Source organism: Sceloporus occidentalis, unplaced genomic scaffold (genome assembly GCF_023333645.1).
Source record: "Sceloporus occidentalis isolate IW3139 unplaced genomic scaffold, rSceOcc1.0.p SCAF_29, whole genome shotgun sequence".
Classification (NCBI taxonomy): Eukaryota; Metazoa; Chordata; class Lepidosauria; order Squamata; family Phrynosomatidae; genus Sceloporus; species Sceloporus occidentalis.
The window spans coordinates 8,497,240-8,569,328 of record NW_028317009.1 but is presented as its reverse complement, the minus strand read 5'-3'; the positions used below and the strand labels follow the sequence as shown (position 1 = coordinate 8,569,328).

The following is a 72,089-nucleotide window of genomic DNA, read 5'->3' as shown; positions in this document are numbered from 1 at the left end:
TGGCGGTATACGTGGTCGGTGCCCGAGAAACCTTAGATTACACATCACGCATGTTCTAGCTTGTTGGACGTCATTTGACCCTTTTCTTTGCAGACCCCGTGTTAAGAGCAGCTTGCAGTTTCTGGCCATGGAGGACTCAAGGACTCTGGTCACCGGTGTCAATGTGACCTTGGTACATCTGTCCCTCAACGTCAACAATGCCACCATGTAACAGGCCCTCAATCAATAAAAAGTGCAGCTGCAGAATGGGGCAGACCAAGACAGTTCTGGGTTACCCTCGCTGCCTCTTGTAGAACATAAAACATGGTGGAAAAAGGTCTTTTGGTTGGTAAGTCCTGTCTGTGACATCATCATGTGGCACTATATTCAAATTACCTTCTCATGCAGAGAATGGTTTCCATATCATGTCATAGAGGAAGTTAAGGTGACTCTTGCTACTGCCGAAACCTGGCATAAATAAATATTTATTATAGCACGTTGTGCCCGCTGCCTCTCCCACCCTTGGGTGCACTAACAGGGAGCAGAGATAGGCACTTGGTCTCTCCCCAATCACCTTGAGCTTCACTCCGTGTGGTTATGCTACTGCTTTGTAAATACAATAGAACTTTGTAATAGCTTACAGGGAACAATCTCTGGTCGATAAAATGTAATTAGCCCTTTATTAAGCTGCATCCCCGATACTCAAAAGTGAAAATTGCTCAGGGGCCACCAAGAGGATGCAGCTAGCCGGCTGTGTCAGAATTAATGTGATTGAGAAGCATTGCAGTATGCGAATATGACAACATGGCAGCTAAGTGCACGGCTCGACTGATACATTCTTTCTGATCGCAACGTGGCTGTGTCATCCTAAGGATAAAATCATCCCTTTGTTAGGAAGGCAGACCTGATTAAGCCAAGCCTGACCGGGGATTTCTCTGCCAGCCTCGACCGCAAATATGTGTTACAGTGTATTGTAATCTGTTGATTAACCTCCGCGTTGCTTTGGAATACTCCAGCAGGCTGGATTCCTTTTCATTTTAGTAAGAATTTTGTTCATCTATTGATATTTTTTTTTTTCTTTCTGTGTCTTCCTGCTAAGCAAACAGTCTTTTACCACCTCTGTGTTATATTTCCAGTAATTCCAAGAGGTTTGGAAAGCGAGCATTAGCCAGAAGAGCATTTCCACTGTTTGCTAAACATTTAGAAAGATCTGTACTTTAAAAAACAAAATCCTAATGCAAACACAAGTTGTCTGCGGTAATGTTTTAAACAATGTACTTATTCAGAGAATCCTACAAAAATGTGCATTACTGTACTTCAAGGTTTGAGAATTGGTCACGTAGATGATACTTATAAGACCGGTGGCGGACAGATACAAGTTGTTAAAAATGGTCAACGACCTTGTCGAGGACACCAAATGGCAGCCAGTCCTGTATCCATGCCTGAAACATTACAATGAAAAGTGATTTGTTCACTGAATAGAGACTGTCCCTGCTTGAAAGGTAAGAGGTCATCCCTTGGTACACCCAGCCACAGGCCCATGAGAGGGAGGTCTGAGATATCATTTTCTCCCACTAGATCACCAGGACTTGTGGTAAGGTGGACCATGCATGGGTCGACCAAGTTGACTGCTTGCTTGTGGTCAGTCAAGCAATAGAGGAACCACACAATGGACAGCCCCATGCAAGTGGCACCCAAGCACGTGTTTACCTTACCACAAATCCTGGTGATCTATTGGGAGACGGTAGTTTCACGGACCTCCCTGTCATGGCCCTATGGCTGACGGCACAAGGATATGACCTCCTAACGGGGGGACAGTCAATATAAGGGCCTGTATCCGTCTTCCTTGTGATGTTTCAGGCATGGATACATCACAGGTCACCACAGCAATCACTATTTCAAATACATTTGCAGAAATAGAGGGGTCCTTTGACAAATGGACACAAACCATGTGCGAAATGACTTGTTGACAGCTGTTGATAGCGTGTTAAGCTTCCTTGAGCTTGTTAGTGGTCTTCCTACTTGTTATGAAGTGCAAGACTGAGGTTAGTAACTTGCACTGATGCGCATTTATTTAAAATAAATGAAAGTCCCCTGCCATCTTTTTCAAGTTTGCAGATTGCGCCATTTCTGCCGTCTTAATGCTTTGTTGTCCAGAAACATGTTTTTTTGCTAGAAACCGACCTAAAAGTAAGTAACATCCTTGAACTGCCGGAGGCGAGTCAAAGGGTTGAATCCTTGAGTCTGTTAAAAGATCTTTAAAAATTACAGGCTGCCGTAAAGATGACATGTTTAATGAGTTCAGGGGTTAAGTGCTTGCAGGAACAGACCGTGTATAATATTCTCTGCTAATGTATCCAGTTACTGCACCTAGCACAGAGATGAAAGGTGATTCCTGTGGAATCTTCTGTGTCCCGTACTACTGGTGCTGGGGTCTGTATATCACAGGAAAAAAGGCAACCTTCGTATAAAGGGGCTGAGTTCTTTGAAATAACATCAAACATGGACATGGATCCTGCTGAAGTCTAAAACCCTAAAGGGCAAGTCCTTCACCTGGAAGTTTATCTCCCTGACTCCCAACTATTCCTAAAGAAATATATTGGAATTGTATACTATTTTTTCTGCAAAGCAAAAAAGTAATAACGTACCTGCCCCAAGGGCCTACTTAAACAGCCACCTAACTTACCTACTCACTTTTGTCCTCACTGCCCCAAATTTATCTGCTGTGGCATCTGGCCCAGCCTGCCACCCTTTGTTATCTGTAGAGAATATGGGACATTGGGCATGTCTGGGTGCCATTTTAGGAGTACCAGGGGCAAAGCACTTCCTCGTTCCTAGGCAGCGCCTCGCTAGTTTCTGAAATATCGGCTCCTCAAGTTCTGTTTGACTACTACTTGGGATTTTGTACCTTGCTGACCTGATCTGCGTTGCATGCCTGGCTACCCCTTACTACCTGCTCTGTGCACTGACCTTAGCTTGGTGTGACTACCCATTTAGTGTACTGAACCCGGTATTGGCAAAATACCTGTTCTGCAATCCTATCTGGCATCCTGTGGCACCTGTCCTGGCATCTACCTGCAGCATTACCTATACAGGTATCTGGCAACTCCGCAGGGCTTTACTGCCCATACTTATGTCTGCCTGTACCTAAGCCTCCTCACTGTTGGGATCATCAAAATCCCTGACTGCCTATTTTGGGGCTTAACCTTTGGCATACGTTACATGAGAGAGACAGAATCCTCCTTCCTGGGTAGTCAGGACTCTAAAAGAAGGAGTAAACATAGCTCTCTCCTTCAAGGGCTCGTCAGTGTTTCCCTGGACCGTGGTCTCAGTATTCGGAAGGGGTATAGCAGGGCAGATTGCCAGCTCAATGAATTGGGCTTTGAGGGCAGCGAGATGCCGGCTAGACAGAGCTTTCGCATCACTCCGGGTTGACCTCATAGAGTGCTAAGGACGCTTTATCACCAACGAATTTTATAAAGAAATAAAGGAAGCAGCTCTAACGCCATTATGGCGTTTCCGGGCTATTCAACTGGGAAATTACAGGTTGATATGCCCAGCTTGTGAACACTCAAGATAAGGTATGTAAAGCCCCTTGGCTGATTCAGTTAGTGTATGTGTGTACAGTCCAGAGAGTTATCAGTGTTCCTATTTGTTTTCTTTGGAATAAATTGTCCTGAAAGCCTCTGGGCGGCAGCAGGAGCACCAGGGAGGGGATGCAGGCAGTATCGCTCCCCAGCGGCTGAGTGAGTGCCCAGGAGATGTTGCAGCTAGCCCATCTTCCCAGTGGCAGCGTGAGTACCAGGGTAGGAATGCAGGCAGCATCAGTTCCTGGTGGCAGTGGCAAACTACAAAGATGGAGGAGAGTTTTGGAGTCTGCCTTCCTACTAACTCAAGGCTAGACTGACTGTAGGTCTGGTACCTGGTTAATCTACCTTTGGGGGTGGAGAAATGTCACGGAAGCCTCCGAGCACTGGGCTCCTAAGGGCCAGCCTCCTCCCTACATACTATGGGCCTTGGAAAGGGTTCTGTTTTTGGGAAAGTGGGTACAGGGGGTCCATTTGGACTTATTTTCCCCCTGGTACATAGTGCCACGTTTCCCCATTTACCAGAGACTTTAAAGACTGTGGAGCTCGGACACAGATTTGGACTACCTCCATTTGGGAGGGCATTTATGTGTGGTGTTACTCTCCATCGGGTCAGGACTTACAGGACAGACACCTCTATGGCTAGTATTTGCACCAAGATCTTTCCACCCCATTTCAGCCAGAAGTCAGGGAACCGGCTGTGTTTACCATCTTCCCTACAGACTACAATAGTGACCACCTACTGGGCTTAGGTGGCCAGAGTGCAAATACCGAGCAGTGTGCAAAAGAGGGCCTGATTGATAACTATGTGTGTTTGGCTGCTACTATTGTATGCAAATTATCCCTTGTACTGTTTTAAATACCCATGTATTTCCTATTAAGCTCAGTTCATGATTTTACCCTCAAGCATCTAGTCTTGGCTGATGTTTCTTGAGGGGGAGAAGGTAGCATGGCAGATAAGCGTGAGGTTCTGCGGACGGAGTAGTGGAGGAAGCCGACTTTTAGCGGATATACCCATTCAGGGTACCGAGATCAGTTACAACTCGTACAGGCATATGCTCAGCTTCCCAGATTCACTGCGGTCCCTGTCTCTACCCCATCGTGCTGCAAAGCTAACCTTAGAAGATAAGGCCAATGCTTCAAACTTAATAAAATACTACGTGGTCGCCAATTATTTACCCTTTAGGTCACGTATCATTATTTAGTCTCACAGATCCATAGCCAATGACCTAATCTGATCATCATACCTATCACTAACACTATACTGTAACTATAACCGAACCCAAACATCTAACCGTACTTAATACTTACACAAACCACTAACAGGGCTTGGCGTTGCCCCTTACACTATCTTCTAACTTAAGATAACCCTTAAGTATATTCACTAAGCTGTTAGGACAGTGTATGGGGTTACATTGATGTGATGGGGTACTTTTACCCCGAAAGCATGATGTGTAAAGTGTGTAGAATGTTGGCACTATATAAATGAAAAATATTAATATATGTCTTCATGGTTTATCTGTTAAAAACATTAAAACGTCTTTGCACTCATGATTTTGGAAGTGGTGGAGATTATGTTTTTGTAACCCAGCGTGGAGCATCCAACGCAAACTGTGCCTGACATGTCAAAAGGTAGAGTAAAAGCCCAAATTCTGATTCCCATTAGATATGTGTCTGCAGTGGGTGACCTAGAAGGGGTACCTTTGAGATCCCCAGGTTATGTGCTTTCAGATAAGATATAGTTTGTGGGGGTTATTTTGGTGTTTTGGGTTATTTTTATCCCTGAAAGCATGAAGTGCACCTTCCTGGTTCAACTGACATCATGCACTCATGATTTGGGGATCATTGGGGCTGTGTAACGCGGACATACCACACATATGTGGTGTCTACATGCTCAGAAGAAGTGGGAAATTACTTTGTGTTTTCTTTCATGTTCCAGGTGGCTCAGCTTGCATCACCCATCCAAAACTTGACTGACACGTGAAAAGATAGAATCAAGAACCTTAAACTCCTGTGTTCCCGTTAGATTTGTGGTTGTTATGGGCCGCCTAAAGTGGTAAGTGTGGTGTGCTGTTACATAGTATATAGTTTTATGAGGTTAAATAAAAATATAGAGCCTCTGCTGTGTCTCAAATAATTCATGGGCCCTGTCACGGAACTAGGGCTGCAGAGGACTGTCTGTCTTGTTTAGAGTTGTTTTTCCCCTGTTTCCCCATTCCTACAGGAGTATAATCACTTATGTTAAAGATTACCATTTCCATTGCCCAAATCAATGGAACTGTACAGCGGCTAGGAACCGCGGCGATGCCCGTCGACAATTGGAACTGTGTCGCTACGGACATCCATTGTCCTGCCACAAGCTAATTTGGGTACCTTGGTCTTATTACCCAGCCGCGGCTATGGTACTCTGTAGACCATTCCTGGGGACATTTCTGATGCTGTCGCTCAGGGTCCCGACGACAGATCAAGTTGCTTTTTGAAACATAACATCCGTAGACCCCGAGCTCTTCCCTCGGCATCACCTCGAAATAGTGACCCTTTGTCCGGTGGGCGTTGCTGGTCATAGAACTGTATGGAGGCGCTGGGCTGTCTGGTAGTTGATGGGATTGTACTCCTGATATAATTATGTTGTCTTTATAAATATCTGTGCTACTTTCAATAAACTCAGCTCCTGTTTTCACCTCAACATTAGTCTGATGCTTTGGGTGGGCTGCTATGATAACTTATTGTTCTTTTTAGGACGATATTAGCACTGTGTATTTAAGATCCGGCTAACCGCAGTGCCAGCACAGCTCCATTGAATTGTAGTCCCACTTCGTCTCGCCAGCTATAGTCTCTCCTCCAGCGTTGAAGGGGTTAACCGCGAAGTCTCAGATCTCAGGAAGCACGATTTGGCAGATGTACCCAGTGGGGGTACAGGTCGTCCCATCACAGGCCCAGTAAGGTAATCTTTCCAAATTCCAAGTTTGATGACTGAAATGTGCAGGACAAATACACGTGGAATTTTTATAGGCAAAACCGTGAAAAATTGGCTTCGGTTTCCTAATTTTTTGAGATTTTATTTTAATCCTAAATGATGGTTTATGCATATAATTATTATTTCAAAAGAAAGAAATATACCTTTAGTTTGATGTTGTATCTAATTGATGTGTTTGTTCAATTGTTTTTGTAGAGGTATCAAAGATTTTATAGAAATTGATGAAAAAAAGATTTTCCATGTTCCAGCGTAATATGATCTTTAAGGTAAGATTTAAGTTTAAGGTAATTAAATATTTCCCTGGATAAATTCATTTTGAAATTGTGTATTTAAAAAAAAAAAAATGTGTCCAGCAAAAAGGTCTCTTATTAATTATTATCTTCATTTCCCCCATTCTTTTAGATTTATATCGTCAATGACACACTTTGTCGATGGGTCAAGACTTTGTACCCCCAGCAAACATCCTGACAGTGAATCGGCAGGTATGTCCATTTTGGAACTTTCCAGGTTTTTCCATTCTATTAATAACTTTTTAGTTTCTTTACTTAGTAATTGGTAATCACGTTTTAAAGTATCTATAATAAGAGCACATACCTTCCAGCCTAAATAGGGAATCTCTTTTACCCGGTCAAAAGAAATATGTAATTTTAAGTTATTTTCCTCTTGTGCATTGCCATAATTTGAGATTTTATCATATTTAATTTATAGTCAGAAATGCAACAGACCAACATTTTCAGTTTCTTTTAAAAGGTTTTAAAGATCTTTATGGACTTCTTAAAGCCAAGCATGGTCTGCATACAAACTAAGTTTTAAAGAGAAATTATTTAGTTGTATCTCTTTGATCTTAATATAATTTCTAAATAAGGATGTATAGCATAGGGGCTAATGGGCATCCCTGCCTTGTGCCATTCTTGATTTTAAACCAGTTTGCTAATATATTTGTTTTATCTTCTGGTTTTGTATGTAGTGAAATTATGGATGATTTTAAGGTCAAATTTACCATATGGTAGGCCTTCTCAGCATCTAAGGAGAGAGTTATGAGTTGCAATACCTTTAGTCCGGGAATATTCTAAAGCGTCTAACAATCCAACTTGGTCCTGGTGTACTAGTATTATTTGGTATTTGTGTTAAAGGATATGTGGCATAATTTCCCAGGTTATCCGTTTTTTCTGGTTTTAATATAGACGAGATGGAAGCTCTGATCGTTTCTAGGGGAATCTTGGCATTACATCTTATATCGGGCGTCCAACCTGCGGCCCTCCAGTTGCTGCAGGACTACATCTCCCATCCTCCTCAGCCAGCCCCTCAGCTGAAAGAGCGTTATGGGAGATGTAGTCCTGCAGCAGCTGGAGGGCCGCAGGTTGGACGCCCCTGTCTTATATCGTTAAATATGTTTGTGAGATAAAGGACTAGAGATACTTTCATTGGTTTATAAAATAATTTTGTAAACTCATCAGGGCCAGAGGCTTTATTATCTTTTAGGTTATCAGTAACCTGAAGTACATCCAATTCAGCAATGTGATTATTTTGTTTTTCTAGTTGTTTCATTATAATTGAGCATAGAATTTGTTACAAGCATATCTTGTTTTCTGTGGACCTCGATAAATGTGTCCATTAATAAGTAATTTTTTAATTCTTGCTTTCGCTCTCCTGTTACGGAATTTATTTGTTAATCATTTATTACCTCTGTAGTACCAAATTGGCGTAAATTCCTGGAGATTTCCATGTGGAGGTCATTTAGTTGCTTTGTTGTATTTATTGACGGGTAGGTTTTATTATCTCTAGTTAAGTTATTTAAATCTGTTTGAAGTTGATTTATATTTGTACCATTTTTTACACTTCTGTGCCCATTTTTATTAAGTGTCCCGTAATGACACTTTCATAGGCACACCATACCGTTGGGCCTGATACTTGTTTATTAAATTTTTTGTAACTTCTAGTAGAATGGTTTTATTATAACGAGAAGATAACCATCCTTCATTTCGCCTCTGTGTTCATCTAGCTTTAAATACATTATTAAGGTGAATGATTTGTCTATGAAACTTCCTTTTTACATAATGGGGTATCTTTCTATTTCATAAAGAAATATTGTAATCTAGAATACGACATGTGAAGTTTAGAAAAAAAAATATGGGGGACAAAGAGTCCTCTGGATATATTACTGGGTACACGTCAGAAACATGTGCCTATCGCCCTTCGGCGTTTGTCAGAACCGCCTGTATGCCAAGCTGGAGAAGTGCCAGTTCGAAGATCCTCATATTTGCTTTCTAGGATACATCATTTCTGCATCTGGCTTTGAAATGGTCCCCTCAGCCTTTTGTAAGTGGCCTTGCTCTAAAGTCACTCCAACAGTTCTTGGGTTTTGAAATTACTACAGAAGGTTCATGAAGAACTTTTCCAGGGTTGTGGTCCCCCCTCACTGCCATGACTAGAAAGGGTGCGCTGGTCTGAAGAAGCATCTTAAGCCTTCGTAAAAGCTCGGGTGGTCCTTTGCCTCTCCAAACCCTTTGCGGTTGCGGTTGATGCCTTTAAAATTGGCATGGGGCAGTCCTGTCACAGCAGAATGAATTCCAGGGCAGACTCCTCCTGAGACTAATTACGATGTTGGCAATCATAAACTCATAAAATCATTTTGGCTCATCAGGATTTGTGGCATCTGTTAGAAGGGTCAAGGAATCCTGTGACCATCCTTACGGACCTCTAGAATATGACGGAGTATCTCAGCAAGGCTAAAAGGTTAAATCCTACGCAAGCTTGTTGGTCTTTGTTTCTCTTTAGATTCAATTTCATTGTTTCATATCGCAGACAAAGCAGATGCCTTATCTGCTTCATCACTGACACCAATGAGAGAGCTAATCCACAGATGATAGCCCTCAGTTACTACTTATTTGTTGTTGAATTTTGAATTCCCAGTCTGGTGCACCAGTCCTCAGCAAATGGCCCTCTGCTCACTTTTGCCCCAAATTGAAAAACTGTAACGTTTTGGCCTGGGCTTGCTCATTTCGCTTCTAACGAAATCCTGGTGCTCGATGCTCGCGGGGCATTGTCTCCAAATTTTTTTGGTGGCCTGAAAACCGATTGCACTAAATAGGTAGCAGTGTGTGTTTCTTCTGCCACCAGTAAAGCCTCCCGTAACTCACAAGCAGGGTTTCTTCAACTTCTCCTGGTCCCTACTCGTCCCTGGACATATCTGGCAATGGGTTTTATTGTAGCTCTTCTATCCTCCGAGGGTAACACTGTCATACTAGTTGTTATGGATAGTTTTTCTAAAAAGGCACATTTTATTCCTCTACCCAAACTACCTTCTGCTACTGAATAGGCTCCTATTTTTGTTAAATAAATTATTTGTCTTCATGGTCTGTCCCTTCAATTAGTATCTGGTCAATTTACTTCTCTTTTTGGAGAACATTCTGTTTTGCAGTGGGATCACAAAGAGTACTTATCGGTCTCTGGAACAGCTTCTCCGGCTGTTTGTGGGTGATCACAGGGACCCTGTCGGGTCTGCCCTAGCCAGAACCATGAACTAGCCGGCTGTGGAGGCTCTACAAGCCAGCTTACAAGTAGTTTACAAGCCAGGAAACACTTGATGCTCCTGCCCAAGCTCTCCATTGGGATCAACGTCGCTCCCTTGGGATCAACTCGAAATAGTGACTCTTTGTTGGGTGAGCATTCCTGGCCATAGAACTGTATGATGAGCGCCGGGCTGTCTAATGGTTGATGGGATTGTTGGACCTCCCAGATACACTAGGACTGAGATGTGATGTAGACTTTTTAATTACACAGGAGTGGGAACTGGAGAAGGCATATAAAAACCGTTTGTCTGTGCTCAACAGTAGGCCACAGAGACTGATTGCAACGGTCACACACCATCCAGCCCAGCCGCCCCAGCTGAAGTGCTGGCATCAGGGCACAATGCCGTTACACTCTGTCCTCGTCGTCCAGGGGACAAGGCAGATGGCCTATCTCCCCAGCAGCAGCAAGAGCACCAGGGGATATAGGTGGTATCACTCCCCAGTGGGAGGGTGAGTGCCTGGGAGATGGCGCATCCAGCCCATCTCCCCAGCAGTAGCTGGAGCACCAGGGCTGGTGGCATCACTCCTCAAGGGCTGGACAGCCTTGAAGATGGAGCAATCGGCCCATCTCCCCAGAGGCAACAGGAGTACAAGGGAGGGGATGTAGGCAGCATCACTCCCCAGAGGCTGAGTAAGAGGCTGGGAGATGGTGCAGCCGGCCCACCTCCCCAGAGGCAACAGGAGCACAAGGGAGGGAATACCGGTGGCATCACTCCCCAGAGGCTGAGTAAGAGGCTGGGAGATGGTGCAGCTGGCCCATCTCCCCAGTGACAGGACCAGGGAGGGGATGCAGGTGGCATCACTCCCCAGGGGTTGAGTGAGAGCCTGGGAGATGGAGCAATTGGCCCATCTTCCCAGAGGCAACAGGAGCACAAGGGAGGGGATGCAGGTGGCATCACTTCCCAGAGGCTGAGTGAGGTCCCGGGAGATGGCGCAGGCTGCTCACCTCCCCAGCAGCAGCACCAGGAAGGAGATACAGACGGCCTCACTCCCTACTGGCTGAGTGATCTCCAGGGAGAAGAGGCAGTCTGCACTTTTCTCCAGCCCATCTTCCAAGCAGCAGCCGGAGCACCAGGGAGGGGATGTAGGCGGCATCTCTCCCCAGTAGGCGCATCAGGGAGGGGTTGCAGGTGGCATCACTTCCCAGAGGCTGAGTGCCTGGTATCTCCCCAGAGGCAACAGGAGCAAAAGGGAGGGGATGCAGGCAGCATCACTCCCCAGCGGCTGAGTGAGGTCTCGGGAGATAGCGCAGCCTGCTCACCTCCCTAGCGGCAGCACCAGGAAGGGGATACAGGCGGCATCACTCCCCAACGGATGGGTGATCTCCAGGGAGAAGGAACAGTTGGCACTTTTCCAGCAGCGGGTGTGTTCATAAGGAGAGGCAGAAGATGGCCAGGTGAGCGCTGCCCTTGTAAGGGTAATTGGGCTAGGGGACCAATTTGGACTGGATGGACTGACTAACTTCATAGTCAACACGTCTCGGGTATCCTCCTGTGTTAGTCTCCATGCGAAAGGGAAAAATGTCATGGTAGCCTTCTGAGGCTGAGGACACATGGGTGTATGTTTCGGAGGGAGGCACTGGGTGAACAGGGAAACTCCGTCTGGTCTGCCCTAACCAAACTCCCATGAATTAGCCAGCTATGGGGGCTCTTCAATCCAGGAAACGCTTGATGCACCTGACCGGAACCTAACCCCACTTCATGGAACTGTACGGTGGCTAGGAACTGCCACGATTCCCGCCAACAATTGGAACTGCATCGCTACGCACATCTGTTGTCCCACCATGTCTCTCTTTTCAGGTTGAGAGGCTGAGAGTGTGCCTGAGATATTTCCCAATTGGCCCATCTCCCCAGCAAGAGCATCAGGGAGGAGATGCAGGCGGCATCACTCCCCTGCAGCTGAATGCGGTCCCGGGAGATGATGTTGCCTGCCCACCTCCGCAGCGGCAGCACCGGAGAGGGAATACAGGCGCAATAACTCCTAAGTGGCTGAGTGAGGGCCTGGGAGATGGCACAGCCGGCCCATCTCCCTAGTGGCAGTCAGAGCTCCAGGGAGGGGATGCAGGCAGCATCACTCCTCAGGGGCTGAGTGAGTACCCAACTGGGCTATCTCCCCAGCAGGAGCACCAGGGAGGGGATGCAGGCAGCATCACTCCTCAAGGGTTGAGTGAGTACCCAACTGGGCTATCTCCCCAGCAGGAGCACCAGGGAGGGGATGCAGGCAGCATCACTCCCCAGCGGCTGAGTGAGGTCCCCAGAGATGGTGCAGCCTGCCCACCTCCCCAGCGGCAGCACCAGGAAGGGGATACAAGCGGCCTTACTCCCCCCTGGCTGAGTGATCTCCAGGGAGTGAGGTCCCGGGAGATGGCGCTGCGTGCTCACCTCCCCAGCAGCAGCACCAGGAAGGGGATACAGGCGGCATCACTCCCCCACGGCTGAGTGCCTGGTATCTCCCCAGAGGCAACAGGAGCGGGTGGGTTCATCAGGAGAGGCAGAGGATAGCCAGGTGAGCACTGCCCTTGTAAGGGCAATTGGGACTGGATGGACTGACTAACTTCGGAGTCAACACATCTGGAGTCTCCTCCTAGGGAGACTCCTTACCTGCCTGCCCAGTTCTCTCTTATTTCTAAGTCTGCCTGTGCCCATTGGGGAGGCACAAGGTGAACAGGAAACCCCGTCTGGTCTGCCCTAACCAAACTCCCATGAGTTAGCCGGCTATGGGGGCTCTTCAAGCCAGGAAACGCTTGATGCACCTCACCGGAACCTAGCCTCAATTCATGGAACTGTACGGTGGCTAGGAACTGCCGTAATGCCCGCTGTCAATTGGAACTGCATCGCTATGCACATCTTTTGTCCCACCATGTCGCTCTTTTGAGGTTAAATGAAGCTTTTGATGGGCAATACTCATTGGTGGTTACGGAGAGGGAGCTCGTCTGGAAACGCTGCTTTTATTACCAATCTTTAGGGCTGGGGTTTACCCAGCTGCAGCTATGGAACTACTGCGCAGACTAATCCTAGGTATGTTTCCCCACTGTCACTCAGGAGCACACGGGAGCGAATGCCGGCGGCATCACTCCCCAGAGGCTGAGTGAGAACCTGAGAGATGGCGCAGCCGGCCCATCTCCCCAGTGGCAGCAGGAGCACCAGTGAGAAGATGCAGGCAGCATCACCCCCCAGCGGCTGAATGAGGTCCCCGGAGATGGCGCAGCTGGCCCATCTCCCCACCGGCAGCAGTTGCTCAAAGGAGGGGATGCAGGTGGCCCATCTACACAGAGGCAACGAAGCACAAGGGAGGGAATGCCGGTGGCATCACTCCCCAGAGACCGCTGAGAGATGGCGCAGCCGACCCACCTCCCCAGTGGCATCAGCAGGGAGGGGATGCCGGTGGCGTCACTCTCCAGGGGCTGAGTGAGAGGCTGGGAGATGGAGCTATCGGCCCATCTCCCCAGTGGCAGCAGGAGCACCAGGGAGAAGATGCAGGCATCACCCACCAGCTGCTTAATAAGGTCCCGGGAGATGGCGCAGCTGGCCCATCTCCCCACCGGCAGCAGTTGCTCAAAGGAGGGGCTAAAGGTGGCATCACTCCCCAGCGGCGAAGAGAGTGCCTGAGATATTGCCTAATTGCCCCATTTCTCCCCAGCAGGAGCATCAGGGAGGCGATGCAGGTGGCATCACTTTCCAGAGGCTGAGTGAGGGCCAGGAAGATGGTGCAGGTAGCCCATCTCGCCAGAGGCAACAGGAGCACAAGGGAGGGGATGCAGGCAGCATCACTCCCCGGGGCTGAGTGAGGTCCCGGGAGATGGCGCAGCCTGCTCACCTCCCCAGCAGCAGCACCAGGAAGGGGATACAGGCGACATCACTCCCCAACGGTTGAGTAATCTCCAGGGAGAAGGGGCAGTGGGCATTCCGGCAGACCGTCTGGGGTCTCTTACTGTGTTAGTCTCCTTGCGAAGGGGAGAAATGTCATGGTAACCCTCTGAGGCTGAGGACACATGGGGGTATGTTTCGGAGGGAGGCACTGGTGGGTTCCTAAGGAGATTCCTTAACTGCCTGCCTAGTCCCCTCTTATGTCTAAGTATGCCTGTGCCCATTGAGGGGCACAGGGAGAACGGGAAACCCCATCTGGTCTGCCCTAACCAAACTCCCATTAATTAGCTGGATATGAGGGCTCTACAAGCCAGGGAATGCTCGATGCGCTTGATCGGGACCTACCCCCAATTCATGTAACTGTATGGTGGCTAGGAACTGCCACGATACCTGCCGACTATTGGAACTGCGTCGCTACGCACATCTGTTGTCCCACCATGTCGCTCTTTTGAGGCTACATTAAGCTTGTGCTGGACAATACTCAGTGGTGGTCACGGAGAGGGAGCTTGTCTGGAAACCCTGGTTTTATTACCAATTATTGGTTATGAATTAATTCTTCCTCCCTTCATATTCCTTGTGTCTTTCATGCTTTGTGGCTCAAACCACTTACCTGCAACAAAATTTTGAAACCTGTAAAGGTGGATTTCCATCTAGAATATGAGGTATAGGGTATTCTGGATTCCAGAAAAGTATGAAATGCTACTCAATACTTTTAACATTGGAAGGGATATGGGACAGAGGAAAGGTCATGGGTTTCCTTGAGTGATCTGCATACCTCTTCCCTGCTTAAGAAACTTCATTCCAAGATCACTGACAAACTTAAGAAGTTTTGACCTTCGGTCGGCCCTCAAGCTCTCTTGTGCCCTTACAGAGGAAAAATCTCCATCAACATACCAGTCTGATCCTGCCTTATGGGAACCAAAACAAGGCAGATTTCCTCTGCACGAGGAAACCAACAACCCCAGATGTACGTCTTGGCCTTTATTGGCCTCATCAATTCGGTACGGTTGGTATCCCTCTATGCACAAGTGAGCAAGAAGGTCCACTTCTGTATTCCCCCCTTACATTTGGGGTGAGATCCACAGAGGATAAAACATCATACAAAATAATTTGAGACGATCAACCAAAAACAGAGAGCTGCTTCATAGCCTATCCTATGTTGTGTCCCCCAACTGTGCAGCCTGAACTTACCTGACAGCCGTCTGCTGCAGGGTCCTTTTGGGATACCAGTGAGGTGCTATGGGAAGCACCTGTGATGCTATGCAGAGGCGCCCTAGTGTGGTCTTGCAATACGTTGTTGGTTCCTGAAGTTCTGTTTTGACTAGCCTCTGCCTTGTACCATACCTGGCTAATCCTGACTACCCGGTCTGTGTACTGAATTTTGCTTCATCTGACTTCCCGTTCAGTGTACTGAACCTAGCACCTGGCAAACTACCTGTTCTGCAATCCTATCTGGCATCCTGTGGCCCCTGTCCTGGCATCTACCTGCAGCATTACCTATACAGATATCTGGCAACTCCTGCAGTGCTTTGCTACCCATACTCAGTGCCTATTTACGTCTGCCTGTACCTTAGCCTCCTCACTGTTGGGATCATCAAAATCCCTGTCTGCCTTGGAGCACAGCCCCTTGCCTAGGTGCTTAAGGACAAAGAATGCCTGTGGTGTGTACTGCTGGGTTAACAGCCGTCGTGACAGCTATCTTCTGTGGATGGAAAGTGGGCAAAGGCCAACAGCAGTGGTGGATGGTCTGTTAGGAGTTACCTGCTGGACATTAGCTCCCAGGATCTGTAGAGCTATCTTTTAACCATATTCTGTATAAACAGACATTGCCTACAGCCTGGGGGCCACCTCTGGCCATTGTTACAATGCTATCCTTCTGTATCCTTTAAGGTGAATTGGCCCTTATACTGAGGCTGCTTGGGCTTCTGACCTTTTTTGTGCTATTGTTATTACAGCACGTAATATCTTCCTATGTAAGGAACAAAACTTTTATCATACACCTTTAAAATGGCCTCTCTTTGGAGTACTGGGATGGAAGTTAAAAGAAGAGTGAGCAACCTTTATTGGACATTTCTGGGTCAGCTTCCTAGATCTTCATTAAAGTTCAATTGTATGTCACTTGTGAGGTTCACCGACCTCTGGACTCGGAAAGACCTAGTTAAACTCTGTAATGGTCCCATTAATTCAGAAGAGTGACACTCACCAAAAGAACCAACTATGTTTGGCTGGCTAATCAGGTTGGATCAGGACTGGATCAGGACTCTTATCAATACATTCTTGCTTTTGTTTTCTTTTTTAATAGCTGCATTCTTACTTGAGAATTCTGGACACAATCAGGAGAACGAGACCTTTTAATAAACAGATGATGGAGACTAGTCTCTGTGCACGATTCCCGTTGGCTGATTTTCATTTTCAGAAGTCCAATCTCTGCCCCCTCCTTCTGTTTGATTTTAAGATATGGCAAAGTACCCGATACAGTTGCATCAGGCAAGCACAAACATGTCTCATACTTCCCTCCTTGGATTAAGACTTGCTTCTTGTCATCCAAGACATAAATCAAACCGTTACAACTTGTTAGTGAGGAGCGATCTCTCATTAGTGTAACATTCCTTCTCCCTGAATATGTCACAGCAGATATTGTGATAAAACATCCTGGTTGAGTAATGATAAAGATGTTTGACCTTGGCTTTAAGATAGGACACAAGGGGGCGCTGATGGTAGAGGACTGAGAAAACATTTAAAACTCTCTCTGAGGAGCCAGTATTGACTGAGAAGCTGTTAATCTTATAGAATAAAGAAATATTTACTGTACAAAATGAGTCTGATTATCAAGAGTATGAAATAATGTACCAGTGCTTAATGTGAAATATCCCTGTCTTGTTTTGTCCATTCATCCAGTAGAGCGTTTGTGAGATCAGGCACTGATGTTGGATGAGACGCTCGGCTCACAATCTCCGTTCCAGTTCATCCCAAGGCTGTTCGATGAGGTTGAGGTCAGGGCTCTGTGCGGCCGGTCAAGTTCTTCTACCTCAAACAAATCCCACCGTATCTTTATGGACCTTGCTTTGTGCGCTGGTCATGCTGGAATGGAAAGGGGTCTCTCTCAAGCTGTTCCCACAATTTTAAAAGCATAGCATTGTCAAAAATGTCTTGGTATGTCCCCTTTAGCACAGAGCTGAAGAACCTTTACTATCCCAGCATGACTGAGCCCCAGTGCACTAAGTGAGCTCCATAAAGACATGGTTGGATGAGTTTGGGGTGGAAGACCTTGACCGACTGCACAGAGCCCCGACCTTTGGGATGAACTGAAACAGAGATTGTGAGGCGAGCGTCTCATCCAACATCAGTGCCTGACCTCACAAACGCTCTACTGGATGAATGGGCAAAAGTTACTACAAAAACTACATATTAATGTCTATATATTTATATAGACAATGTCATAAAAGTCCCAGTTGGTGTAATGGTCAGGTGTCCCAATATTTTTGTCCATTGTGTTGGATGAGTGCTCTTGACAGTTGATGGTAACAGGTCTTTTACAGTTGATGGTTATGATGACCTTATATTCCATAAACAGGACTAGGTATGAATCCAAAAACCTTATGGTTTTTTATATTCTACCCCCTCCTTTTAGTATAAAGGCAGGCTTTTTCATGTTGCATTAAGGATTGTTTTTCAAATGTAATATTGTTTAAAATGTTGATAAAAATGAAAGTGGCAAACACTTAGCTGATAAGCAGGCATGCCTGCATTTATAAAAGCGTGTATCTCTGTTCGTTTTAACTCTTGAGTGTTATACTGCTGAATAGTACATAATGGAGAGCTTTTCCCTATGGGCTGTAGTACCCCAAATACCGCCTACTCCTGTTCATTCTTGCTGAAATCGTACGATAAAAGCCCGTTGCTATCTAGAAGGTATGAAAAGCATCTCTTTCACACCTCAGCCTGCTGATATTTTGCGTGGTAGTTGAAAAAGCCTGCAAGGTTTATTACAACACAAAAAGAAATGCTTGGGTAGGGAAGAATAAGGACTTCAATCAGTTTATCAGCACATTTTTTTTGGCCGGGACATGTTCTCACAGAGCTACAATACGGATTATTTGCCTTCCACTTCCTGAGTGAAGTTCTCTCTCACTTACATGATTCCTCTCCCTCCCCTTCACAAAAGGCTGGAGTCTGGTTTCAGAGCTCTCTATTGTGCAGGAAATATTGATACATTGTGTCTGGTTGAGCATTGTCCCCCATTGGTCTAAGAACCAATAAAAATGGACTTTTATTAAGAGGAGGCTGGGGTTTGACAAGGTCAATTGGCGATGGACAATTCCAGCAGAATGGATTGTCCACAGGTGTGAGTGGCCATGGTTTATAAAGGATGACACCTTTTGACTGGTTAGAATGCCTAGAGGCCAATGTCAATCGGCACATAGAGCTATAGAACTGTGATCTTATTTGGTTAATCAAATCACTACTTACCCTACAATGGCAATAATGGTTCAACTTGTTGCATTCATGTCTAATTTTGCTTTTTTTTTTGTGGCTCTCAGGGACCAAGGTTCTTGTGAAGATGTCCAGTGTGTTCTCAATGGTGAATCTTAACTGAATTTAGCTGGAAGTCCTTTTGGAACTTTACAGAATCTCTGAGCAACAGGTACCTACAGAGTTATCTTGTATTTTAACTACATGCATGTATTTGTAAGGGTAATAGTTTCTGTGATGGGGAATCCTAGCGCTGTCGATATTTGGATAGATTGGGAACTAAAATGTATGGTTTATTGAGTAGATGCAATGTTAAAAGGCCCCAGTATTGCTAATGATGGGTTAACCCATGCTGCATGCAGCGCATCATTATGGCAATTATAAGATTTCACTTTTTGCTATTTATTGTGTTAGAGATTTGAGGGACACATTTCAACTCCCATAATTCATAGTCTGCAATGTGGGGGCAAGACTGCCATCTTAATACTCAGCAGCGATTGAGTTAAATATTAAGAGTACAGTGTGATAGTCTAATTAGGCATTTCATTCCGTGGTCACAGAACATTTCCTTCTGCGGAGACAGCCGTCTGCCGATTTAAATGTGTCATCTGTGCAAGGCAAATGCCCCAAGTGCTTGGTGCTTCTCATTAGCTACGGGGCAACAACTATTTTTATATATTGTGAATAAGCCTGACACTTTACTTGCTGAATTCTGTAGTATCTTGGCAGATCCATTTAACAGGAGATTTTGGTTGTCTTCCTCCAGGTCGGTTGGCAGCATGAAAGGACAAATGCAAGATCATGCCTCCATGATGTCACAGTACGTGTTATCCCAAGCATGCTGGGTTAAGATGGAGATGCTGTGTTTGAGACTCTGTATGTGAGACTATCTGTTAAGATGGAGATGTTGTGTTTGAGACTCTGTATGTGAGACTATCTGTTAAGATGGAGATGCTGTGTTTGAGACTCTGTATATGAGACTATCTGTTAAGATGGAGATGCTGTGTTTGAGACTCTGTATATGAGACGCTGTGTTTGAGACTCTGTATATGAGACTATCTGTTAAGATGGAGACGCTGTGTTTGAGACTCTGTATATGAGACTATCTGTTAAGATGGAGACGCTGTGTTTGAGACTCTGTATGTGAGACTATCTGTTAAGATGGAGATGCTGTGTTTGAGACTCTGTATATGAGACTATCTGTTAAGATGGAGATGTTGTGTTTGAGACTCTGTATGTGAGACTATCTGTTAAGATGGAGATGCTGTGTTTGAGACTCTGTATATGAGACTATCTGTTAAGATGGAGATGTTGTGTTTGGGACTCTGTGTATGAGACTATCTGTTAAGATGGAGATGTTGTGTTTGGGACTCTGCGTATGAGACTATCTGTTAAGATGGAGATGTTGTGTTTGGGACTCTGTATATGAGACTATCTGTTAAGATGGAGACGCTGTGTATGAGACTCTGTATATGAGACTATCTGTTAAGATGGAGATGTTGTGTTTGGGACTCTGTGTATGAGACTCTGTTAAGATGGAGATGTTGTGTTTGAGACGCTGTATATGAGACTATCTGTTATGTATAAGTAGTGTGCATTCTCACTACACCAATGTGAGGGGGTAATAGAGGAATTGCAGCATGTGGCAAGAGCGAGGAGTTGAGTATATGTAATGTAAGACAGTATGTGCCAATAGAGGAGGCTTTATACCTTTGTATTATATGACTATTTGTTAATATAGGAGGGTTTACCCCCTTTACTCATATTCCCTCTCCTCCTCCCTTTCTCCTTATTACCTTCTACAATCAAACTGACCAAGCAAACAACACTTTGACGTAACTACAAAAAGTCTTTATTGTAAAAAGCAGATTATAACATCTAGGTTTACATGACAAGTCTGGCATTTAACATTAAATAACTTAAGGTGAATAACAGATTGCTTTTTGTTCTGATAAATAAATCTACATGGTTTCCAAGTCTTTAATTTCTTTAACAATCAAGAGAATCAAAACAGAAAAAAAACAAAACAAAAAACATTCTAAAAAGTACTTAATGGCAGAAAAAGCACAATTTGGAGTTTTACAAGAATTTATACAAAAATAGTTAAACTGATCCATATTTGCACGTGTAAACATGTTTACATGATATACAAACTGGGCAGTATACATAGCCTCCTACACAGTTGGTCCAAGTTCTTGGAAGAAAAGTCTATATTCTTTCAAAGGCAAAGAAAATACATTTCTTAAAGTAAATTAAACAAACAAAACAAAAACTTAATTTAAGTCAAATTATATACTACAGTTATGATATTAGTTACAATATAATAAAGTCCGGGAGCAGCCTCAACAGTTTAACGCTTTGACCAAAGGAACGTAGGATTTGATTGGCTGAATAGGACACATCTGGGACTTGCAGTTCTAGCATACAACTTCGCAACCTTTGCTGTAAAGTGAAACTGATCACATAAAACAATTTTGCTTGATGGTATGGAGACAGGATATAGAGAACTAAACAAAAATAGTAAGAACAAAACAGTTTAACAGCATGAAATTAACCATTTTTTCTTACTACAATTTTTGGGTAGGAATTCAGACATTAGTAAGACATTTTGCAGGTATATTAAAAAAAACAAAAACCACATTTTGCAATCTTGTGGCTTTTAACACAAAGGGTGTAACGGTTCTTAAACAAAAAACAGTGCCTTAGTGCTCACTTCCTTTTTGGTATCTTGCTCTTCCTCCTGTTACTTAATGTTTTTATCCACTCAGACAAATAGCACATTTACGATGAGTTTGAAAACGAAACAAGAAAAAAAACCTCTTCCCCCCCTGGGGAAATGACCCCATAATCGAAATGTAACTTTCTATTTGACTCGTCAGTGCTGAATTCTACCTTCAAGTCTAATCCAAAATATACATACGAAATGCACAGGAGGGGGAGCCCAGAAGCACAGTTACCATTGAATTAAAGGCACTAGACTTACACACACCATTCTGTATTTTAGGCATGGGGGGGGCGCAGATATCCCACCGGCTGCATGTATTAGAAGGAAACCCTTAGCAGCCCGTTATTGCAGGAACACACACTCGTAATAAGTTACACAGAAGACTACAGGGGCACACGTCTCGGTGCTTTAAATAATCTCGCACAGTGTTTGACATATTCAAGAACAGTAGTAGTAGACCATTAAGGACCCTTTTAGCGATCCATTGTGCCAATTTTTGTTTTGCCCGCTAATACCTTGCAATTTTAATCACACTTTTTTTGCAGCCAGTACTATGGAATTCAGTAGGTTTTTACATTTTTTTTTTATTTATTTAATTTATTTTTTTTTTTAAGACTTGTTGCTTTGCTCTTGATACAGCTGTGAAAGCCATTAATAAATTAACCTAAGCTATGTGCATCGAACAGCTTACTTAAGTAAAAGTGATCTCAGATCCGATAGGCCCACTTTAAGAACCCAAAAGTTGAGGGACAATTTGCCAGTAGGCAGTCACATCTCAGCGTGTTCCTAGAATTCCTTAGTACTGGACGGCAAGCCTTTCAGAACAGAATCAAAGCATCAACACAGTCCAACAGCAACATATTAACAAGACGCGAGGGCTGCCCAAAGTGCCCATTCAAAACAAGAACACCTTTTGCACGGAAGGGGCCGAGACCACCCCTAGAATAGCCAGTAAGTATCCAACAGATTAACACGTCTCCCATTATACATTAAAATCACTTTAGTTCTTCACAGTAACATTTTACAATTGTATCTTACCTCCAGTCTTAATGTCTTAAGCAGATGATCCCAGCTCCCCTTGTTCACCTAAATATTCATCGTAAGAACTATGCCAAGGAAAAAGCATTCTCCGCACATATGGGGAAGGCTTTAACCCTGATTGTTTTTATTATTATTATACAGAACACAATAGAATGCACAATAAAATAGTCAAGCATCTCGTGCCTGTTGTGAAACAGTTTACAGCCAGAATAGGTCTTCAAGAAATCTCAACTATGTCTCTTCCATTCAAAGTAAATAATCGCTGCCACACTTCTGGCCACAAATGGGTTAACACAGATTAAGTGCTTAGGTTTCCTATTCTCCCCCCCCCCCCATTTTGGTCTAAACATCAGCCGCTGCTAAATACCCACACAATTACTGGCAGGGAAATGACCGGACAAAATAAATATACATTTTCAAAAACACACTAAGATAATAGGCTTAACAATATATATATATATATATATTTCGATTTTTTTTCCAAACATCTCTTAATTTCAGCTCTCTGTCTTTTTTTGTCCTCCTCCAGAAAAAAAAGAGATAGCTGCGTTTTGGGAGAACTGGACTTAGCTAGGCCTGCCTAAAATACCAGTAGGTCGACAAAAAAAAAAAAAAAAGGTAATGGCACTTATTTTGTTTCAGGATTTACACAGCAATGTACCTGTGGCAGTGAATGGGTTAAACAGGTTGTACCGCTAGCTGTTTTAAAAGGTACGACGGTTTGCGGTCGTCTTCTCTCTTTTCCTTTGACACGCTTGCCATAGGTGCTAATACGGCGCCGATTCTCCGGCCGCCACTCAGAGCTCCGTGACGTGCATCGGGTAGCCGGTCGGCTGGTGCGGAGGTACGTTAACGCTTATACGTCGGATGTGGCAGCCGTGGCAGAGGAGATGGCCGTCCAGGGGGTAGCACCGGCGACCTTCTTCGTCATTAAGCTGCAGCTGACAGTCCTGCCAGACGGGGGGAAAGCGGCAAATATTAAAAAGGTGGAACAGACCAAGATCACAAAAATATAATTTCATCATCAAACTATCCGGCGGAGGAATGTCTATTATCTGGGATTTCAACTTACGCTTCATCAAAGGTAGGACTTAAGCAATATCATTTATTAATTAATACATTTTGGACAGTTATAAAGTCAAACACTGACATTGTATATAGTGCAAAAAATCAAATTTACTTTTAAATGAAATATGCATATTTTATGTACCATACGCATTGTACATACATGACCCCAAATAAAGCGTGATTAGGTAATGACAGCATGGCTCTGTATTTTTGAACAAAAGATGGTTACCAGTTATCGTTAAATCAGCAAAATCAATCAAACCAAATCGCCAAAGACAAAGCCCCAACATGCCATTTTCCTGAGCCTTCTAGGGGAACGTTCTGAATGTGGAGCAGTCTCCATGGAAACCGACGCAAAATACTGTGCTTTAGCAATTTATATCTAAATACTCTAAAGCCCATTGTAATTTTGAAACCTTAAAAGTCAGCATAAGAGAGCAAGTCTCCTGATACAAAGTTACTTAATGAACAAAAAAAACCTCAAAAGAAGGCAGCATTAGTAATGAGGTGCTAAATTCCCATCAAAGCCAACACGGCAATTTATATAACAGGCATTACGCTGGAGAGAGAGGACCGGACAGGAAATTAGCCATGAACTAGAGAAAGAGAAAGGATCCGTAAGGCGGTAATTATGTTGTACTGTTAAGAAACCTGCCCCAGGGGCCGCTGGAGTCTCCTCCTGGGTCTTATCTGAGCTTAAAGTATTCAAGGAATGCAGGCTTACAAAGGGTTAAGCCATCCTGGACACCATTCTTTGGGGTTGGTGGTAAGCACCAGGTACCTCCCCGTCTTTGGTGGCTAGGATTCTTTGCATTGTACTTTAATACCAATAAATGGCGCGCCGAAGACGCAGCCATCTTTACTTGCTCCATATTTCCAATGGGGTTTAACGACACCGCTTGCTGCAAATTTGCAGGTCAAGTCTGCAGCGGCGTTAAAAGGTTTCAACGTTGCATACGGAGCAGCGAGCAGAATACGCGTAGAGTAAGTAAATCACCTGTAAACCAGACCCTGTGACAGCTGGAAGTCACCGTTATTACTTATTGACCATGATGTGGAAATGGGGGCACGGACTCCAGCAGCCCCCTGGGGTGAAGAGATGGCCGAGCACCACGAGCTGCTCTCCTCGCGCTATCCCAGGTCATCATTCTCGGCACATACTTTTGTTTTAATACATTTATTACATTGTTTAATACATTGCATGTGTGTGCTAATCAGCACCTGTGGTTTATGGAGGGGGGGTATCTTGGCAGGACCTGCCACTCACCTCACAGTGATAACACTCCACGTGGTAATCTTTGTCCATGGACACCACTCTTATGGTTTCTTCAGAGCCCTGATGGGGGAGGGAGAGAAAAAAGGGGGGGTAAATTTGGATGATTTAAAAAGAATCCCCTACAGTTTACTTAAAACCGAGATGCGACTTCCTGCATTCCAAACGCTCTATTTTTGGAACCTACGAAGGGGGGGTTCGATTAATGATTTCTCAGCCTGAAGGCCATGTATCCCTGCTGAGACCCATGGGCCAAGGAACCGCTGTTACACAAATCCTAAGCCCTACAGCCCTAACGCACAAAGATCATCGTCAAAACAGCCTCTTGAGAATAGATCTACGGAAGTAATAGGTGCCTACTTCAAGGAGCGTTCATCATATTCCAGTTTGATGTTTAACTGTTCCTGCTGTAACAATGTAGCAGACAGGGAACTGTCTGTAGACTGGAAAAAAAGGGGTTAAAAGTTACATTTGCGCAGTCACTTCGTCTCTTGGACGGAATGAAGGGAAAAACACAAATCCTCCCATGGACTGAACATATTCTGGGTGTCCCAGGGGGCAGGATTTGCTCGGGCGACATCGCTCAGCCCCCATAACAAGAAACATTTGGAATAAATGCTTGGCCTGAGAAGGCACATGGGAAACGTCGCACGTGTTATTTTTAGCTGCCGGCCGGACATCCAACGCAAACATAAATGTACATTGTCTGACGACAGCACTGCATTCAACTGAGTCCAGTATGAATCAAATGCTAGTGGGGTCCTACACCCCCCCCCTACTCAAAGCCACTTCTCATTAATCAGACGGACGTAAAACTGCCCATTTGTCATGTGAATAATTTAGAGCTCCCACTATGTCCACTTTACAAAAATATATAAGTTTTCTCATCACAAGAGACAAAAATAAAGCGAGCCATTGTCCTTCTGTCCTGGCGACAAATTAATGGATCTTCTCCATATTCCAGATTTCCGGCAGACGATCCAAATAAACCGACAACACAACTTACTATCTACTTTTCATACAACTCTGAGAACATTTCTTTCAAAATAAGTAGTGAGATCATTTTAGTAGCAAAGGAGGATTTGGAAGATACTTTTGTGTTCTTGGTTCCATGCCAGCATTGTAAACGAGCAGAAAGCACGGAAAATGTACAAATATTATAAAATAATTTATTGTAAGCACCGTAAATAACTCATCTCTCCTCCACAGGTGTCCTGTGCTCATTTATTTGCAACGTGATCCTACTGTAACAAAAGATGGACCACACATTGACCGAGGGTACAAATACCTCGACGAGGAAGCAAAGCAGGAGGATCGGAAGTCAAAAACTGTGTTCCTAAGCAACCTCATAACCATCGGCCAAGTCCCTCGCAGGGCTTAGTATTGCATTTCCCATCTCGGCTCAAAGGAACAATTTAAGCCGTGCTTTTGACTTTATCCCGTCCGGATCTAATAAGCAAACCGAGATATTGGATCCCGCCGCTGGAACGACCACTTTCACCAAAGTAAATGCCATTCAAGTGCTTCCAAATAAGGTAAAAAAACACAAAAACTCGGCTGAGATTGCTGAGAACGCTGTAAATGGGAAAGCGCTCTGCTGTGTAGTAGGGAGGTTACGAGTCCTCAAGGTGTATGTTTACGGGAGTTGGGGTTCTTGAATAGTTGGTGGGCTCTAGTTGGCTTCAGAGATGCAGATTAGCTTTCCTTTATTGCAAGTATGTATTTCATAAAGACATGATAAATGTCTGTTAAATCTTTGCTATACTGGGAACATCCTTGGACGTGCTAATGTATGTCACAACAACAACAACAACCCAGTGCTAGCCAACTAGAGGGGCAGTAATATAAAATCTACCAGAGTCCATAGTAGACGGCGATACATTTCATTGGGCCAAAATTAAAATATGTAGTCACGTTAGCTTTCAGGAGCTCAGATGTCTCTAGTGTAGATGGAATGCATAAGAGACGTCTGAAGTCCAAAAAGCTTAGCAGACTCCAAAATGTTTCCTATGTTGCCAAAATTAAATGCATCTCTTGACTGAAGACGCCATCTTCTCTTTATACACTCCCCCAAAACCTCATGTAAAGAAACAGTCACTTGCCGCTGTGTTTGGTTATTACCTGTGCTGGTAAAATGGGTTGGTTGCAGGAGGCACATTTAGGTGCAAAAACGCTGAAATAAGAGACAAAAAGTCACATTTTAGTTCTAGCTATGGAATAAAAGCCATTATGGAACAGAAGGGGGTACAAAATTATTATTAAGGGTCCCAAGTATCTAGTGCACAAAACGTCCCCAATAATTTAGTGGAAAGACAGCCATGTTATCATTGGGCTGATGGAGGGCCATAGATCTCCAACAAGTGTTGAGCGGATAGCCTCCAACACTTTGTTTAAGATACCGTTCACCATCTAGAGGGCTACTTTTTTATTGTGATGTTCTAAACCACGAGTCCAACTCTGGATTCAAAAGCCATACCAGGCAGCCTTCCCACCCCAAAATACAAGAGTTCTTACGTGTGGTAATCTTTCACACAGTAAATGTTGTTCTCGAGGTCCACAGTGAATGGCACACCATCCAAACATTCGTTACAGACCACGCAGCGAAAACAGCCCGGATGGTAAGATTTGCCAAGCGCCTGTAAAATCTTAACACAGACAGATTAATGTAGGCAGGAAGAGCAGAATGAGGATACAGAATGCAAACCAGGACAGATATGTTTATTCATTTGTTATCTAAGTCAAACATTCAAGTGCAGCCTAGACGTGAGGTCAACTGATAAGAAAAGCCAACAATTAAAGAGAAGCGATGTTCTGGGGTTCTTCTGACAACACTGACCGAACATCTGCCATATTGGTCATTATGTTTAATATGTTTTGGGTTGACCATCGTTAAACATATCAATACGATCACAAAGGTATCGTAGAACACTTAGAATTCATTACATTTTTCTGGTTTTTTTTATCCTTTTATTAAATCTTATTTTAGAATCACCTGTCCACTTCCATACCCTAGCAATTTAATATGCTACTTTGACAGGTTTCTACCGTGAAAGCGCACAAGAGGATAAATCCAACAGAAAAAACACCCATGCCTGCTGAAAAATGCCACCTTCATTGAAGCCCTATGAAGGTATGACAACTTTTATACACATTTGTGAATGCCCAATCTTAGCTTTTAGGGGAGAATAGATTATAGCTGTACCCTTCCCTTTTAACCGTGACTAGAACCCACATCTGTGAAATGTATACATACATAGGTGGAATATTTGAAACGCTCGACTATATTTAGTTGCCAAAGCTCCGTGTAAACTAAAGCTTAACATGTTGAGTCACATAGTTTATGCCTGTCTGAGCAGAGACCTTCTTGCCCTTGGAAACCAGAATCGTCAACATCGCACCTTGCGGGATTTCATTCCTTAGATCATTCCAGCTCTTATCAATGCTGGGGATCACACGTGACTTTGGGAGCCCGCGGGTTAAACACTTGTGTCTGGCTGCATCCAAAGAGTGAGGAAGCCGCAACGTCAACTCTATACCGATGCGAGATAGTTCTATATAATCTGTTCAAAACTACAAGTCAAATTAAGGTATTTTAGTTGCAGTCCGGCTGCTTATTACCCCAAAGAGCCTCGTATCACTGTCTCAATAGCTGTCCTGCATTCTTATTTTAGTGTCATCCTACTCTGAGGAATAGGGGACCCCTAGAGCTACAGCTGCTGTGCAACTCCCATCACACTTAATGCTTTAGGTTGGCACATGAGCTATTAACTAACATTAGTTTTGTTGTTTTGCAGTGTGGTGGAGTCCAACATGGTCCCTTGAACAAAGGCTCACAAGTCACATCCGAGCAGGTGGAAGACTAAATGAAGGCTAATCCCTATCCTTGTCTGAGAAGCACTCAGGATGTTAACATGGACAGTACATGTATGCGTGTGTATGTGGACAAATCCATGTTTATAAATAAACTTTAAGGTAATATTCACAAACTGGGACATGTTTTTATTTAGCAAAACTGCGAAAGCAATTACCACAACGTAGAACCAGACTTATATTTAAGGGATATTTCTAATGTATCGGAGGCAGACAACGGTCCGTGTTACAGCAGAGAAGCGTCCTTACCATTTCCATGATCAAATGTCCGCACACATAGCACTTATCCGCCGTTTGCTGGAAACCTGAATACTAAAACAGAAAAATATATATTAACACATGAAACTTTCATCATAACTGACGTGTATAACGTTCCATCCATGCTTTACCAAGACTAATTCAGGTGGAAATTGTTACATACGGTGCCGTGGCATGGAACGTCTGTACCGACTGCTCCCCTTCGGCTACTTTTGTTTCAGAATTCCTGTAGCCCAGACAGGGTCAGGCTGGATCAAAATCGGCACCATAAAATATGGGGCTGTTTGTGGGCACCGTTCACATGGCCAGTTCTGGTCCCAATATTTTTTGTTAACAACAAGGACAACCCGTGCATTTTAAAAAGTACATTTGAAAAACACATTAGACGTTAAGTTAGATACAAACGAAAACACGGTTTCTTAAATCACTGCGGCTCACGAAATGGGTTTGGCACAAATGAGAGGATACCTGCATACTGCGAATAATGATACTAAGCATGGAATTACACAGTTACAAGTGTACATTTCTGAAAACAAAGTTCATTACAACAAATAAGATAACTTTCACAGTAGGTAACAAAAAAAAAAAAAAAGCAGAAAATGACTTACAGCTCTCCAAAAAAAGGCATTTGTATGACCCGCACTGACTATGTGATTTGGAGACATGATCTTTGCTTCTGGGGGTAGATGTAGAGGGCTGTATTCATTTTAAATTCACAGAGCATTACGTTTGAAATCTAGCATTAAGTTAGCAGGGTACAGGATAGCTCACGGTTGAGAAACCTTTCCCAGTCAATGTTTTTGGAGGTTTAGAGAGGTATCTACCTTAGAGTCCATGCGAGAGGGTCAAGACCAGAGCATCACAGAGATGTGCTATCAGGCCCCACAGGATCAGCATTGAAAGGCAGGAACTTTACCACACCCGGGTTAAATAAACTCTTGATTGAGCAAATGAGGTACAGGTGCGAGTCAGGAGCAGGCAGACATCTTATGTCCATGGAGAGGTAAATAGTATATATGTATAGTTATATATGTGTATATATATATATACACACAAATAAGTATATATATGTTTATTCATATATAGCTGTCTTGTGGCATCACCACAAAAAGTCTAGTTGTCTTGTGGCGTAATGGTAAGGTGTAATGCGTACAACACAGAGAAATGTTGGTTCTATTCCAGGTAAATATATATTTTATAGCAGCTGTGCGTATAGCTAAGTCTTCAGAGTAGGTGAATTTGAGTTTATCTATTATGGACGAGCACATTCAGTCTGCCACAATTGTGGTGCAAGTGCTAGGTGCACTGCCTACCATGCGGATGGTTTCAGGCTCAATTCCCCATGATGACTGGCGACTGAGTATGAGTATGAGTTGTGTATGTGTATGTGTATGTGTATGTGTATGAGTGTGTACGTATAGGTGTGATTGAGTCAGAAATCATGGGGATAGAGCGGGGTGGGCGCCTAGCCTTTAACTTTTTAGACGTATTTTTAAAAAATAAATAAATTATACAGGGTTTTTTTTTATTTACTTATTTATTTTTTTTTAGCAGCCACTTATACTTATGTAGAAGTCTCCGGAGGGAATTGAACCAGCAATCTCCTGAATCACCTGCATTACGCCCAACCACTAGGCCATGAGACAACTGGACACACCCCCCTTCCCGTATATATTTGACATGCCCCTGACTCAAATATAATCACATGCACCGCTAAAACCTTAACATATACATACAGCCACTATAACACGCTATACAAGGGGGCCCCCGAACCAGCATTTCTGTGTATGGTGGGTCAGACACCTGTTAGACCATGAGACAGCCAGGCTTTCTTCCTCCTCGTGGACATACGATGCCTGCCTGCTCCTGACTCATAATGAAGGGCACCCGCTCTAAAACCTCACCTATACGTACAGCCGCACTGCCACCATATATCCACACAGCAACAAACACTATACGCTTACACACACTGTCACAGCTATCTATTGGGTAATTGGAGACAGAGGGTGTGTAGGGGTTAAAGATACCAACCCTTTTGGTCACTCACTCCAAACACCAGACCCAGTTAATAGTACGCGGCGGCCACCACCAAATTATGTTTTTGTTTCAAACCAATTCAGTAACGTGGCTTATTTCGGTTTTGTTGGAAGGTGGAGTTCAGGTAGAGCACAGAGACGGAAACTGGATTAATATATAGTTTAATCTGATAAATGTCACAAAAATAAATAACGTGTACAAAGGTGGTGATAATTCAGACACCGAATATACAACATAGTTTGTAAAAATAAACGTGGAGAAACACAGAAAATTATAAAAAAAAAAACATGCGGGTCGCCAGCGGTAACCTCAATGTCCTTGTTGCTTTGATGGTTTTAGGCGATGTTACAAAAAATAATCCATAGTATATTCCAGACAGAGATTCTCTCAATTTCCACCCCCCCCAAAAAAAAATACGTATACGCTGGTGTGATGCGTCTGAGAGAGATGTCACAGGTACTTAAAATAAAACAAAGAAAAAAATCCTATATCGTTGACATTCATGTATTAAGACTGACAGATCCCATCGTGTCCTCAAGATGTCCCAGACGGAGCATTCTGAATTCACAACTAATGGCCTCAATGAATGTATGGCAGAGCTCCGGTATGTAAAGGGTGTGGGCTGTAAAGCACATCTAACTACATTAACCCTTCCAATTAGCCCAACACAGGCTCTGCTGACGCCTCCCCATTGATGGTGACAAAGGCGATAAGTTATAGCCATGAAGTCACAACCGTACAAGCATGGCTGTCACTTCTGCCCGCACCATAGCCGAGCACTCACCTCCAACCCTTCAATTAACTTCCTACTTGATGAACTGTTTGTTTTAAGGGCCCTTTCCTCTGTCCTGCTGAACGTTGTGTCCATTGCTCCTGGCCGTCGGTAGAGATCCCAGGCTCCTGGCCTCACCTCACTCTCTCCGTGGCTGGCAGTTCCTTGCTGATGAGTCAATGCATTTGCCTTCATCGACCCTCCCTATATTATCCTCTGTAGCAATTGCCCCAGCAGCTTGCTGGCTTGTTACCATAGCAACAGTGGCTATATCGTTTTGCCCTACACACACCCCAGAACACACAAAAGGGGTAACAAGGTGAGCGTCTCTTCCAGCAGTTCTAGAGGGTTTAGGCACAGCGGAGAACCTGCCCCCCTCTCCGCTCCTTCTTCTCCAGCACTCCAAGGGTTAAATCAAGCCCACGACCAAAACATTTAAACTAGGTTCTGGCTCTTGACATAAACGGACATCACGTTGCAAATAACCCTTGTTGCCCCTTTGGTGAGACATTACTGGTTCAGGTGCAGACAGGCTATCCGTTACGCTGTGTCCTCCGTCCAAGTCACCTCGAGGTCTCAAGACTTTCACAAAGTTCCTCAGGTAGGGTGACCACGTCGGCCATGTTTTCCAGGACAGGCATATTGTTTACCTATTGCGGACCAGCCCAAATAAAACGCTGCCCCTGCAGTTTGGAGGATGTATAACTGACTAACTGGTTCCCTTCCATACTGCAGGGCAGAGCTTTATCTGGGCTGGTCAGCAACATGTAGAAATTATACGTGTCCTGGAAAACACGGCGAATGTGGTCACCCCAACGTCAGGTTGGACTATGCTGTCCTTTAACCAACCCGGTTACATTTCCCGGAGCACACTGACCAATCATCCGGTACAAATCAGTGCCCCCCAAAACATTGACAGTAACCATCAGCAGACACCACCACCTCCCACAAATCTTTGCCCGCACCCAGATGAAGCAACTCCCGTGCCATGGGCACCTGCCCCCAACTCCTGTGAGTGCCACAGCATTTGCACGGATAATACCCTCAGGCCGTCACGGTTAATACCAGGCTGAGCCGGGACATAATATAGTTTCATTTCACCTTTCTTTTATGCTGTTGCATGTAAATTCTCACAGTTTTATTTTTTTTCGGGGGGGGGGGGGGCTTGGCAGCATTTCAAACTTTGCCCCAGGCAGCACAATGTCTTGGGCCGGCCCTGTCCACAGGCCCGCTGCAGCTTTCATTAGCACCCTTTTGCACGGTACGAGACATTTCCCTGTAGGCTTCTGGGGTGAGGTTAAAACTTTGTAATAAAGCAGAATTGATGACATCATAGTCCCGATCACTCTCTATGGGAAGTGAGGCAAGGAGGGCTCCTCCGTGCAAGTATGGGGTTAGATATTTAGCCCACTCTTGCTTACCTAGATGGTACTGCCGGCAACAAGGGTTGCTAGTTACCCCAGTCCTTGGGTCACAGGCTCCTCTGCCATAGCCTCATCGGTAGGTACACGTATCACCCTCGCCCGGGGCAGTAATGAGGTCTCCCTCGCCTCTTCCTTCAGGGTTTAAATGTCTGCCAATGCAAAGCTCCCTCAGGTCTACAATCGTCATTCGTTATATTTTAATTTTATTCTTGGTATATTGCTTAAGATCCAGAAACTTATGAAACTAACATTTACAGACAGAGAGCCCCCCCCCCCCCATAAATCCTTAAAACCTTATTATTTCTTACATTTGCAGGTTTTTTTTTAATAAACGTCTGGCCCACCAGGTTCGGGAGCGGAAAATCTTACGCTGCCATATGTGAAATTTTCCGTTAAGCAAATTTGTGGTTGGAAAAACAGTCTAAGATACTGGGCTAATTGGAGTTTGGGGAGGGGGGGGGTGTTTTAGATGTCGAGAAGCAGACAAACGGCAGGACAGAATCTTATCTCTGACAGCTTGGAAGATGGGGAGGCTGTCACCGAAATCAACCCCAGACTGTGCAGAAAATAACATACAAAACCAGCGAGACAAAGCATTTCCCCGGGGCACATAGTCTCCTCTTTGTTCTCGTGGAGTCTGCACTAAACCGAAATACCAACCGCTCTTATTTAACTATTTTACAGTTACAGTTACATGCAATTATGTTTCCATTTCTTTTTTTGAACCAAAAAATTGAAGGAATTACACTTTATTTCCCCAACAATGTAGGGGAAGCATTTTTTCGCTGCACTCTGCAGTTCCTGACATGGAAACTGTACTGTGCTAAGGAGAAAAAAAAAAACGTGCAGCAAGAAATTGCTTCCCCTGCTAAACCTAACAGATATAACTCGATATAGGTTCTGTATCCTAGATTTATGTAAGTTTATATATTTGTATTTAAAAAAAAGGTTACTTTCACCGAGAACTAACAAAGAGCCAACAAATGGCGCTTGATGGGAATCGAAGTCCCGATGGTCCGTTAATGAACGAGACAGAATTGTCATCCAATGATCAAACATTCTCCGTTTAAGGGTCTCTCAACTTTTTCTACCAGGGCGTCAAAGAGCAAAGTCAGGTCTCGGGAGACATGGCAGACTTTTTTCTATACGTTACTAGCCACTTATTTAAATTGACCAGAAAAGGGCAAACGACGATAATACGGAAGAATCTATGGTGCCCCCAAAGAGCTAGGACATTGGCTCTGGAAGATCGTCGCTCCTTCCTGATTTGAGACCCCCGGTCTCCTGGGATCCTTTGTTTACACGCTAAGTATCTGCGTGACCATCTGCTCACACGGTTTCCTAAGGCTGCGACCTGAAGGGCGTCTGTAAACAGGTGGGGAGCCCGTGGACATCAGGCGCGTCCGCTGACAATGGGGGGGGGGGCGCCGCTCATACAGAACCTTCCCCAAAACGAATGCAACCATCTGGCCGTCATCTGATAAGCAAAGCCACCGACCTTCTGCCGGTTATTGATTAACAAATGAATAGAGCGGGGGCCGCGGTAAAACGTCACATGACACTTTCTATATAATAAAGGCTAATAGGAAGCTTTAATTATAACGAGACGACTCTTCTTCCAAAGAACGAACGTGAAATCCCCGTGCCAAATCAGATCAAATGCATTCTAAGTCCGGCGTTGGCATGCGCGGGAAGCCTACCCGCCTCGGGGAACCTATTTTCCGATGGCCACGGACGGAGCGAGAAGGGCCAGGTGGGATTTAACCCTTAGAGTCTCGCACTCCAGCAGAGATGAGGTTAAAATGGGATCTTCTTTTTGCACCTTAAGAGGCGGACAACCGAACACCATAACGTGACGTAGTCAATTCCAGATTCCGTTAACCCTTCATGGAGTAACTCCTGGACCCAGCAGTGAAAGGGTCCGGGTCACATCACATTTTATTTCCATATCTGAATTTTAGAGCTAGAAGGTCGGGCTGGCGGCAATACAGAAATGAACAGGTTAATTAAAAAGCAAAGTCTTATTGTCCGATGACTACCACCTCACCCTGCAGATGGCCCTGCCGGTAGCCAAGACTGCTGCGGCTTCCGCCACGTAAATAACTCAGTGACAAAGCTGCCTCTTCATTTGCAGATGCGTTTCGCTTTTTTGGGGGGGGGGGGGGGCGGAAAAAAACACAATGTCCTGCCTTCAATAATTTTTTTTGTTGATTTCCGGAATAAATCAGTCCTTTAACTCGACATTTCAAACTAATGTTTCATTAACCTCTTCACCCGGCGGGTTTAGAACACAAGTGGGGAGGGGGGGGCTATCCTTTTTTTTTTCTTTGTACCCCCCCTTCTCTTCCGCAGTCTGTATTAAAGCAATGCAGATGGCAGCTCTTTCAGTCTGGGCTTAGACAGTGGATCCGCGCGGCCACAATGGCCAGTTGTGATAGGAGTCAGGAAGCAGACAAAGGGCCATTGTACGTAGGGATGATACAGTGCAGACAAACCCTTCTTCCTCCCCAGTGCCGGCGGTGCCCAGATGTGGGGGGGAAACTCAAGCCCTGCCAGCTTCCAAGGTCCGCTCTTTGGAAGGCTCAAACGTCTGATCTCCAAAACTCTGCTCAGAATTCCGGCTGCCAGTGGAACCCGCAAGCGGGGCAGGGATATTAACCCTTTAAGGCGCCGGGGAGAAAGTATGTTAATAACACCAGGAGAGAGAGAGAGAGTCGGAAGCTGCATTTCTGGACGAATGAGTGGCAGCCAAAAAAAAAGAGGGGTCTCATAATCACGGAACCGGGGGGTCCAACAAAACTGTTTAACAACCACAGGACCCCAGCCGGACGCCACAGCGATCCTTACACTGGATGCAAACATCTTATTAAACTTTCCTGATTCCTGCACCGGTTGTTAAACCAGCAGTCGATAAGATGGAAGAGAACAGAAACACGGAGAGAAATCTTACGTCCTAAACAAGACAGAACGACTAAAGAAAGGGCATTTGTGTCACTTCTGTCTTGTAGTTTAAGGTCATTTGTGCTTTATCGGTAAAAATAAATCCATTCTTTAAAATTCCGCATAATTTATCCCACAAAGTCCGACGCGATCGCGACTTACCAGGAAATCTTCCTCGCAGTAGACCTTCCCGTTGACGTTGTAGAAGGCTTTGCCTCTAAGTCTTCTCCCTGAGCGAGGACGAAGGACATAAAATTAACATTTTCCAAACACATACGATTTAAACGGAATCTTTTATCGCTTTTTAATGGATTGTCAGTTTCCACGGGAAGAACCTGGGATTGGGGGGAAAAAACATGCATTTTTTATTACATTTGTTAACATAACAGGTTAGTTTTATTAATTAGAGGACTAGGATACTGGTTAGTTGAACATGTGAGCGACCCCGGGGGGGGGGGGGGGGGGGGCAATGTCTTTCCAAAGTGTTCCTGGGGCAAACACTCTTAAGAAACGATAGATGCCGTATTTTCAGACAAAGTGGAGTTGTTACCTGGAACAGCTTCCTGCCCAGAGTGGTAGAACAGATGATGTTAGATATACTGTAAGCCCCCTAGATGCAGCAACGAGGTTCCTGTCCTGAACCCAGATAGTTTAAAAGGCTCTCATTAGTGCGAATATCTCCGGGCCGAGTTATATGATGAATTAAACACAGAGTCGGCCCCATTCGGCCCCCGTCTAGTCTGCCCGCTGTAAAGACTCGTTGGTCTCGTCTTAGATTCAGGAGCCGTATGCCTATCCCATGCACGTTTAATTAAAGCGCAGATATAACCTTTTGGGTGACGTTTAAGGGCACTAAGAACCCCACGGCTTAGGATACGCGACGCCCCAAAATCAGAGCTCCGTGGTCCCGCTGCGGTCGGGGACGCCCCGTAGGGTACTAACTGCGGCAGTGGAATTTCATGTTTCAACATGAAGAATAGAACGTTCCGGCAGCGCTAATTAATAACTCGCAGAGGACACGGCGACCGGCCGGTTACGCTATAAAAGGGAATATTAAGGAGGAGGGTGCGTTTCCAGACGAGGTGTGACATCATGATCCCCGGTCCCAATTCATTCTGACCTCATATGGATGGGTACGTTAATCCCGCACACCCGATAAAAAGCTAACCGAACGGCCGGGGTGCAGGTAGGGTGCCTGCCGAGACAATACGAGCCCCAAATATTCTGCCGGGGGCTTTCGCTATCAGCAGCGGACAGAAGACAGGACGCATTTATCGTCGCCCCCGCGGGCCGTGGGAACTATTTATACAAACCGGCACATTCCAAGGTATTACTAACCAGAGCCAGAACTGATAAAGCGGAGCTTACATCCTGCGAGCTCCTTCACCCCGGCCACATCTCACAAAACAGGAAAACCTTAACCTTTTCTAGGAACTGAGCAAAAAAAGTGAAAATTGGGCCAAATGTCCCTCTTTCCAAGGAAACAATGCCTTTTAGTAGGTGGTGAAGCGGTTAATTTCCCATCACATTTTTCCGGGTGATCATCGAGTGCCAAAGGAGTGGAGAATAAATCAGCTGGCACCGAAAAGGTTAAAACCAGGACTCAAGGGGTAACGATAGGGTATTACATCATAGAACGGGGAGGAAACCCGACGGATTCCTAATAAAAGTTAAAAGTTCCATCGCAAATAATGTGCAATTTGGCGACAAAAGAAAGCATGTACACACACATAAAAGCAAATTAGGGGACAGGGGGGAGAGAGCCGGGACGAGGGAGAGCACAGCGGAAAGCGGTGAGAGGGAGCGCAGTGTAAATACGCAGCATTCCTGAAACTTGAGGTCACTGACTCGTCCTATTCATTCAGAGCCCGCCGAGGCATCTGACAACCCAGCGAGGGAGAGGCCCTTCCGTCCCCTGCAAGAATACTGCCTTTTTATTCGGGAATTCTAACTACCCCGCACAAAGAGGTGCTGTGGGGTGGTAGATGAGTGGAACAGCTGCACAGGAGAGGTGGTAGGGGTTAATACAGTGAGGGGGCATTTGAACATGCATGGGATAGGCGTACGGCTCCTGAATCTAAGACGCCCAACACAGAGGGTTGGAGAGAACGGTTAGAATCTCGCGGAGTGTGAGTTTAATTAGTAAAGAGTTAAATCATCTTTAGTCTCTCCTAAGCGAGCGCCGGCCACAGTTAGTCTGGAAAGTAAATCTGGGATTCCTTTCTGCCCGAATGAATAAGATGATTATTCACAAGAGGAATTTCACAGCCGCCAACAACAAAGACAAACAAACAGACGCATTCTGGGCTCCTCAGATCCCTCACCGGCTATGGCGAGAACAGCGCAAACTACTGATGATGAGGATGATGGGGGTTGCATCTTAACAGCCACCATGGGCGCTTTAATGCGAGGGGATTCTCTAGACCCCCCCCTTTTGACTTTGCCCCTTTTCCCTTCACTTCCACTAGTTGCCCCTCGGGATGTGTCCAGCCGAGCACACTACCTGCCATGTTATATACTAAATAAACTAAACAAAGAAACAATGTGTAGAATAATCCGGAAACGATACAATTGTTTTGAATTTATAAACAGAACCCGGAATTACCTCCGCAGGAGTCACAACAAGGAGAGGCAGCCCCACGCATCTATAAACCCCTTCACTGTATTAGCCTCTACCACTTCTGCTGGGAGGCTGTTCCACTGATCTACAAACCCCCCCCAATAAAGACTGTGGCTCAAAACTAAGATATTTTGGGTCCGCCGTTTTGTTTTTTTTTAAATAATTGCGCATCGCATTCACCCTCCTTTGAAAGTTTTGTTGGAAGTAAAATCAAAGGGAATCTTCAGAGACATTCCCGAGCGACAGCAGAAAATCAGTCCCTTTAGCGGAACGGAGGCACGACGTGGATCTAAAGACGGGCCGCAGCCGCTTCTGTTTATTATTATTATTTATTGTTTTATATAGCGCCATCAAATTCCGTAGCGCTGTTTAGTGAATACACAACGTTCTTCTGATTATTATAATAATATTCCGCGTTAAATGCTACAGGAGGCCGGTCATTAGCGAGTAATAAGGTGCCCGGGTACATGCAGAGCACCTCGCGCTACACAATTAGCCAAAGGTCACACAAAAGGGTGTGGAGAGAACCACTACACAGCACAACAGTACGGCACAAGAGCGAACGACACAAGCGCAGCCATTCCTAGGGCTTTATTCACTAAACCTAGCGTTCAATGCACATGTAGCTGGAATTCAGCGGCGACCTCTATGGCGGTCACCATGCAGACCGTTGTCATTTATGAAAGGCGGCCCTTTAAATATCGTCTCTGCGACTGGCTGTATTCCGATTTCTTTCCTGAAGAAGAGACCTCTGAGGTCTTCGAAACCCACATGACTCTACATCTTACAGTGTAAGAGCTGGCGCCACAAATGCCCTTGGGCTATTACAGTAATACCCATTCTTGAGCTATAATATCATTATTATGTATTTTTTTATGTAGCGCCATCATATTCCGCAGCGTGGTACAATACTCCACCCCCACACATGTGCCGTTTGTGTTCCAGCTTCACGGCGCAGCGGAGGGAGCGACCTCGTTTTTGCGCTACTTAGTTATGCAATCAGCTAGGTCGCCAACGCCGAATATTAAATGTTTCATGCAGATGAACGAGGCCAAGATTACTCCGGAGAAAATCCCAAAGCAGACTGATTATTAGCCCCGGAGTGGATTCGTGGAACTTCAAAGAGACCACGGACGGCAAAAACGAGCCCGTGCAACATGCAAAGAGCACCGGAGCCCGCGTGACTGCCGGGGGTTTCATACTGCAGCTTCTACTTTAGCTTTAAATAAATTACACGGTGTGCGGTGACACACGACGTCTACAAGGAGTGGGGGCAGGAGGACACACGGGGTCTGCAAGGACTGGGGGCAGGAGAACACATGCAATCCACAAGGACTGGGGGTAGAAGGACACACATCATCCACAAGGACTGGGGGCAGGAGGACACACGTCGTCCACAAGGGCTGGGGACAGGAGAAAACATGCAGTCCACTAGGACTGGGGCAGGAGGACACACGCTGTCCACAAGGACTGGTGGCAGGAGGACACATGTTGTCTACAAGGACTGGGGGCAAGAGGACACACGTCGTTCACAAGGACTGGTGTCAGGAGGACACACGTCGTCCACAAGGACTGGTGGCAGGAGGACACACGTCGTCCACAAGGACTGGTGGCAGGAGGACACACGTCGTCCACAAGGACTGGTGGCAGGAGGACACACGTCGTCCACAAGGACTGGTGGCAGGAGGACACACATCGTCCACAAGGACTGGTGGCAGGAGGACACATGTCGTCCACAAGGACTGGTGGCAGGAGGACACACGCTGTCCACAAGGACTGGTGGCAGGAGGACACATGTCGTCCACAAGGACTGGTGGCAGGAGGACACACGTCGTCCACAAGGACTGGTGGCAGGAGGACACATGTCGTCCACAAGGACTGGTGGCAGGAGGACACACGTCGTCCACAAGGACTGTTGGCAGGAGGACACACGTCGTCCACAAGGACTGGGGGCAGGAGGACACACGCTGTCCACAAGGACTGGTGGCAGGAGGACACATGTCGTCCACAAGGACTGGTGGCAGGAGGACACACGTCGTCCACAAGGACTGGGGGCAGGAGGACACACGCTGTCCACAAGGGCTGGGGACAGGAGAAAACATGCCGTCCACTAGGACTGGGGCAGGAGGACACACGTCGTCCACAAGGACTGGGGACAAGAGGACACACGCAATCCACAAGGACTGGGGGCAGAAGGACACACGTCGTTCACAAGGACAGGGGGGCAGGAGGACACACGCAATCCACAAGAACTGAAGGCAGGAGGACACACGTTGTCTACAAAGACCGTGGGCAGGAGGACACACATCATCCACGAGGACTGGGGGCAGGAGGACACATGTTGTCTACAAGGACTGGTTCTGTTAAGCCTGAGGTCTAATCCCTGGATTTCGTTCCACTGAGTCACCGGAGACCTCTCTGAGCCAATAAAAGACCAACAACCATTATATTCTATATTCTATATATATATAAATCCGTATCATCATATTCCGTAGCGCTGTACAATGTGTAACGAGGACATAACGAAAACATAACAATTCCACAATAGAAACAAAGGCTCAGGAGGGCTATATACCCTATATATTATATATGTTTATATACCCTATATATTATATATGTTTATATACCCTATATATTATATATGTTTATATACCCTATATATTATATATGTTTATATACTCTATATATTATATATGTTTATATACCCTATATATTATATATGTTTATATACCCTATATATTATATATGTTTATATACTCTATATATTATATATGTTTATATACCCTATATATTATATATGTTTATATACCCTATATATTATATATGTTTATATACCCTATATATTATATATGTTTATATACCCTATATATTATATATGTTTATATACCCTATATATTATATATGTTTATATACCCTATATATTATATATGTTTATATACCCTATATATTATATATGTTTATATACATTATATATGTATCTATATATATCAGTGACTGGGCAGCGGTCACTCCTCGCCTGTCACGAACATCGTCTTACCGTATCCATTAAAGCTGGGAATCATGAGGTTACCATGGCGATACCAAAAGTAAGGTTTTCAGGCAAAAAAAAAATACTCCAACAGAGATTTTCGATAAGGGGTCATTTTGTTCTTACATTTATTATAAGAAACGCGGGGCCGGGAATAAACGATAATATGATCTGCAGCTCCGAGCGGATCACTTATACAGCCTGATATACGACGGGCGCTCGGATCCGGGGCCAAAAACTCCGACGAATAAAACCGAGGGGAGGAATAAAATGGTTCTAAAAGCCAGTCCTGTTATCTCCAAGGCTAGATGTGGCTGAAGCCACCACCTTGTACCTAATGTCACCGTATCTAGAGGGGGCCGGTACGTACGCGCCAACGTATAGGATTTTATTGACATTGTCTGCCGTTGGTAGACGGAGCGTTCGGGTTACTCTGTCGGAAATAATTTCAAAAACCATTTCAGGAAAAAAGCGGGACTTACCACACGAGCAGCAGGTAAAACAGTTGGTATGGAAGAGGTTTCCCATGGCCTGGCAGGCCTGGCTGGCTCCGTAAACTCCTTTCCCACATTTTATACAAATGCCTGCGGAGACAAGAAACAAAACACAGGCGGTGAGCACACGAAAACAGACACTGACACGCCGATGGGAGGCGAGACTGCCACCCTAACCACAGGAGCTATGGCAGCTACCACAGGGGAGACATTAGCAGCAAACCTACGGTTCTTAAATACCTGGATACCGGGCATACCCCCCCCACACCGGGCATGCCCCCCCGGCATATACCCCCCCCTCTTTAACCAATATCTCTGAATCGTTAACCCCATCACCCCCAGTACGAGTTCACATCCTGGCTGGGAAGGAAGGGGATTCGGCGGACGGGGGTCCCTGTTTCCTGATTATTCCCCGAACGCTAAGCTTGTGTGCGAGATCAGGCGTCCGTGACAATGCGGACCCCCAAACCCCACGCACCTTAAATGGAAGGGCTGCTCAGTAAATCCTCCAGACAGTGAGAACTCTTTAACCGGTCGCACGGCATCGAGACAAAGCAAACTATTACACGGCCACCAAAAGCAACATAGACTGCATTGGCAGGTCGGCCCCATCCGGCCCCCGTCTAGTCTACCCTCCTGTAAAGACAGTTAACCAGTCGTTGGTCTCGTCTTCGATTCAGGAGCCGTACGTCTATCCCATGCATGTTTAATACCCTCTACCACTTCTGCTGGGAGGCTGTTCCACTCATCCACCACCCACTCCTCAGCGGCTCTGCGTGGGAAGGAATTATTACCCTGTTATTTTTGGATGAAGAGTATCAGACACAGATGGGCTCCTCGGTGACAGGTGGCACGGCTTGGGATTTTGGGTGAAAACGCTCCCAAGTACTGAGTTAGCAGCTCCGTGCCTCCTGTGCTGTACTATCACCTATTTATATAGCGCCAGCAGATACCGTAGCACCGTTACAATAGACAAAGGCAGTGACACTATCACACATTAACACATACTAATAACAGAAGGAGGCGAGGGTCCTGACCCGGTGAGCTGACAATCTATTGGTTTCATCTGCCTTTTACCAGGTTCTGGCTTTCAAATGGTTAACGTCACGTCACCATCACAGAAGCCATCTGCACCTATTCTCTCACCCACCAGCAGCGTTCGGACTCCGGCTGCCGCTGGGCGTCAGGACGCCGCACGGCCAACATCTTAAATCTGGATTAAAATCAGGGGGTCAACATTTCTTAAATACCCGAGCCCCCCGGGATCATCGGGAACATTTACTAAAAATATTCATGAAATGAGAATTATTATTATAATCTTTTATTTCTATAGCACCAAGTATTCCCGCTGCGCTTCAGGCAGTCCCTACATTCTAAGAGTCCGACAGACTAAGACGACGTGATACATTAGGAAAAGACGGCTCGGCTCACAAGCTTGCAATCTACAGGTTGCATGTGATGCCCTTGAATGGGCGATGCTGGGGTTCTAGACCCGTGCCTGGTCTGCCTCTGGCGTAACACTATGCCTCACCTCGGGAGAGGAGGACGTGACGCTCTCCCTCCAGACTCAGACTTACTTCTCCATCAACAGGAAGCTGTGACTCCATCGCGAGTCGCCTTTCCCAACTCTCCATTCTCTCTCCTGTTTTCCCGGTCCTGGATTCACGCGGCTATAAAGCCCCAAAGCAAACTTTTCTAGATCCCTGCCGTCCAACTAATGGCCCGCGGGCCGAACGTGGCGCTGTAGGGTCTTTACCCACTGCGACCCTGCACAAAAGGAGTAGCAAAAGTACTAAATAGGGCGCAGAACAACAATGGGGTGGTCTAACCCCCCCCCATACAGAAATCACTCCTCACCACACCATGGCCTCTTCTACTGTATAATAAGGACAGAGTTACCCCCCATGCCTCAATGACTTAATCCGACTCCCAGGAGTAGGGGGTAATCTACTACATGTTACATGGTTTAAAGACATTTAATGCCCCCCGATCACCAAACTGAATTCCCAAAATGAAATGGGAACTGACAAAGACTCCCGAACCAACAGAAAAAAATCAGCAACTTAGCAAAAGGGGAGAGATAACTAAATGGGGTCTACTTATAACCGTGCACTGTTTGTTTTTGTCAGTATTAAATCTGGATGTTCTCTCAATTGCGCATGCGCAGCTATACTCTCACACTAGCGGTCATACGACCGCAATATGAGATGAGGTGACATGTTTGTTATCACCGTTAGAGGTGATCAGCTGGGGGTTTATGCTACTTCCTTCATTGGAGTCTATGATCCCATACTAGCGGTCATATGACCACAACATGTGATCAGGTGATATGTGTGTTATCACCGCCATCATTCATCAGGTGTGTATATATCCATCCCTATGGCTGAGGTACGTGTGATTTGAGGAGGCAAGTGTCCATCTGACATGTGTCATTTTTATTGGCTGCTCAGATATATAAATAGGTATACCAGGTGCGCTGTTAGCCACGCCCCCTGATGAAGCTCATTGCAGTGAAATGTATGTTGGACTTGGCACCATTCATCACCAGGCTTTTTGCTGTTTTCAGCCTTGTTTCTAGGTTGGTTGGTTACTTTGGAGCACCGATGCACCCTTGCTGTTTGTTATTTCATTTGTTCCTTTTCACTTTATCGCTGTGGTCATCCTTGTGTTTCTTATTTGTTCCTTTATATGCATACGTATTCTCCTCCTCGTTCCTGTAGTCCTGTGGCTCTGTTCATAGGTACCTTCCTATATGTGTCTTGGTGCCGAGATGCTTTTTTTATTATATATATTGTTTTAAATCATTGTTTAATAAAGATTTACTTTGTATATCTTTTTTTTTTTTTTTCCTTGCGTGCTCTCCTTGTAATAGGTTTTGGTGTTTACATAGTTATTTATGTTGGATTTGTTTTTATTGTTGGGTTTTGCAACATTGTGGCAACCGAATGTCCCGGCACAGTGAGCACTACTCCTGATCTTTGTGAGCCTTGGCTAGAAATTCTACTTCACACCCCGAATTTATTCCTCCCCACACAGGCATAAAAATAATGCTTCTGGGGAGGCATATGTGTGCATTTCCACCAGTGCTGGATCATTTTGTAGGTGTGAATGTAAAAGTATACGAACGCCAATACCGTTAAATATTAACAAAGAAACATGCGCAGCGTGAGCCGACAAGATGTTATAAAGCGAAAAACACGTAACAGGGACTGCCGACTTTCTCTACAATTATCTCTCCTCTTCTGCTCGCATAATATCAGCGCTCCAGTTTATTGCTGGTTTAACCTTTCACGTGAAAAGACTTTTTATCTGCATTCTTGTTTCCATGACATTTAAGGGGTTATTTGTACTTATCTCGGCAAACACATTCCTCAGATATCACACACACACACACACACACACAGCTCCACCGATCCCAGACTCAGGAACCCCGCGTATCATTACCGGCCAACACGCGTTTCAGGTGCATTCAGCCGTCTCTCTGATGATTACACGGCAAATGCGGGTGAGAATTGTTTGTCACCCTTGGCAGGTGGCGGCGGAAAATAACAGATAACGTTTATGCGAGATTGCTTCCTCTGGAACATGAAAGTCTCTGCCCAGCGTTGGGTTAGAACGTTGCAAAAGTCCTGCAGAATCTACAAGCCAAAACTCAAAAGAAGAGGTCCATCGGGTCCCATGGAGAAGGGCCTGGAACCAACTCAAGAGTCCACAAAAACTGTGCACATTCTTCCTAAAGAAGGTGAGCCGTGGAACGTCAGCCACCAGTTGAGTTCTAGATAAACCAATGGCGACTCAACGCAAGAGAACATGGGTTCTACGTTCTAAGACGCTTGGTCAACAGTATGGTGGCCAAGTGTTTTTGTTTTGAGAGTCCATCAAGATTTCTGAAACGTTTCCTACCTAAGCCAAGAGTTAAAACTCTGTATCCGGGGAATAAAAGCCCCAGCGTATGCTCAACACCCATTCTTTGACCTCACATGATCTGCCTTACATCACCCAGCATGCCTCAGAAGGTCTACAGTGTTGAACCCTCACCAAGCTCCATTTGGTGGGACGCTTCACGTCTACTGAAACCGTTTCACATGATGGCGCTTTACGTTTTACCAAACACAACAAAAAAATCCCCTTCTAAAAATAAAAAAAACAACGAAAAACCACAGACAAGAAAGAAGCCTTGTGAAGAAAGCCTGCAGTGCTTCGATGTGTATTTGCTTGTCTTGGAATGTGATTATGGAAAAATGCGGGAGAGGCAGGGGAGGCGGGTGGTGATTGGGCGAAATAGTTTGGGAAAATATTTTTCTAAGCCAACTTTAACTCTTGTTGAGTCGCGGTAGGAGCTGACCAATACTGAACGGGTTGGACGAGGATGACAACAAAAAATGGGCACACAAGTTGGGTACAAGACACAGATCACTTTGGTTCTGCACACCATATTGACTCAGCTATGGACTCAACATGAGTCGGCCAGGGTGTGGAGGACCAGTGAGGACAAAAGAAGCTTCAAAGTTTGTTCCACCAACTCAAAGAGGTCCATCCATTAAATGGCACTCTACGCGCGGGACATAAACTGCGTGAGGCACATTGTATAGACGTTAAAGCTCTGTTGGAGCTTCATGAACGGTTGAGACACATGATGGAGACACGCCAGCGCTACATAGAGTTACACGGTATCGCCCATGGAAAACCTTCCGCCACAACACACGGAGACCACCTACGGCGTGGGGCAGGCGATTGCCCCAGCACCAGGATGTACATGGGCTGTGAGCCGTAATATTTCAGCCATACGGCGACCAAAGAGATTATTCTGCAAGATCATTCATACGGAAAGATTGCTTATCAAGTCCCTTTAAGACACCCTAAAAAAATATACCTAATAATTTCTCAATGTAGAATTTTTGGCTTTGGGTCAGCGACCAAGAACGCAGCACCGGCACGTTCCCACGACGACGACTCCGCTGAGAAATCAATCTTGCAGCGGGGCGGCCATGATATTTTTCGGAGGATTCTGGGACAGATCATATCCATCTTGCGCTCGCAATCTCTGAAAACAAGCGCGACCATCTGCTCCTCCGTGGATCATTACTTGTAAAACGCTGACTTAACTCCTCTCGTCTGCTTCGATGTGGGAAAGTTGCGAAAGGAACTTGGGAAGAGCCAAGAAACGATTACTGTATTAATGTACGCGAAACGCGCGGGGGGGAGAGAAGGGTTTCCAGAGTTTCTCTCCATGGGCTGGATCAGGACAAATCCCACGGATGATCTAAAATTATGGATACCCCAGTAACCAGCCCCAGCAGCACCCCAAAGAAACAACGTATCTCATTGAATAACACTCCATATATCATTACCGAGAAAATCAATCTGTATTATTTTTTACATTTACATTATAAGTCTTGCGCATGTGTGTAAGAATGAAGATGCTGGATTTTACACTTTCATATCCGATTGAGGTTCACAGCGTTGCGGAATAACCAAACCCTCCCAAGAATGAATTATCGCATCATGTAATATTTTGCATCCATTTTTTCCTTCTTTCCGGGAACCCTTAACTGCCATGTGACACTAAAACATGCACCGATAGGTTGTTGCCATAGCAACCGAAATAGCTTTTGTGTTCTGTTCATACGATTAACCCTTGAGACCTGCTTAGGTTTGTTTGCTTATCAGAGCAGAGGGGTGCAATTCATGTGTTGTCCATGGAAGGAAAGGTTAAGCCTTCCCCAGCAGAACGGACAGATAGATGGATGCAGAATGACGGACAGATAGATGGATGAATGCAGAATGACGGACAGATAGATGGATGAATGCAGAATGACGGATAGATGGATGGATGTGGAAAGACATTTGTGTTGAAGCCCGAATAATGAACGTACTGGAGTGGTTCCCACCGCGGCACAGAGCGCTTCATCCCAGACGTGCAACCAGACGGAGAAGCGATAAGATCTCTGCTGCTGCAGAATAAACTGTATGGCATGATTTTTGTTGGCTGGAAAATGCAAGACGTCCTGATGCAATTTTTTCGTTTTGGTCAGACATTCCAAACGCTGACGCTCTATTTAACCATTTCAGCCCTAGAAACTATAATAATTAGGATTTCTGCCATTCTGCACCGTGATGTCATCCTAACGGGTGATGCAAGAGTCACAGGGCAGCTGTTGCCGTCAGGGTAGATGCACTTTTTGTGTCACCGCGCCCCCCCCCCCCCGGGTACTTCGCTCTTACCCATCACACTAAACAGCCACTTTATAATTAGAGATAAATTGGTTGAAACACCCCGAAACTGGCAAAAAAAAAAAATGGGAACTTATTGTGATTTTATTTCATCTGCCAAGTAGCCCCCAAATCACTGCTTTCCCCTATGACATCATTTTCTCTTAAGGTCCTTTTAATCACATCTATCCTGACTTCATTCCACCGCTACATAATTACTCTAACAAGATGTTTTCATTATTATTATAATAATAAGTTAATAATAAATGTGTGTTTATAAACATTATATTTGAAACTCCAAATAGTTACATACTTTCTGAACTCTAAAAGTTTTTCAACTATATTTTCTTTCTTTTATGTGCCCGTTAACCCATCACGTGACAGAGATCTACTGCTCCGCGAGGTCTTACCTTATGGCTTTGCGCCGTCTGAGTGTTGACACGGCATTCTACCATAAGTATACAAAAAAAGGGATAAAGCCTAAATTCCTGATCCTGTTCCGTTAACGTTTTATGAGAGGAGCCGACCTCGTTTCATTTCCTTAAAATAACAGGAACTTCCCCGGGGATTCTTACAGGAGTCTTTGCACTTTTGAGACCTAGAGGTTAATACATGAATTTTAACCCTGGTATTTTAACCCTTTGTGTTTGTAACGCACCATGGGGGTCGAAACGGATGCGTACGAACAAGGTATGGTTTGCGGAATATTTATTACGTGCTGACATTATATCTGCTGGTACATAGGCCAATCCGTGCAGTTTAGAACCGCTTTCTGCTAGAAAAATTATACAATGATAATCAGACGGGCAGTAATGGGCAACAAATGGAGGGGCGTTGTCTTTAAAAAAAATATATAAAACAAAAAAAAAAAAAAAGTGAAAAAAAATAATTTTTTACATTTAAAAAAGTATTTTCTTATGAGTATTTATAATAATAGATAATTAAGAGAAATATTTCTCATTCCTCCTCTTCTACAAAAAATGTTTTTTTACATGTAGTGTTTTCCCAAAATGTTTTTTTTATAGCAAAAAAATTAAAATAATAATAATAATAATACCCTTTGTTAAAAATAATATGATATATATATATATTATAAATAATGCCAGCAGGAAATAATCACACAGCTTTGTTGAAATCATTTTATTTTCCAATAATAATAATAAGAAGAAAGTAAGAGAAGGGAAGAGATGTAAGAAGGATTTATTAGGGTAGCTTACATCATTAGTAAATACAGGGAGCGGAATGAAGAGAACTGGGACAAAGTGAACGGGATATGAAATAATCGGCACCTGAGCACCCCGGGCTCTGCTTTAACGATACAAAGTGACCCAAGATACAAAAAACACGCAGTCTGTCCATTCATTAACAGGATGAATCGATCACTGTGAAAGAAGTATTCAGGTTGTCCGATCAATAACTAATAAGATGGGTGCAGGGCCAGCCAAGAAGAGCTTGAGAGCATACAGTCCGTACCGTGCACCGCCAGCCAGCAGAAGTCTGCCTTACATTTTAGCCTATCACAGACAGTACGTTTACGTGCACGGACTTGGTAGATAAGAGGTTAACAGCCGACAGGGAAGGAAAGTGGAGAATGAGGATTTTGCAATAGCGTTTGCGTACAATCAGGCCGTGTGCTGGAATGTGGCATTGTTCCTGCGCAGGAACTAACGCACACACAGGACGCACAAAGCAAACAAACAGTTACTTTCTGTTCCGCTGCGCTGTTTCCGGACTTACAGCTCGAAGCCTACGGCTCGGCAACTGCCTGAACCCCACAGCTTCCTCTGAAGCCTCCTTCCTGCATCAGGCACTTTACTGCAGCTTCCACCATCGCTCAGGAACCCAGAAGCTGAACACTAAGAGCTACAACTGAACACTAAAGGGGACTGAGAGAACCTAAAAGCCACAACATTATTTTATTAGGGATTAAACAAGAACTAAAGCAGTTTCCTGGAGCTCACTGAACTTAGTCCTAAGGGTTCATTCAGATTTACATACTTGCCAGCTGTCCCGACTTATACTTCTCTTGCCTCCTTTCACTGAGCCACTGAGACTCAGTAAAGCTTGTCGGGGGGCTAGAGAGGAGAGCGGTGACGTCAGTGGCGCCCCTCGAGTCTCCACACGGCTCAGTGAAGTGGTACATGAAATGCGCGTCATCAGAATCCCGTTGTACAGCTCTACAGAATATGATGGTGCTATATAGAACAATAAATAATAATAATCCTGACCAGGCCTTCTGGAGTGTTTCCTAAAAGGAGCAGAGTCTCCGTGCATTACCTCTTCCGCCCTTTTGACGAAGTGCTCTGGGAGGCTTTGGTCAGCAGACCTGGTACCATAATGAAGAAGAAAAAAAATCCAATAGAAGAAGCGGAGCTGCAGGAAAGGAGACAGGGACACAGAGACATTGTGATAGCAGGAATAAGCGTGAGAGAGTGTGTGAATGAGGGTGAAACAACATGAGAGTGAGTGAATGTGGAAAAGTGAGAGCAAGAATAAGTGTGAGAGCAGGAGCATGAGTGAGTGAGTGCTAGTATAAGAGTGTGATGAAGAGTGAGAACGTAAGAGAAAGTATGAGTGTGACCGACAGAAAAAGCAATGAAACGCAAACCAAAATGATGTTATGAGTTATGCTGTACCACTGTCCATGCCTGGCTCAGAATATAGTGATAAGTCAACCGAAGACAGAATATAAGAACATTAAACACTCAAGAATGGAGCCACCAGGCGTGTTTTTTTTTCTATGTTCCAGGTTCCGTTAACTCCAATGGAAACCTAGAACCTGCCCATCTAGTCTGCCAGTTTTCCCTGCTGTCAAGACTGGAACCTTAATCAGTCGTTGGTCTCATCTTAGATTCAGGAGCCGTATGCCTATCCCATGCGCGTTTAAAATCCGCCTCGCTGTATTAACCTCTACCACTTCTGCTGGGAGGCTGTTCTCAACAGGAACTCTGCAGCTACAAAATCTTATGAAGCCCAGTTAAACCCTGCAGCTCACAGCAGACACAACACTGAACCCAGAAAGGTCTGAACAACAGTCTAATCCCTCCAAGTGGGGCTCTAGAACGCACTGAATTTGGGTAACATGTCCCTTCCACGCTTCAGCGCACCGATTCTTTAATCACGGGCACCTTTCCAACATAAAAGGAGGGTAAAGATCTAATAATTTCCCCCTCTCAGACGCTTCACAGAGTCACGATACCCAAAAAGTTACACGAGAGACGAGAGCGTCGACCTCAGACAGCAGTTATAACGCGTAGCAGCCCGATACAAGGCGTCTTATGTCTCGCTGTGTTTATTCTAAGGGAAATCAATCTAATTTCGGTCCTGTGACTCCAGATGTGAGACATAATGAATGCTTTCTGCTGTATAAATAAGGCATTGTGGCTTGTGAATTATAGACGTGGAGAAGACCAGAGGAGCAGTGACGCTTTCCAGTAGACGGGGCCATGAGGTTTCAGCCCCGCGGTCACTTCTAGAATTCTCTACCTACTACTTAAAGCGACACACCGTCTCGTAATTACAGCGGCAGTCTACGCAAAGCCTCAGTCTGGCAACACGACAGAAGCCGAAGCCTAGCGGCGCTCAGGAACTGGTAACAGAGTCCTTCTGCCCTCCTAGGATTCCCCTGAGATCCAAAGGTACACCAAGAACCCTCAGAGTGCTAGCTCCGCAGGTCAGAAACCATAATGCCTTTAAAAAAACAAAATCTTACGAGTAAAGCCCGGTACAGGAAACTGTATGTATGTATGTATGTATATTATATATATATATATATATGTTCTCTCTGGGTAGCTTTAAGTGCCAAGAAATAAGGAATTACCACTAGGGTCGCGCATGTCAGGTGAATACTGCCGGGGAATCAGTGTTAATTAATATCTTGCATGGGTGGAATGACAATGAAGAGAGCGTGTATATTGGGACATATCACAGGGGGGGGGGACCTTTTCGTACTAGGGATTAGTACGAGTGGTGGGTTGTATATGGTGACGGAAGGTATGCAGTGTTATTAATGGAGAAGGGGGGGGGAGGGAAGCCCATTGGCTCTGGTTGGGCTTTCATCCTAATCTCCCGATGGAGGACACCAGAGATTCGGAATAAGGAAACACAAATTCTAGGAATTCTTTCTGCTCTGTGTGTCACAGGTGTCCTGCGAGACAAAAACCATCAATGAATGGGCCGAAGGGGAGCCGCGTCCCGCATTCCACGGGGAACAATGAGACGCACCGCTGTGCTTACAGCCATCGCTGGACTGCAACCCCCAGCAGCCTCAGTCTGCCCATACGAAAGCATCCAAAGCATGGTTCTACCCAGCGGTGAAGCTTTTAGTCTAGGTTTGCTGAGCCATCAGTGTCGGGTTCCCCGCGTTATAAATAGGGCTCGTCTAGTGACCATGTTACGACCCAGTGACTCGACACTACACGGCATATAGCAACTACAAGAGAACATGTGCAAGAAGGCTTACGCTGGGTGCAAATTAGTATTGTACAACGATGCCACTGTAGAGCATAAGGTAGTGATGGATGCATGGGGTGGACTTTCAGAATAGTTGGTAGAGCATAATTTGTGTACAAGGAAACCAACATCGTGTAGGTATATAAGACGATTTGTCGAGTATTCCTTTCTCCGCACTGATGGTTTTAATCTGTTGAACCAAGCATTCACTCTTACATATAAGAAGCATTCCATACACAGTCGCAGCAGGTAATGGGTTAATAAAATGACAACTAATGGTGTGGGGGGGGACTCACCGACTTAAGTGTAAGACGCATAAAATAATACCAGGCAATCATTGTGTTTGCCTCCGACCCATGTGAACGTGGCCTTTGTGTTGTTGTGCGTGTAGGATTTCCCCATTGTGGACAGCATCTCGTCTTTTGGGCTCAAGCGGTTGAATGAATGAAAGGACTGAGATGCTTTAAAACAGAAAATAAAAACAAAAAATGTACTGCATACCACTAGAGAGAGCAAAAAAATAAATACAAAAAAAATGGAAAAAACGTTCCCATGAATGTTCCTGCAGAAACCTCACTTCTCACCCACTTTTCGGTAACTCTCATAGAATTAAACACATGTGGAAATCGGCCATGGAAACAAATTTTTTCCCATCAGCATTTCCACAGAATGGAGCCTTTAGGATACAGGAAAAAAAATGTTGTTCAGCTCTGTGGACCAGTTCCAAACTGGTAACCAGTGGAAATTTGTGTGGGTGGCACCAGACACAGGTAGCCACTATCACCCTAACTAATAGTGTCCAGTAATACAACCATCTGCTAAAGGTGCCACCTAATAAAATACTTTCTCCAAGACACAAACAGAAGACCTATTCAGAACAAATGTATTTAATGCGGCCGCTCCGTAACCAGAAGGCTCCCGGTATGGAATGCCACCATAAAGCATCTAGCTAGGTTTGCTTCGGCCAGGGTCCCCATGGGCCATAACCCAACCAGGGCTTAAAACTTGTCACCGAAGACTCCAGTTACTCTTGGGGGCCGGAGAAGATAAATAAATACGTTGGTTTCGCACTCCAAGGATGAATCTAAAGTGCTTTAATGTGCAATAAAGTGCTGTATACGCGCTGGAGCAGATACCATTGCCCTCCAATAATGAGGCTTCCATGTGTCATGGCGCCAGATGTACATATTAAGGATTCTAATGAGTCATTTGAACCCCAGGTGACGCAAAAGCTTGTTTCCCATGAATGACCCCAAAAAACAATGGCGATACAATGTACCCTGGGTTCAGAAGAAATCTTTTAGCTGTAAGCCAGGAGTTTGGCTTCTCTGTCTAACCTTCAAATAACAAAGTCAGGTTTACCGACGCTGACAAAAGCCAAATCGGGGCTATATTAAATATTTGTATCATTTATAAAAACCATAATAAAATCATTTTATCCGAACAAAACCATTAAAGGGCCGCACACAGTTCCAGCGTCACAATCAGAATGCCATGTGTCAACTGGGGTGCCCGGGCTGCCAGCACAACAAAATAAAATGAAGGTCATGCCAAGAGACTATGAAAAGTTCCCTCGCTTCAAAGATCATTTGATTCGGGTTCTGCGCCAAGTCTATTTAACGAGAAGCCTGCACTGTGCCACGGATCAGCAGCTTACAACCTACGACCTGGCACCAAAACAGTTAAAAGAGGAAGGTTGCATTGTGCCAGTCTATGCGGAGGAACAGAGTTTCCATTGTCTAGTTATTACACAAATCTTTAACCTTTCGGCCGCCAAAAACCTGCGCAACGCTGCTAAGCAACCCAACGTGCTACGTACCAGTTTTACCCTAAACTCTTTTTTAACCCTTTGAGAGACAGTAGGCAGGCAACAAGCTGGTTAACGCCAGGCGCAACAAACGGTTAACCCTTCGCAGCCAGACCTTGCCTATTAAATATATCAAAAATAAGAGAAAATTCCAGCAGAATTCAAACCACTTTTTTTTTTTTTTTTTGCCAGCTGGTCAAATCCAAAGAGTCTTATCAGTGCCGACGGAGAAGAACATTCCGAGTGATTATACAGCAAACTTTTACAGGAAATGAATCACTGGGGAAAAAAAGGAGGATTCCACCATATTTTTGCCTCCTACTGTCGCGAGAGATTAATTACACTAATTTTGTTTAATCAACACACTGAATCATCTCTAATACACAGGACACCATCAAGCGCACGTCGTCTCTGACAGGTTACCAGCTACCGAGGAGCTTTACCGTACTTTTGCAACACTTTTCTAATCAAGCAGCTCTTCTAGTTTTTCTTTCAAACACTAAGAAGATATATTCTGGGTATTCCAAGGGCCAAATGTTATAAATATCAATTAAAACCCATGGAATCGACGCATCTACCGGTTCCTCAAGCCGAGAGGTTGATGTTAAGGGTCATTCTCTGAGTTACCCACAATGTTACCCCTAAAATCCCCCCCATAATAATAAAGCTACCCCAACCAACAGCCAAAGCAAATGCTAAACAGAAGCGAATAAACTAACCTTGATTGGAAATTAATTTAAAAAAAAATAAAAAAACTTACCAAAATACTCTTTTTTCATGTGCATCTCCAGTTCTTTCTCCAGCTCCAGGGTGAGAGCCTCCAGCCTCTTCTCAGCCTGGCTTGGTCCGCTTTCCCTGGTTGGGGTCACTTGGTAAGGAACCTTGAATCTGTGGACAGTGGCAGAGCCCTTGGCCGTGCTGAAGTTGTAGGATGCTAAATTGGGCCCTGAATCGGGAGTGGAGTTTACAGGCTGTTGCTGTTCCTGTCTTGGAGGTGACTGAGTGAGCACTTTGTACTGACAAGCCTCTCCAAGATCCTGCAGAACACTCTCTTCCTGTAGGCTTGCCCCCAGTATTGAGGACCTGGGGGAAGGCACTGACAGATCAGTGTAGGCCCCCATGGACCCTCTAGAGCTTCTGGAACTGCGGGAACTATGGCTTGATATACTGGACCTTGGGCTAACTACAGAAGGATTGCAACTGCCCAAAGTGGCCGACCTCACCTCCTGGAGGCACATGCTGGATCTGGGGCTCACTAACCCTCCATGTCCTCCAACCCCATCTAAATCTGCATTCCCTGCAGACATGTACCTTGAATCCGAGTAGCTGGACCTTGGACTCGTGGTGCAAGAGTACTGGCTGGCAGTACTGGAACGAGGACTTATGTGCCTCTGGTCATAGCCCATGCTGATACCACTGGTACGGTTACTGCTGGGCTTGCTCCCGCAGTCGTAGCTGTTCAGACTGACCCTCGGGCTTGAATGTTTGCTGGTATCACTGGTGGTACTGGCATAACTGGATCTGGGGCTCAGCACTCCTCCTTCGTACTGTCCAATACTAGACCGAGGGCTTGTGTATTTGTCCTGCTGCCCTGGCACCACCAGGCTGGACCTGGGACTGGAGAATTTCTCCAAGCACAGAGCATTGCTGCTGATGCTGGACCTGGGGCTGGAGAACTTGGCCTGCTCCTGGGATGAGCCTGAAGATGCCATACTTGACCTGGGGCTAGTGGCGCTCAGTTTGCCCATGGAATACATGGCATTGATGCCTCCTTGCTTGGCATTGATGGCAACACCTTCATAACTGCTCCCGCAGCTGTGTCTGTAGAGCTCTGCCGAGTACCTCTTGTTCTTCTCGGAGAATCCGGTGTAGCATGGCAGCGCCACCTCCGACTTGCAGATGCCCTCATCCGAGCAGCTCTGTAAGGAGTTATAAGCCTCTGCCCTGGTGCCATTGACAGACCTCAGCTGGGCACCCCCTGCGTAAGCTTTACTGGGCACAGGGTAAGTGTCTGAAGAGGAGTGGGGCAAATACTGAGCAAGGTTTCCATTGAGCTTCCTGCCCCTCTGATCTGAAATCATCTGGGCAGATAGGACCATGTTAACCTCCGGATCTGGTGAGACCAGCCTGTCATAGAGGGATATATCTTCAATAAACTTACTGGCTTGAAGCTCCAGCTCCTCCTGGTACTGCTCCATAACCTACCTGCTCCCCTCCAACCACCGCACAAAAAATACACAGAACCGCAACCCCAGCTGCTCTCTTTCTAACAAGGGGAGGGGGCGGGGCTCGAAGCTCAAGATTCCAAAATGCAACAATGTTGCAAAATTCAACGTTCGCAAACAAAAACAAAACAAAAAAAAGGACAATCAAAAGCAAGAGCGTAGTCCTCTTAAAATAATAAAATGAAGATCTCGGTCCAGGAATCGGATCAAGGGGATCCCCAGGGCTGGGATTGGGGAGACTTCGGCAACTTGGAACTCCTTGCAGCAGGCATCACACACACTTACACCCTGTCCTTCCTTGGGCTTCCAGGAGACGAAGAAGAAAGGAGGAGGAAGTCTGAGGAAGGGACCCGGGAAAAATAAAGAAAAAATCCCTTATGTCAGTTGGAGCCTTAAGTAAGTTGATGGCTCCAGTCAATGGCGGGCTGCGCGGAGGAATTTGCTGGGAGCCCCGCTCTGTCTTTTCTTTCTTGTTGTATGGATCAAAAATGCACAAGAGCTCATGCAGGAGACATAAAGGAGGACCTGCCAGGCAGAGAGAGCGAGAGAGAGGGGGTAGGTGGGTCTGCTGTGAGGGGCAGATGAGATGTGAAGGGGGAGGGAGGAAGAGGAGGGGAGGCAGGAGAGAAGGGGAGGAGAGGAGGGAGGGATTTTTTTTTTTTTTTTAGATTTGCTTTTTTTTTTCTTCTTCACTGGTAAGGAATGTGCGGAAGGAGACGAGGTGATGAGGCTCTGAGGAATGTACTTAATGCTGCAGCCAAACAATGATTGTATCCAAGTCACTGAGTGTGCAAAGTGTGCACACACTTACACAATACCATGGGAACCTGCTGTTAGTTTCCTCTTACAAATTGATATATTTGGGCTCTAACATTCTATTTGCACTCTTTTCTTGCTGAAGGGAAGGGGCTGCCCCCTTTTTTTTATTGAGTTATTCTTCATTTATCCCATAGGGACTCATGTGTGTATGATACATTAACACCCTTTCTGTAAATAAAACGTTTAAAAGAATACAGGTAACATTATTAGCTGTAAATCTTCATAGGGTTTTTCTTTTCTAGCTTTTTTTCCCACTAGTAGAAGGAAATAATCACATTTGGTCAGTTAGTTTAGTGGATGATGTCATTGTTGATGTGGGTTCCTACAGTTTAGTTATACAGAGCCCTCAACTGCATCAGATAGACGCAATCGACGAAACATGTTCATGCCCAGTTGGCGAGGTCTACCAAAGTCTATGGGAATCGTCGTAAGCTGTAGTGGACCCCCGGTGGGGCTGAGCCCAAAGTTTCAGGTTGGTTCTGGTCTTCTGGTGCTTCACACAGTAGAATAGGTTTCCCTTTTCAAGGAACCAAAGTAACATAACTTCAAGGTGCATCAAGAAGATGTAGGAAACCATCATTGCAAAAGGAGGAGGCCTAGAGGACAAAGTCAATAAGATTGACATTGATATTGGGGGTTCCAGACAAGAACGTCCATCCCACTATTGCAAGGGGTATCATGTAAAGTTTTTTGCCCGGTTGTAGGGCAGAGTGCCATTTGGAATAATAATTAATAAATAATATTAATAAATACATTACTTTGGGGACATTTGTGAATTGAAAACTTGGGCCAATCATCATGTCTACTGCCCCTGAGTCTCTAGGACCTCAGCTAACAAAGGTGGTCTATTCACCAATATTCTAGAGATAAGCTGGAAGCGCCTGATCTTGTAAAAAGTGCGCTCTATCTTAGATTTTTTGGGGAATATTTGATATTCACCCTCTGCAGTTAAGGAGTCCGCAATATATCTCCTTAGGTGTGTTCATCACATCCGATTGGCTTTATGATAGGTTGTAAACCCTGTGGAAGTCAAAGGGTTAAGGGCCAGTCATGGAGGGGGACTGGAGGTGTCAAACGTCACAATACCAGGAACATTCCGCGAGTTCACCTGAAAGTTAAATATTACATAGACGGCATGCGAGGCACGGGGTCTGGAGAGAGGCCTTTAAACCCATGCACCACAATCACAGGGACATCTCAGCAATTCCTTACAAAGCCAACATACCATTGATTGCAACATCTCTCGTCCCCCCCAAAAAATTGCACCCAACATTAAATCACAGGAACCCTTGCCCGACCTCCCTCCCCAGGCCATGCTCTGATTGGTCAAATAATCGTTGCTTTAGTGTTACTACCACAATCGCATAACACTCACAAACCTGCAACAGCCACCAAGCCACACTGTGATGACATCATAGAATTAATTCAATTTGGGTAAAAGGAGGGGGGGGGATAAAGGCTCTTTCTGGAATAGTTTCCAGCAAGGAAGGTGTTAAACATTTAGGTTAAAGCTAATCTTTACGGTTATCCCAACAGGTACATTGATTCCGGCACTCCTCCTGAGAAAGAGAGCTCCCTTATTTGCATTCCTCTGAGGAACGTCAGATTTCCGCTCTTTGCCGTGTTTCGAAACACTACCACTACCACCACAATAAGCCGAAAATGTCCTGAAAGCGGTTCCTTTGTGTGATAAGCACGTATTTCAAAACAAGAGTCATAATCGCCTCACGCAGATGAGTCAGTGCTTTGTACGGCATCATCCGAAATACTCCAAATAATCCTGCGGAAGGAATATTACAGCAAAAAAAATAATAATAATAAAATATATATTCTTGGGATAAATATTTGTATTAAATATATTTTATTTGCACAATTTAAATTATAAACCTGTTGTTTCTATACACATTATATAGATTTTTAGGCTCATATATATAGAGATATTAATCAATATTGGTATTAATACATGCACCACGTGGCTATGAGAAGCTGGTTAGTGAACGCTATAGCCATCTCCCTTCTTCTAAATTTTATACGTTTTTCAGTATTTATGTAAATGTGGCCTTTTTCCCATCCTGATGCCGCTTAAGTTTTTTTTTTTCCACTGTTCCTGTTTTTCTGTATGCCGTTCCTGTAATTTCCTATGTATATGTAAGCCGTGTCACCCATTGTGCTTTTCAAAAACATTAAATGAACACAATAACGACTTATCAGCCCACTTATTACTCTATATATACCTTTAGCGGGGGGGGGGGGGGCTGGATTCTGGGTGGGAATGCAGTAAAACAAGCTTGTGCCGCAAATATTTTGTAGATAAATCCCCAAGTTCAGGTATTATTGGGCAGAAATCTGAACAATAGGGCTCATGCTATACCATGGATGGAATAGAGTTGTTTCAGAAAGATCTGCCTCCGTATATGAAGTCATGATTCCATAATTATGACATCACCGATGTGCTGACTTTTTCCTGGGTTGGTATGATATGTGAGTTGGATGAACTGAGGAAGAAGTCAATCAGGCAGAAGGCGAGGGTAACTGGTGGTATTTCGCACTTGCGTTGAACTCAATGATCAAACTTCTCAACTGTGGACCTTTCTGTCCTAGATTGCCTACTAAATCCACTATCCACTTAGAAAGCCAGCGGGCTTCTTGGACTTTCCAGGGTCCTCCTGCAGAATTCAGCTTTGGGTCTTTCTAGAATAAGAGGCTTGAGCTGAACTTGTAGGAACTTGGAGGTTGGCTCCAAAGTTTGGTGGAAGTCATTGGAAGTTCAGCTCGGCACAAACATCGACGCAGGTTTACGGAGTGAAATATTTCGGATTTTCACCGCAGACCGGAATATATTTGGAGTTTTGTTTCTCAGCCCATAGGAATTTCTTTTCCCATAAATATCTCTGTATGTAATTAGATGTAAACCGCTGCCCTTCCTTCCTTACGCCAAAATGTAGAACTCATGATCTATTTTTCTTTTAACAAAAATGTGTCCACGGTTTAAGAATTCGCCGCGCCCGCTTAGGACGTCGGTGCCAAACCACAGGGCTGGTTCCTCTTTCCTAATTTAGCTGGGCATTTTCTGACACACGGGGGGCCCATGAATGTTCGGTGAGATGGAGGGTCTCGCATTAAGACCTCTGACAAATGACCTCAACTCATATCTCAGAGGGTTCAGGAAAACCAAAAATTGCAAAAAATACTTGGCCGATTCCCAACCTTCTCAATGAAAGAAGACCAAGCAGATGGTGGTGGTTGAGGAGCAGATGGGGCCACGGTGCCCTCAGCTTACCTAGCTGGCTCTTGAAGGTCTAAATCTTGCGGGTGTGATGTTACTGGGCTTAGTGTTAAAGAGACAGTGACAGCTAAAAGAAAAAGTATCATAGCCGCCAAAATATATCCAGATACTCCACAGAATGTCTTTTGTTGGATAACAAACCCCCAAAGTCTTACTATTCCTCTAGCGGACAGACAGAGGTAAGGGCTTTACAAAACGTCAACATTATTAAAAGTGAAACACGTCATGATTTACATCGGCTTTCCCCTAAAAATTAGGGTCACTGTCCCTTTAAAAGAAAACGTTTTTTTTTTTTTAAATCACAACGTTCTTCTCCATGGAGACTCTTATCTGAAACGTCTCAATTACATCAATTACTGGATACTGCTATACTCATCGCTAATTGTCAGCTAAGCAGAGGTCACGCGGACTTGTGATTGGCCACAGATTTATTGCACAACAATATTTAGATAGATTGTAAGCTCTTTTGAGCAAGTCCCTCCTCACCTGTTGTTTCTGTATGCCATGTCCTGTCTACCCTTTGTACAGCGCTGTGGAATCTGATGGCGCTATATAATACAATAAATAATAATATTTGATTTTCTGCCATTTTTTTTTATCTTAAATAATAATATTCCTTTTTTTTGAAGACCCAGAAAGCCGATAAGTTAAATATTTCTGTGTTGCTGTTTTTTTTATTTTATATTTTTAGTATTAAAAAAAAAATCAGAGACACCAATTTTTCTCCTAGAAATCACAAAAATGTAAAAATTCAAATTTTTTTCCCAACAAAAATATTGTATTTTTCTTGTAAATCTTGTTTTTACTATTCAATTTTAATTTAAAAGCCACATCCGTCACTACATGATAAGGCTCTTTGAAAACGTTCTATTATTGTAACAATGTTTTAGTTTGAAGAATAACGAGGCTAATAAAATATTTTGCTTTCAAACATAGCTTTACCGAGTATATTGCTACGACATTCGGCGGCGCATCATTTCGGTTTTGATCGGGGGATCATAAAATGAAAGATTTTACGGAATATTCTGGGAAAAAATTGTCGCGAATATTAGTTTTGTAAGCCGCTGTAAATGCCGCATCGCTGAATAAAGTTTACCGGCTCTGTAAAGTTCTAAAGAGCCTTTTTTTTAAAGCCAAATTGTCGTTTTAAGAGGATATTTTTTACGTTTACAAGAGACGTAAGTGAATTTCAGGGATTTACTCTGGCCCAAAGGGATAAGGCGTGTGGGGGATTGGCCGGATAGCAAAAGAAAATGCAGTTCTTTGTGCGGGATTTACGGAGAGGAAGAAAAAAAGCCAGGTGGATTTATTGAATATCAGGTTGCTCGGGGTGAGATAAGGGGCCGTGCGCTCTGTGTGACGCCTTCTGTCTGGTGTGAAACACAAGCCGCGGCCGGTTAGGCCTCTAGATGAAGGGCATTCAACTTTTTCAAACCAGGGGAGATCATTTCCGCGCATGAGAGCCGGTCCATAGGCTGGTTATAGCAAGCATGGCTTTGCATCGATTCTAGTAGCTTGTAAGATAGAGGAAGACAGGTTGGTTCGGTAGACGGTCTTGCACTTAACGATTATCATGCATAATTAGCTGTGTTGTGATTTGGTGGCCATAGCGGTGGTGGTGGCCATAGCGGCAGGGGCATCAGATGCAGGAACGCTCAGGGTCGTGACTTAACAGGGGCCAGGCCGATTGGTCCGTAATAAAAGCCTCTGGCAATGACCAGATACGATCAATATGCCCATCACCAGATCAACGGCATAGTAATACCTTGAGTTTATCTCACACATGGTTCGGAACCCTAAATAAATAAAGTAGAAATGAATCTTATGGAAATCAGTCCCTTTAAGGCCAAATAGGACACAAAAAAAGTGTTCTTTTTGACTACATTTAATGTTTATGTGACAGTCACATATAGCATACAGCGATACAATGTGACGCCGGCCCAAAGAAACGCACGCTGCTCTGTGTTCTGATTATAAATACAGACGTCCCTCCAATTTAGATTGTGGTGCTGTGAGCGCTATTGTTGAATATAATATCTCGTATGCATGAACTTAGTACAAATGTGTATGCCCCCCTTCTTCTCTGTACCCTACATCTTCTTTCTCTGAAAAAGAATTTAAATTCTAAAAAAAAACAATTAAAAAAAAAATACAGACCTCCCTTGGGAAAAAATCTTTTCTTTATTTTTACATGGTAATCGTCCCGTGAATTATTTTGGCTATGTGCCTGAATCTACACTTGCTTATCTCTGCGGTTCATCATCATATATTTTCATCATCATTAACTTACTTTGTTGTAAAAAAAATAATGCTCATTCATTAAAAAAAAAATATCGATACCTGAAGCAAAACTGTCTGCTTCTCCGCCTTTGACTATCACTATTCTGCCCCATATGCAAATGAACAACAGGCTGATTTGCATGTGACAACTCAGATGTAATAAGGGGGGGGGGGGGTGAGACAGTAAAATGTAAATGCTTTTGATCTATACCTTTACTTTGCTAATTAACTTGCACTGTGTATTGATACATTAGGTTTTTTTTGCCTTTCATCCTTAATCTATCCTTTTACAATATTTTTTATGTTTAAGTAAATGCTAGATTTTCATTTTCCTCTGGAAAAGGTTATTTTTCAATTTTGTTCCCCCAACCGGCGGGGAATTTTGTGTTGTCACAGGTCTTGACTAATGCCGACTTCGGTGTTTACAAGGCTGTAATTTCTTCCCTTCCTGTGTTGTTATGGTTATAAATTATATTTTATTGGGTTTTGAGCTGCCCCCTGCTGGTTCAGTAGCAAAAAAAAATAGAAGAAAAAATCCAGAAACAAATCTCAAATCATTTTAGGAGGGCTACATATTATTCAAGCGCATTTATGCCATGCCAGCGGATTTCTGTAATGTGGGGCACACGCTTCTGATTCAACATACACAAAAAAACACAAGCAACGGACGAGCAGCGTCTACAGGGTTAAACACAAGGTGACTGTTTTAATCCAGACAGACAGCAGACAAACTGTATCAGGAAGGGCAAATTCTCAGTCTGTAATCTGATGTTGTGATTCACATAACCAGCTCTATAATTACTATTTTTCTTCTGACACAGAAGTTACATTTGGTTGAAAGAGGAAAAAAAAAAAGAATTAAAAAAAGCCAAAAAATCTCCCCAAAAAACAAGAATGCTAGATTTTTTGTGGTCATATTAAGTATTATATGGCAGGGGGTGAAGGTGGTGCATATATATATATATATATATATATATATGAATATTAATAAAAAAATATTTTATTAACAGATCTGCCAAGGAAGGGTTAAGCAGAGCATGGCATGCGGGGACTGCTTTCAACATTGCTTCCAATATTGACTGAAAAGGTTTAAATTGTAAAAATGCAGAGCAAACATGAAATCATACTGCGACAGAAGTCATGGCAACGTTTAATGAACTAAATTCAGCTTTTTGTAGCATTTCTCCTCGGTTTGGGCGTGCAGAGCCTGCTGGCTGAAAAGTAAGGTGGAGGAACGCGGCTTTCTAACCGCACGCACCATTTCACTCCCAGCGCTGTCATGCAGTGCTCTGCTTTGTTGTGATTTGGGAGGTAAATTGTCTTTATTTTGACCACGGGCAGCACTAAATACCAATCATTTTATAATGCAACGATCAGCGATGCAATTTTAAGCAAAAAAATAAATAAATCACCTTTATCACCCATAATTGGACCTACAATATCTACAGGGAGAGAAAGTTACCAAGCTTTGCCATAAAGCATTTGCCAAGCGACGTCTCAAAGCGCGAAGCGGCACTCAGACGGAAAAATAAAACACATCCAGCTTTCATTGGATTTCACCTTCTAAATAAGGTCGATCATTTGTTGGATGACCCTTTGGGTTGACTGGTAACTAGAACCGGACCTCGAATCAGAGGCCTCCCGTGTATCCCAGGATGGGCCAGGTCGGCCGTCGGCGCGGATCCAAAAACAAAAAAAAATTACGGACAGATATTAACAAGACGGCATTTATTTGGTCCTTCAGAAGGTACAGTGTGGAAGCTGTATTTGAGGTTTACAAAACATCAAATATAAATAACCTTGAACGATGCACATAGAATGCTTAGCATTGACGTTGTCCGGCAGTAGAAGCTGAGAACTTTCAGAGAAATGAACTGTTTTACAATAATGTACAGTGTGCCTGCAAGATGTCCAAACGACCGAGTACCGGAAAGGCCACAAAGCTACGACTACTATAAAATAAAAAAGACGATTTCAGGCCCCAGCAACCACGAAAGGACTTACGACGTGGCACTTTGTGATCAACATTGACTTTTTTCTCAATTGGCTTAGGGTGTGAGTCCTAGACGTGCCCCTTCTAGTCTAAAATAAAAAAGGAACGCCATACATAAATATGTGTAGCCGCAACACTTTCTGATATACCACAGTTTTTTGAGCTAAACCACTTACAAAAGACATTTTAACAAGGAAGAAAAAAAAAAACATTATCATCCGTGCTGCCTGACATGAGAAAGCACACAGTTGTAAGAAACTTATAAATAAATCTGGGTTTATCAATGTAGAAAAATGGCTGCCGGTGCGGGTCGGAGCCCATGCCGTTGGACATGAGGTCTAGCTCTGGACATTAAACACACCCTAATAAAAGTCGCATGACGCAATAAAAAGAGAAACAAAAAAATACATAGGGCAGGTAAAGGATCACACTCAATCCAGGGCTATGATGTCATCGTCCTGTTCTGCCGGCGCTTCCAGGCGCTTCCGTTTGGTGCTGACTGGCTCATCATCCAATAGCTTCCTCTTCAAGCTTACACTGTCCATGTTCACATCGGCATTGCTGGACGACGGACTTTCTTCATCGGAGTCCACAATCAACACATCTTCCTGGTCTGGAGCTTAAAGACAGAATCAAAGAGCATTAAAAGGTTTCTAAACGTTTAGGTCAAGCGCACCTCCCGGATGACGTTGCCGTTAAATCTCCACATTAGAGCTTACCGGTGGACGTGGACGGCTGCGCCCCATCATCACTGCCGTTGGTAATACTCTTCGCCGTTTCTTCAACAGGTTGCTGAGGAGCTTTATCAGGAGCATCTCCTACAACCTCAAACTCCACGTCTTGCCCCAGATCTTCACTAAAACAGAAGCAGAGAACATTATAGACACGCGTTTATGGGAAGTTGTAAAAGACGGACAGCAGTATAGGTTTAGTAGTTGTTGGGTTCCTCCTCCCAGGACAGGTGATTTGAAGCAGCCCGAGTGAATGGACGCCGGCCGGTGAAAACAATGACATCCAACATACCTATGTATAATGTTGATCAGGAGTGTGTAATCTTGCAAGAAATCGTCAGCTTGAAGTCTGCTGCCATTACGAATGCCAAACTCTGATATTTGTCGGTTGTTGTTTGCTACAAATTGTTAAAATACAATCAGTGTTAAACAGTAGTAAAAAAACATCAGTTTCCCATACAGAGAAGAAAAAGAGTAATGAAGAGGAGGTGGTCAAAGGCAGGCGGAAACACAAGACACACATGGCAGTGCAAATTAAAATAACAGACAAGTGAATGTTAAAAAATGTTGACCCTATACCAAAAAACTCCCAAAGAATACTTTTTTTTTTCCATTGCGCTGTACAAAAGTGATACAGGGAGCCTCATGGTCTAACTCTGGTCTAATGGTGTAACGGCTAAACTGGACTGCTATGAGATAAGGTCTTATGATTCCCAACTGGAGGACAAAATGGACAGCACGGGATCCGCTATCAACAGCAGCAGGCGTGCACGTTGGTCTTATTTACTGAAATAAAGTCTTGTTCTCACCGTCTGTTTCTCCTAATTCTGAGGAGATTAGAATGGTTCCTTTTCCATCTTCGATCTGAACATCTGGAGCAACCATGCCAAATTTCTCCTTCAAGATCTGAAGATACAGATGAATAAAGTAGCGATGTAAATGGGAACCGAGCTTAAAAAACAATACAATGAATTACAATCCGCTAACATGACCTTTCATGTGTTTTCAGAATGGACAAGAGAACGGAATTCAACAAATCAAATGTGATGTTAACATTCTGGGTCTGTGAATTATCTGTCCAATCCATTCACTAGCTCAGCAATAAACCACAACCCTGCTCAGATGGCTGGGAGGTATAAATGTATATGTGCGATGTGTATATTCACAATGCGTTCATACTCTGTGCCTACCTTGTCCTGCAACATCAACACCGTCACCTTCTGAACATTTAACTTTACTGTGACTTCAGGGCGACTTGCACAGACGTAACAGTTGGAGTTCGGCGGATCCAAGGAACACGGCACAAGTAGCTTCTTCCGAGGGTTTGGCTGCTTGTTCAGGAAAACCTGTCGGAAACAGTTCAGGTAAATGCATTCAGTAACAGTACGATGTCTGAAGGAAACGTGACGGGGCGCAGAGGATGAGAGACTTACCGTTCTACACTGATCTAGGTTACCGGATAATATCTTCAAAGCTTCCAGGACGATCAGGCCGGATATTATGGCGTTAGTGGTGGCGATCGCAGGAATAATGTTTCCTGCCATTGCTGGGGGGGAAAAAATACATTATTTAACTCAAATACGTGCGAGTAAACTAACGAACAATCAGAACGTTAAGGAAAGAGCTTCATTCTTACACTTTATATCGAATCTACTTTTCATGTTCATGCTGAAGATGTACATTCTGAGGTTAGCAGCAGCGGTGACAAAATCCATCGCAGGGGGATCATCCTACAAAATAACATTTTATTACCGCATGTAAGAAAGAAAACGCAGATCCTGGCTTTTATAAGGCATTTTTTAAGATGCATTGTATTTCTCTCCAGCTGTGCCTATAATGAACATGATCTGGAGAAAGGCTGTGAAGCTGAAGACCATGCCCTATAGTTAACCCCCTACCCCTAATGATTCGTATATTACATCTCTCTTACCTTATCCCAAACAAGCTCCGCAGCGTCCCCCTTCTCAGCGATTTGCTCTCTTAAAGTTTCAACGCTTTGGGCAAACAATTGGGCGCAGCTCTGAACATCGAGAACCTGCTGATCCTTCAGGCCGGGCGAAGAGGACTCCTGCTGCTCTTCCGGGGAACTCTTGTCTGCAAAAAACAGGACAACAGTACAATCAAAATGTAAAAAAAAAAAATAGCTACAATCTAGCACTAGATTAGAATAGCCAAAACGTACCTTTATTCTGCATGGAAGCCCAGTCCAGTGGCACCGGCGCTTTTCTCTTCTTCCAAAGCTTATCCATTGTCAGTAGGTATCTGATATCATCTTTGAAAAGCTAACATTTAAGATAATATGATCAGTACAATACAAATAGAACATTACATTCCATACTTTGTGTTACTATATCACACACATTCTGTGTCAAGTGAATCAGCAGCAGGCTGGCCCAACAAGGAGCGCTGCTGGGCATGACAAGACACAGCAAAGACATGCGCCAGACAACGTCTAACAGACCCAAAGTCAAAATACATTCCGATGTGCAGAACAACCAAAAACCTAGAATTTTAGCACTATACGTATAGAGGATTTTATTTTATTTTTTTAAACACATGCTGAGGCACAAGGCACCAACATACACGTCCCAGTATAGTCACCTTATTGAAGAGCTTGATGGGATCGTAACCAGTGGATTTTGCCCATTGCTTCGTCGACACTCTCTTTATGTCCCCATCCTGATTGGAAGCGTTGGCTCTTTCAGCAGCTTCTGTTGGCTCCCCTGGACAAACAAGCATTTTATTAAGAAGAGAAATGGTTACCGAACCAATAACCAGGTAGCACAAGGCCTTCCAACTGCCCAGATGGTCTACGCAGCACTGTACATAAATACACCCAGACAAAAAGGGTGGACCATGTCAACAAGCAGAAAGGGTTAATCAAAGACAATCCCCATACTCACAGGCAGCTTCTGGGTCCGCCGTGTCTGGAGAAACTTCCTGATCAGCATCTTCCTCGCCAAACAACTGGCTACAGAAAAAAAAAAAAACAGTATTTTATTAATTTCTATCTATCTTTTTACCTACAACATACATATACATATACATAATAAGACAGACTTGGGTAACCAGGTGAGTTACGCAATATGTCATCGCATTGAAGAGCTCAGTAATGCTTTTCCATTTTGAAATGAAGGAACTTTCTAGTATGGTTTTGAGCAGAGAAACAATTTGTTGACAAAGAGATTTTTGATTTGGAATTATTATCATCCCACCCGCTCTGTCCGCAGACCCGCTGTCTCACGTTTCGTCGGCACTGGACTTAATCAAAGACTCAAGTGCGGACGAAACATGTGAGACGGCGTTCTCATTTTTTTTTTTTTTATTAAGTCCTGACATTGCGCTTAAATATATACTGTTATGCATCTGACAGGCGGAAGGGAAATCCATTTGGGGCTGTGCCAGGGCTGCCAACTGTCACAAGCGGGGGAGAAGCTCCTACCGTTTGGTTATCTATTTGTATTTATTATCTAGTAAATAAATCTATGTCTTCATAAGAGCGTCCTTTTACTTACTTAAACAGGTATTTGGCCCATACGATGCAGTGGATGGGCTCAGACGGGGTGTTGCGAATCGTACACCCGGGGAATGTTTTCTGAGCAGGTTTGGGGTGGCACTCGTAGCACTCCGTGACCCCCTGGAAATTTACATTAAAGAAGTACAGACTGTAAGAGAAGCAATAATATAGGGAGAGAGCACGGAAATAAAACACTTGCACTGCCCGTCTCTGTTTTAAGGAAAGGAGATCTACGGGCGCAGCGGCAGCAGATTCCAGAGACAGACCTTTTTGATAACGGTGACCTGTCCGAGGTAGCCAGCTGTGCCGCTCTCGATCAGGGGTACGTCCGCTGCCAGGCACATCCTATTCACATGGTTTCGCGCAGCTAAAAACAATAAACAGATATGCGATTTGCATCATGCCAACAGGTTCCGTGTCGCTGTACAACGAGGGCGGGCATACAAGAGAAGGTGGAGGAATGAAGCACGGCGGGAATCGTTACCTCTGTTATCCAAGGCGTTCATGACCAGCGTGAACTGCCTGAAGAACTCGACGTTGTAATCAGGGCTGGAAAACACAGTTACAAAGTGAATATAAAAGAGACATTTATAGCGGCTGACGGGTCACATGACTTTCAAGAGTAGCGACAGTAACGAGTTACAAATGTTACAAAACGTGACTTTCAAAACACAACACTTGAAACGTAAACATTTGGCTGCGGATCTTACTTCATTACGCTGTCGTGATACGCCGTGATGTTGGCCTCCGGACAAAACTGCAGGACGCTCTCCTTGGCGACCTAAACAGCAAATTAACATAAAAAAAATGATGATAAATATGGCTATGATGATAACGTTAACAAATATAGGCACTTCAGCAGATGTGACGGTTCTGTGTAAAGGGGACGACTTGCCTGAGCCTTTGACCTTCCGACATGCTTCTTTTGAAACAAGAACTGCCTGTTGAGGTTGCTGACGTCGATGGTGTCCAAATCAATCTACAAAATAAGGACGGCGGACGTTAATTAATGTTTACAAAGACACCGAGTAACTCGATAATCCGTCTCCAGCGTTAAGATAATTACCGGAGCCCCATCTCACCCGTACAGATATAGTGCAGGAGCAGCACGCAGTAAAGAGTCTCATTTCAGGGGGTAACGCACTTCTGTGGGATTAAAAGGATTGATGTGCTGCAGATCTACGGGAGGTGAGGGTCTCTAGCATTGCAAGGGTGAGATGTACTGCAGCTGAGGAAGCAACTGAGCAATGTGCTGCAGAATGCCAGGGGTAGCATGCACCGATGGGTAATGACATGGTCTTCAAGATGGTAGGGCGAGATGCTCTGTAAATTGATGGGTTGTTTAGATGCTCTGCAGGATACTAGGGAAGATGAGATGCTCTGCAGGGTGCTGGGGGTAGATTAGATTCTCTGCAGGGTGCTTGGGGGTAGATTAGATTCTCTGCAGGGTGCTTGGGGGGAGATGAGATGCTCTGCAGGGGGCTTGGGGGGAGATGAGATGCTCTGCAGGGGGCTTGGGGGGAGATGAGATGCTCTGCAGGGGGCTTGGGGGGAGATGAGATGCTCTGCAGGGTGCTTGGGGGGAGACGAGATGCTCTGCAGGGTGCTTGGGGGGAGACGAGATGCTCTGCAGGGTGCTTGGGGGGAGACGAGATGCTCTGCAGTATGCTTGGGGGGGAGACGAGATGCTCTGCAGGGTTCTGGGGTGTAAGGCAAAGCCTCTACCGGACAATGAAGCCGCCGCTCGGTTACTGCAGTGACCCCATCATCTTCCCCGTACTTATAGCCCATTCAATACCCAGGGCACCCCAGCCCACTGCCCCGGGGCCCCATGCCAACCCCAGACTCCGCACCACGTCCAGGTTGGTAAATCCGGTCATGACCAAGTTCTTGAGTAACTCGCAGCCGATGCCTCCAGCTCCCACCACCAACGCCCGACAGCTCGCCACGGACTCGGCCAGGTCGCTGCGAAGAGCCCCATTTAGCGCCATCACTCCGGTAACCGACACACAGAGCGGGACAGCACACTGTGTCTCTCCGAACAACGAGACTGCGAGCGGCCAGAGCGGCCTCAGCACAGCCTGAGAGCGGAGCGGCCAGCGCCACCAGGCGGCAGGAAGACAACAGCGCACCCTTCCTGCAGCTGCCTGCTGGCCATTTCTCCTTTATTCTGAAGAAACAGTAAAGTGTAGCATTTCTCGCACAGGCTCCACGTGTCTTCATTCATCACAGACCAGGGCTGCGCACCAAGGGGTTAGAGGCAGGATATATAAATATAACATGCTAAACCCCACGGCCTCCTGGGACTCGGCCACGATATGGCTGGTGTGATAAACGTGTCGGGATCATGGCCACTTTGTAAACCATAAAGTAGTAAACCTTAACTTCAGGATCTAGTCACGCAGTTGTGTCAACTTTAGAGTCAAGGTGCTCTGGCCTCCTCGCAGGGCCTGCCCATTGTGCTGCCTGGGTCCAAGGATGAAATGCTGCCCCTCCCACAACCGCACCCACCAAAACCACACCCACATCCATTATGTCATGATTAATAAATTCACTATGTCGTGTTTTCACACTCTCACTTACACTCTCACTCAATGTCTTCCTACCTTCTCCACCAACCTCTTTCGTGGGTCTCCTTTCTCGCAGCTCAAGGTCTTCTCCTCCTTATTCTGGTCCGTCTGTCATCTTTCTCTGTCCGCTTGCCCCCTGGTTATTGGCATAAACATTGGCACATATTTTTACACACATTCTCACAGTCACAC

At 44.7% G+C, this 72,089-nt stretch overlaps 2 protein-coding genes across 2 annotated transcripts; both read right to left on the bottom strand.

Annotated features, from left to right (window-relative positions):
• Window positions 1-23,017: 23,017 nt before the first annotated feature.
• LOC149299283 (Wilms tumor protein 1-interacting protein homolog) lies at window positions 23,018-56,674 on the bottom strand. The gene is made up of 8 exons (XM_089486543.1): window positions 55,237-56,674; window positions 41,993-42,094; window positions 36,025-36,092; window positions 28,681-28,743; window positions 27,076-27,206; window positions 26,683-26,734; window positions 24,556-24,624; window positions 23,018-23,170 (listed from the first exon to the last, which is right to left on the bottom strand). Exons 1-8 carry the CDS (start codon window positions 56,672-56,674, stop codon window positions 23,018-23,020), a joined length of 2,076 nt encoding a protein of 691 aa, XP_089342669.1.
• Window positions 56,675-65,510: 8,836 nt separating this feature from the next.
• LOC149299282 (SUMO-activating enzyme subunit 2) lies at window positions 65,511-71,318 on the bottom strand. Its single transcript, XM_089486475.1, has 17 exons — window positions 71,181-71,318; window positions 70,223-70,306; window positions 70,038-70,108; window positions 69,812-69,876; window positions 69,594-69,694; window positions 69,326-69,447; window positions 68,714-68,781; window positions 68,412-68,533; window positions 67,989-68,092; window positions 67,741-67,897; window positions 67,447-67,540; window positions 67,244-67,356; window positions 67,001-67,156; window positions 66,620-66,716; window positions 66,103-66,208; window positions 65,799-65,935; window positions 65,511-65,698 (listed from the first exon to the last, which is right to left on the bottom strand). The coding sequence occupies exons 1-17, from the start codon at window positions 71,316-71,318 to the stop codon at window positions 65,511-65,513; spliced, it is 1,923 nt and encodes a 640-aa protein (XP_089342601.1).
• Window positions 71,319-72,089: the final 771 nt, after the last annotated feature.

Bases quoted from the DNA above. Each gene is read 5' to 3' on its own strand.
- LOC149299283 (XM_089486543.1), bottom strand. From the start codon at position 56,674: ATGGAGCAGTACCAGGAGGAGCTGGAGCTTCAAGCCAGTAAGTTTATT. The intron at 42,095-55,236 runs GTAAGTTTTTTT...TTGTCTCCGCAG, and splicing joins CATGAAAAAAGAGTATTTTG to GCATTTGTATAAAATGTGGG. The intron at 26,735-27,075 runs GTAAGAACTCTT...CTCTTATTTCAG, and splicing joins TGTGTGAAAGATTACCACAC to CGTTTTTGCACCTAAATGTG.
- LOC149299282 (XM_089486475.1), bottom strand. From the start codon at position 71,318: ATGGCGCTAAATGGGGCTCTTCGCAGCGACCTGGCCGAGTCCGTGGCG. The intron at 69,695-69,811 runs GTAACGATTCCC...TATTGTTTTTAG, and splicing joins GAACGCCTTGGATAACAGAG to CTGCGCGAAACCATGTGAAT. The intron at 67,898-67,988 runs GTTTTGGCTATT...TGCAGACAAGAG, and splicing joins TCCATGCAGAATAAAGGTAC to TTCCCCGGAAGAGCAGCAGG.